The sequence below is a fragment of the Eutrigla gurnardus genome (genome assembly GCF_963514095.1).
Source record: "Eutrigla gurnardus genome assembly, chromosome: 19".
NCBI classification, from domain to species: Eukaryota; Metazoa; Chordata; class Actinopteri; order Perciformes; family Triglidae; genus Eutrigla; species Eutrigla gurnardus.
Genome location: NC_139930.1, coordinates 2,201,437 through 2,272,677, shown reverse-complemented (window position 1 = coordinate 2,272,677; position 71,241 = coordinate 2,201,437). Strand labels below are relative to the sequence as shown.

Genomic DNA, 71,241 nt, shown 5'->3' with positions numbered 1-71,241 from the left:
TAGACTACATGCTGGCAGGGAGAGAGTGTTAAAAGTCTCAACACATTAATCATAATTAAGAATCACGATTCATAAGATTTAACACATTTATATGGATTATTGGTGAAGCCAAAGCGAACAGTAAAATCAGCGTACCCAAATGAACACTGTAGGAGTTGATCTCAGGGGCGTCAGGTTTTAAGGACGGGGGGGGCTTAGCCCCCAGGAGATGCACAGAATGTGAGCGAACGTTTGGGGTGGTGGAGTGATTATTATGAATGTATTATTTTTATTATTATTATTATCATCATTATTATTATTATTTTCCACTGATGACAATCATACGTGAATGTGCTCAGCTCTTGTTTCACTGTGTGCATCCATGCGTAAAGTGAGAAACACAGCTGATAATCCAGAAGGAAGTCACCCCATAAAAGGAAGTCACCCCATAAAAGGAAGTCACCCCATAAAAGGAAGTCACCCCATAAAAGGAAGTCACCCCATAAAAGGAAGTCACCCCATAAAAGGAAGTCACCCCATAAAAGGAAGTCATCCCATAAAAGGAAGTCACCCCATAAAATTCCAAGACTGCCTGCATCACAAATGACTCACCTTTCCAGTAGAGGTTTCTCCCCTCTCACTCTCTCTGCTCCTCTGCCCTGACTCTTACAGGTTGGATTATTATTAGTGTATTATTATTATTATTATTATTATTATTATTATTACCGTATTATCATCATCATTATTATTGTCATTGTTATTATTATCCACATAATCATATGTGAATGAGCTGGTTCACGGTGTGCATCTGATGCTCCAGAAGGAAGTCACCCCAAAGATAATATGAAGAGTGCACACCTAACTCTACAAACAACCAGGACCTTCACATTGCATGTCGGACTAACTAGCTAGCTACTGTAGCAGAGTCCTTTTTGAGCTGAGATGTAACTTTTGACTGCAAAACAACAAAGGTAAGACGTGCACAGAGATATACAGCATGCATCTCATGCTGCCTCCTGTACAGGGGGCTCTCAGCTACAGAGTGTGCAAGCCAGGTTTTTTTTGTCAAACAGGTAGCATTTGGCAATGACGTGGGACTTTCTGCTGTTAGCTGGGGGGCTGCAGCTAACTTATTGTTACTATCAGCAGTGATGAATACTTACTCTCTTGAAACAATTCCGTATATCCATCACGTCACGTTCTTCTCCTAATGCTGCTCTAGTCGGTTCTGTGTGCTCCGCTCCCGGTACACACACTGCAGGTACCCAGGTACCGAGTGCAACCTAGGTTGCAGGGAAAACGTGGACTGGGCTTCAGTGATGTGGGCGTGTTCTATATGAACAAGTGGAATGGACTGGATAACGACGCACTGACTCTGACTCTCTACCGCTTCCACTATGAAGTGAAGGGAAACTAAGATTTATGATCACATTTAAGTTAATAATAACTGGTTCATTTATTTAAACTCATATTCTGGCCAGATTGCTGTTGTCCTCAATCTTGAAGTGACTCGGTTTGTTTTACGTTCCATATATTCATAATTAAAACTCTGTATCCGATCTGACAACGTGTTCATAGAGATGTAACATTTTTAAGCAGCTACTGAACAAAACAGCTTAAACTCATACTGTACGACACCCTCCAACAAATCCTGCATTATATCAACTGCAAAATGACCAGTGCACTGAAAATCCTGTCATGAACCAAGCACACAAGGGTTTAACACCATAAACAAAAGGTAGAGCAGGATCTTCACTTAGTGCATTACAACGTTCAATATGAAGCTCTCTGGAGCGCAGACTAAGTCCTGGATCATCCTCAGAACAAACACACGGAATTTCTTCCTCATTTGTCAGACAGAAGCTACAAAAGTATGTTGCACTGAAAGATTCAACAAAGCCGAGCAAACTATTCAAAGCAAGATTATCTGCCGTGACTTGAATTACAGAGCCAAACACTGGTTCATCAATAAATGGGAGTTGATTCCTTCAATTTCTAAAATGTTCAAATCGTCATTAAGAGGCTTTAATATTTCTTCAAAACCGTACGTCTTTAAATCCTGGGTGTAGAAAAGAGCTGCAAGATGTCTGTTCATTAGCACAGAGTTCACCTTGGCTGGGAGGTTTTTTAAAGGGAAATAAACACAACCAAGTTTGTGGATCCCCTTCTTAGAACCCAATGCATTAGCCATTTCTAAATCCTCCTAATGAAGTAACATTTGTAGAGCATGTCTCTGTTGTGAAGAAAGAGGATGGTTTTGGAAATAAACCCCATCATTAATGTCTTTGTATGTCCCCTTTTTACAGTGTTTCTCTTGTAAGAAGCACTCTCTTGTCTCACTGTTTCTGAAAATGGATGTAGTGTACCTAAAATGGGTACATACATGAACTTGTCTGTTACAGGAACCTGACTATATGAGTTCTATGTCTACGTGTATCCACTCTCACACCAAGGACACATTCTTTACAATCAACTATTTCCCATTTTTCATCATAATATTTTTGGCTCTTCATCCATGTTAAATTTGGAAAAGGGCTTGTCTAATGGATTTAAACAGTGCTCTACTTTCTTATACATTTCTGACTCCTTAGTTTCAGAGGGAAATGTTTGGAGAACTGCTTCTTGTGCTCGACCTTGAACATCACTAATAACTTCCTCCATGGAACCAACTATGGTTTGGATAGTGCTTTGAGAACAAGCAGAGGTTTGTAAGTGTGCAACAACTGAACCACATTCTTTCAAGAGAGTTCTGTGTAATTACAGGGGGAACCTGTAACATGTCCCCCAGGTCCATGCTCCTATGATTTCAGTTCCACCTCTGATCACCATACATACAACACCGGACTTGGACCTCATATTCACACCAACACTTCACCCATTCCCGTAATCATTACACACCACCACCACATCAGACACTACCACACCCACTCTGTGAACTTTCATCATCTCAGACCACTCACAGAACAATCCACCACTCCAGTCAACAAACCACCTGTCACCATAAACTTGGCACTTTTTAATGTTCGCTCTCTTTTAAATAGAACTTTTTTAATGAATGATGTGATTTTAGATAACAAGTTAGACTGTCTTCTTTTAACTGAGACATGGCTTGGCACTGACGTACCCGCTGTTCTCACCGAGGCTTCCCCACCAAATTTTAATTTGTTATTTTCTACTAGAGAGGGTAGAAGAGGAGGAGGCACGGCATCGATTATAGACAACTCATTGACCTCAAATGGAGTGTTTTTTAACAGTTACTCATCATTTGAGCACCATGCCTTTACTTTTAGCAGTCCTCCAATTCTTTGCCTTACTATATACAGACCACCCCATCACTCTAGCTCTTTATCAGTGAATTTTCTGAACTTTTATCAATTATCCACACCTCTCATAGCAGGATTTTAATAACTGGTGATTTTAATCTACACGTTGATGTTACCTCGGCCCCGATATCCAGAGAGTTTTAAAATCTTTTAAGTTGTCTTGATTTTAAGCAGCACGTCGCTCAGCCGACTCACAACAGAGGACACACCCTGGACCTGGTCATAACCCATGGCCTGTCCATCGGTGTGTCCTCTGTTGTCGACCTGGCTGTGTCTGACCACTACTGTGTATTTTTTTTAACATCACCAGTTTTAAATCAAATCAATTTATTTATAAAGCACATTTAAAAACAACCAAAGTTGACCAAAGTGCTGTACAGTTCAGTGAACACACAATTACAAACAAGGTACAAAATACAGAATAGCCATGGCTGGGACAGCCAGAATGAAAAATGACACACACTTGAGACCATCAGGGACATTTAAAGGCCTGGGAAAACAAAAAGGGTTTTAGATTTGCCTTAAAGGCAGCTGCAGAGGAGGAGCACCTCATTGAAATGGGTAGGCTGTTCCATAGCCTTGGGGCTGCAATGGCAAAGGCAGAGACTGTCCTCCTCGAGAAAACGACCACATAGGTCGTGTGTCAAGCACCGAATTACGACCATATGTTACGTTTCAATTACGAACTTTGACCTTCTTCTCCAATCAAAAACAACGTACTAAGAGCCGGAAGAGTTTGAGTGCGACAGGTTTGTATATTTAATTTTATTTGCCGATGTTTTATATTAATATAATCGAGTACTTGCGATTCATATGTAGCTGAGTTTAGTTTGACGGTTTTAGATCAGGTCTGAATCATATTAAAGACATGATTTGACCAATAGAGTGGCCAGACGTCCTCTTTTTCCCGGACTTGTCCTCTTTTTAAGTCCGATCCGTCCGTTTTTTTTTGTTTGTTTTTTATAAATTCATGAAAATGTCCGGGTTAAATTTTTTTTCACGGGACCAATTGGCATGTGTTGAAATTATCTGACGTTTTACACAGAATACTACTGTAATGTGTACTGCCGCCCCCCCCCCACACACACACACACACGTCGACAATAATATAAAAAAATTATGATAATTCACTTTATATTAAATTTAACTATATGTTAATTTCTGTGGCAACAAATAGAATACATGGTTGCACGACTAATCTGAGTTCATCCGTTTGGTTCATGTTGTTTTTTTTCAGGTCTTCTGAACATTAATATACATAGTATATAAATAAACCAACGGTTCTTTTAAGAACCATAACACAACGGTTCTTTTAAGAACCAGTTTCTTATCTCTGGAAATGGCATCTGAGTCCTTCAGACAGTGGCTGGAGGCGGGGAAAGTGTTGGCAGATGAATTGGCAGCAAAAACAGTAATATTTTTCATATATTTTTCTCTATTATTGCACTTAATTTTCTCAGTAAAGGCAAATATCTTTTTTTTTTTTTAACTTTTAGCCATCAAAGAAAAGGAAACAGAAGGGGACTGGAGGCTCCAATGTTTCCTGGAGGACAAGGGACCAGGATGGGTCCATTGTACCAAAATCAATGCGGAAGAACCGATCTGGTCAGAAAAATATTACATTTATTATTATAAGTTGAAGCTGTTGGTCAGCAGTAATGTTTCTTACATTATTGCTTGCAGCTAAACCCACTGGTACTATGGAGGTGCAAGAAGGTGAGGCCTCGCAGATGGATGAAATTCCGCAAGAGGTCCCAAATCTTGGTATGCATATTTAAATCTGACAACTCAAATAAAGTCAACCTTAATCTTTGAATTTGAAAATATCCTTATGACTCTCTTTGGCATGTTTTTTTTTTTATACTTTATCAATTTAGATCAACATCTCCAAACATTAAGAGACTTGTTGAGTTCAGTCACCGTCCCAGCATCAGCAGAAGTGGAGGAAACAACCAGCATGTCAGAGTGGACCAAGAGGCAGCTGACCACTGGGGAAAAATTCAAGGCTGCAGTGCCAGAGCTCCTGAGTTGCTTGCTGGCTGCAGAAGGTGTTCCCCAGCATTGCTGTCAGCAGTGCAAAACAGCCAATGCTGTGGTCCGGTGCTTGGACTGTGTTCCCTCAGGAGTTCAGTTTCTCTGTGCAGAATGTGACTCAATGGTTCATAAAAAACTCATCTTTCATGACAGAGAAATCATGATAGAGAGTTTTTACAAACATATTCCTCCCACATCATCAGTGAAAATGGATGAAAGAGGCCATTATGAACTGGTTGAACAAGGTGTGTTCAAAAGATTTTGCTTTCTGTTTTTTGTCTTTAGGTTTCGATAAAATGCACTACATAAACTTGAACTGTTAGTGTTTTATATTTTGACTATAGGTATTAATTTGTGAAATTTTCATTACTCCAGTATGTCTGCTGCCCATTCCTCCACCAACACAAATGTGCTCCTGTGGCCGAGACCAAGATTACACCGTCATGCCAGGAAAGCAGACTGTCTTGGTGACTATCAATGGTACCTTGTCACTTCCTTCTACTGTTTGTATCCCATCACAAGCCAATAATGGCTCAATATTATCACTTGGTCCTGTTTTGTACCTATAATGTGAAATGGTATACAGTGGGTACGGAAAGTATTCAGACCCCTTTAAATTGTTCACTCTTTGTTTCATTGCAGCCATTTGCTTAAATCAAAAAAGTTAATTTTATTTCTCATTAATGTACACTCAGCACCCCATCTTGACAGAAAAAAACAGAAATGTAGAAATTTTTCCAAATTTATTAAAAAAGAAAAACTGAAATATCACATGGTCATAAGTATTCAGACCCTTTGCTGTGACACTCATATTTAACTCACATGCTGTCCATTTCTTCTGATCCTCCTTGAGATGGTTCTGCTCCTTCATTGGAGTCCAGCTGTGTTTAATTGAACTGATTGGACTTGATTAGGAAAGGCACACACCTGTCTATATAAGACCTTACAGCTCACAGTGCATGTCAGGGCAAATGAGAATCATGAGGTCAAAGGAACTGCCCAAGGAGCTCAGAGACAGAATTGTGGCAAGGCACAGATCTGGCCAAGGTTCCAAAAGAATTTCTGCAGCACTCAAGGTTCCTAAGAGCACAGTGGCCTCCATAATCATTAAATGGAGAGATGGGCAAATGAAGCCTCGTGAAGCTTTTGAGGCTTCTTCCTGATTGTACCGAAAAAAGATTTGAAGCTTCAAAGCTTCACAGAAAGACCCTACCAGTGACATCTAGTGGTCAGCTGCAGTTATAGCAGCAATGAACCTCCAAATGATTCACACATCATTGCTTCCAGTTCCAACACAAAAGCAATAAAGTCATTATTAAGCAGTTGTGTCTTCATTCTAAGAATCATTGTTCACACATACACAACAAAGTGTTACTATATAATGTCAATTGACTAATAAAATGTTAAATGTGTTGTCCTGTTACTACCTGTAATTACTTGAAACATGTGTTTTGGAGGTGTGACTGAGTTTGTGAGAAGTTTTGATGCAATTCAGTGGAAACCACTTGTGGTGGGACATCCCAGGATTTGGATCATAAACTGATTATCATTAAGAACATGATTGTGATGTAACACATAATATGAAAAGATTCAAATGCAACATTGTAGAGGTACTTTTGTGAATATGTGGGATTGTGCTTGTGCTACAGTGTCAAAATGAAGTAATTACGTGCATAAGGGAAATGTGCTTGGGGGATGTGTTGTTGTGTTGATGTTTATGCTTGTGCAACACTTTATTACAAGTTTTTATTTAAAAACAAAATCTGCTCAATGGTGCTTGGCTTCAAACGGCTTCTTCTCTGGCTGACGATCTCGCCAGCCTTCGAAAAGATCCTCTCACAGGGGACAGAGGATGCTGGTGTGCAAAGATACTGCATTGCTACTATAAAAAGGTGTGGGTAGGCAGCCTTTTGGAGGAGCCAATTCTTTAATGGGTCCTCTGTCCTGGGCAGCAGTTTGTCCTTCAGATATCTGGATTATCATTATCATTTCAGCAAGAGATGAATACAAAACAAAATAGAAAAAGTAAAAGTACATTTTGTTTACCTCTGGACCTCTGCAATTGCACTGGCGGTACAATTTGATGGACGTTGTGCATCCACGTGGCTGTCCAGTAGGTCCCAGAGGCTGTTGCTCTGGACAGGGGATGGACCCTCTGCAGGTGCCAGTGGCAGAGCCGGTGCAGGCATTGCATTGGCACATTCTCTGGTGAGCCTTTCCACCGCTGCCTGACAGCTTGTTGTGCTGCAGAAGCCCACCTCTTTGAATCGGGGATCCAATAATGTTGCAAGTGTTAATGAAGTTACCTTTTCAAGCAAGGTTGGTGTTCATGTTGTGAACCAAGTTACTGGCTATGTGGTGTGTTACTGAAGCACACTGTCTTGAAGCTTGGTGCTTCAGCATCTTTACAATGGGGATCACCTTTGATCCAGACACCCTCCTCTCTGTGGACATCTCTTCAGTGGCCTGGTGGAAGGGAGAGAGGACTGAGATGCACTGATTGATTGTTTCATATTCCTCAGCAGAAAATGGCAGGAGGGGGGTGTTAAGACTGCTGAGGGCTGCACCCAGGGGCTCCCTCTGCTCGTACAGCCGCCGGAGCATTGAGAATGTGCTGTTCCAGCGGGTGTCCACCTCTTGCACAAGTTTGTGCTCTGGTCGGCCCATCTGTCGCTGTATTTCACAGAGCTTTTCTTTAGCTGTAGTGCTCGACTTGAAATGCCCCACGATTTTACGTGCCCTGGTGCGTATGTCATCCAGGTCAGATGTCTGTGACAATGACTTCTTCACCACCAGATTTAACATGTGGGCAAAGCAGTTAATGTGACGCACATTAAGTACATTGGCACAAGCAATCATATTTGGTGCCGCGTCTGTGACCAGACACCTCACTCTGGTTCTTATTCCCCATTCTGCCATAAGAGTGGCTTTGGCCTCTGCAATATTTGCTGCAGTGTGGGACCTGGGGAATTGCTTGACACCAAGCAGAACAGTTTTGAGCTGGACCTCTTCTGTGATGAAGTGCCCAGTCACTGCCAAGTAGGCATCCATGTTAATGGAGGTCCACATATCTGCTGTTAAACAGATAGTGGATGCCTTCGAAACTTCTGCTACGGCCTGGTCTTTGGTGATCTTATATTTGTCCTCCAACATCTGTTTCAGAGCCTTCCTTCCTGGGATCGTGTATGTCGGATCCAGGAGGTGGACAAAGGCCCTAAAGCCTTCATTCTCCACCACAGACAATGGCTGTGTGTCCATAACTACAAGGTTCAGCAAGGCCTCATCCAGCTGTTGCTTCCTGGACACTGATGAAAGAAAAAATGTAGGTTACATGTGTGCAACTTTTAAATCTTATTTGGATTCAACTGAAGAATAGGTTGTATTGAGTAGTTACAATACAGTTACAATACAATACCAGAAGGGTCAGCAGGGTGAGCTTCAGCTGAGGTGCTCGGCTGAGAAGTTGCTGCATGATCATGCTTGGCACGAAGATGCCGCAACATAGAGGAGGTGTTGTTTCCATACACCAGCTCTCGTGAGCATATGAGGCACTGAACCTAAATTTAAAAAAATACATTAATAAATATATTTAAATGCAATATTGAAACAATCAAGATAATATGAAGTTGAAAATATTACAAGCTATATCATAACATTCATTCATTTTCTGTAACCATTACATCCTTGCAAGTTTCGCGGGAAGATATTTTGCAATACCATATTAAAGTATATTATATTAGGCTATATTATATTATAAAACACCTACCTTGGTGGGTGACACAAGGTCGAAGTGTTCCCATCCACGGGATCGCTTTCTTCCACTCGGATTCTCCATCACTCAAGTAGGGTCGTCGCTGTCAAAGGTCTCTCAGAACGCTATGAAGCAGGGGGGAGCACTGGGCATCTCGCGTCTCGTTATAACGAATGAAGGAGCGCCAAAACTTCGAATCAGTCACCTCATTTCCGGTGGTTCGTTGTGACGTATGAAGCGTCAAACGTCATCGGTCACGTGATCGCGGAGATTTGATACAAGCCTCGACACAGCGTTTCGAACCAGCCTGCTTCAATAGAGTGAAGCAGGCTTCGGAGTCTCGGTGTCAAACGTCCCATCTCTAATTAAATGGAAGAAGTTTGGGACGACCACAACTCTTCCTAGACCTGGCCGTCCAGCCAAACTGAGCAATCGTGGGAGAAGAGCCTTGGTGAGAGAGGTAAAGAAGAACCCAAAGATCACTGTGGCTGAGCTCCAGAGATGCAGTAGGGAGATGGGAGAAAGTTCCACAAAGTCAACTATCACTGCAGCCCTCCACCAGTCGGGGCTTTATGGCAGAGTGGCCCAACGGAAGCCTCTCCTCAGTGCAAGACATATGAAAGCCTGCATAGAGTTTGCCAAAAAACACATGAAGGACTCCCAGACTATGAGAAATAAGATTCTCTGGTCTGATGAGACTAAGATTGAACTTTTTGGCGTTAATTCTAAGCGGTATGTGTGGAGAAAACCAGGCACTGCTCATCACCTGCCCAATACAATCCCAACAGTGAAACATGGTGGTGGCAGCATCATGCTATGGGGGTGTTTTTCAGCTGCGGGGACAGGACGACTGGTTGCAATTGAAGGAAAGATGAATGCGGCCAAGTACAGAGAGATCCTGGAAGAAAACCTCTTCCAGAGTGCTCAGGGCCTCAGACCTGGCCGAAGGTTCACCTTCCAACAAGACAATGACCCTAAGCACACAGCTAAAATAACAAAGGAGTGGCTTCAGAACAACTCTGTGACCATTCTTGACTGGCCCAGCCAGAGCCCTGACCTAAACCCAATTGAGCATCTCTGGAGAGACCTGAAAATGGCTGTCCACCATCCAACCTGACAGAACTGGAGAGGATCTGCAAGGAAGAATGGCAGAGGATCCCCAAATCCAGGTGTGAAAAACTTGTTGCATCATTCCCAAGAAGACTCATGGCTGTACTAGCTCAAAAGGGGGCTTCTACTCAATACCGAGCAAAGGGTCTGAATACTTATGACCATGTGATATTTCAGTTTTTCTTTTTTAATAAATTTGCAAAAATTTCTACATTTCTGTTTTTTTTCTGTCAAGATGGGGTGCTGAGTGTACATTAATGAGAAATAAAATTAACTTTTTTGATTTAAGCAAATGGCTGCAATGAAACAAAGAGTGAAAAATTTAAAGGGGTCTGAATACTTTCCGTACCCACTGTATGTATTTTTTTTCAGGTCCATACAACCTCTGATTGCCTGCTGTCAGTTGCCCACATTGCTCCTGCAAGTGGACGCCAGGAATCAGTGACTTCATCAGTTGCAGATACTGGCCAGCAACAGCAAGCTGCCAAATGCTGTTTAAATTTGATGTTTTTACATCATTTCAGCAAATGAAGTTGGCCAGCCCAGCTACATCCCAGAAAGCATTTATCAGAATGCTTGAACATCGGGCCCATCGCACAGGACGGGTGAGAACTCTTGCTATTTGAAATTTTGAATTCCAAATTGCAAAGTTTGGAATTAACCAAAATAATACCATCCTTGTTTTCAGACGGGCAGTATTTGCGGTGATACCTTTCACAGGGTATATCGCGAATTTGCCTTCTGCCACTGGAAGAAACAGCATCTGTGCCTGGTTGAGCCCTTCAAGTGCCCTGCATGCACACCAGACATGCTTGCCATATCTGCAGATGGTAACAGAAAGCACTACCGCTTCAAAAAGTCCAAAGGGTCAGCAAACTATTTTTCTAATCTTAGTAATACCTTTTTGTTTCGGTTCCATGGCCCTAATCCATGGCCAATAACTTCAGTAATGTTATTTATTTTGACCTCCACAGTAAATCACAGTAATATTTAACTACTCCGCTAATGTGAAATATCAGCATTCATTTCGACAGGTGACATAAAGGCTGTAATAAAATGTAGCCCTTGCTAAAGTAATGGGTGTATTTGCATTTTGATAACAATATAATGTACAGATTCATAATTCATGTGAAGTTCATTGTTTATTGATGTGTTTAAAAATGCATAAATATGGTTAAAATACAAAGGTTAAAAAAGTTAAAAATCTACAAGAAGTATGTGTTAAAAGTAGGGCTGTCAAAGTTAACGCGTTAATAACGCGTTAACGCAACATCCTCTTAACGCCGTTAATTTTTTTAACGCGCGATTAACGCTCGGTATTTAAAAAAAAAAAAAACGCGCATTGTATGATTTATGGCCGTCGGTGGCACCTGGGGCCCGTTTCACAAAGCAGGTTCAACAAACTCTGAACCTAACCCTGAACTCTGAGTTGATCAACTCTGAGATGGGCAACTCTGAGTTTTCGGTTTCAGAACAGCGGTTTTGAATTAGTTCAGTCAACTCTGAGTATGTAAACTCTGAGTTACGCGCGTGCCTGCCGACTCTATAAAGCCATCATCAATGGAGCTCCGATACTACGATTCACCATGGCAACCGGGAGAGTGTTATTAGATATTACTGAGTGTTTATGTAGAAAACGAGCTCATCCTGAGAAAGCGGAGCAACGGAACTGCAGCAAAGTAGCGATAGTTGGCGTGGCAGACAATTACTGCCCGATCTAATGTTAACGGAATGAAACAGTCTATTGATCTAAAGGTAATAATTGTTAATTTTCAACTTTGCAGAGCGACACTGTGGTGTAATGGTTAGCAACGCCGCCCACGGCGCAGGCGACAGGGGTTCAACTCCCGTAGTTCACAAAGTAGCGCACTGAATGAATTATCATTTTCATTGGGTGTTATCCCCCCAGGCACAGAAAGAAAGTGGCGTCAGTTAAAAATTAAGCATACGAATATTGCGCAAATACGTTGACTGAGGCATATGATTTTAATCATATTTCACATATTAAACAGTAAATATAAGCAGATATTTCAACACAGGAATGTACTTAAACATTTCATAAATCTCCCGTTCGCAAAAACACTACCTCCGCAAAGAATCTGGTTGCGGATTATGTCCGCGATATGAAATGTTGAAAATGTCGGAGAATATTGTTTAGATAATATCTAATGTGATTGAAAGGAAAGGTAATCAAAATCCTCTCCCGATGCAAAGCTGCTAGAATCACTTTTATTTCCGTATCGATTAGGTTGACGATGAAAGGACAGCACAATATTTCAGAGTTGGTTCAGATTCCGGAAAAAGGCGGAGACATGTAGGAGAAACTCAGGGTTTGTTGAAGCAAACCTGCTAGCGAGCAGGTTAGGTTCACGGAGTATGTTACCCGGGTAACTGACTCAGATTTATGCTGAACTGGCTTTGTGAAACCGAAAAACCAGAGTTTCCCTCATCTCAGGGTTAACTAACTCAAGGTTTTCACTAAACCTGCTTTGTGAAACGGACCCCTGTAGTCTTGATCCAGAAAGTACGTGTCCACAGGGCGATTTTAAACGTGTGTGGACGCGCCGCTTCCCAGTATTGCACGCTTGGTGGGCTGCCACTAGAGGATGATTGACAGGCGCTCTCCTTCATACAACACATTTTTGCGAGCGTTGGCGAGCGTTGGCGAGCGTTCCCGAGGCGGCGAGTCGAGCCCGGCGCCTCTGATTAACATAAAGTAGATTCGACTTATACTTTAGGCAAATGAGGAGCGGCCAACTCACGCAGCCCACCAAGCGTGCAATACTGGGAAGCGGCGCGTCCACACGCGTTTGAAATCGCCCCTGTGGACACGTACCTATAGACAATGAACGGGACGCGGGAAAACACCGCTGCCTGTGGACACGCACCTAGAGGGAAGGTGCGTGTCGATAAGACCAAAGTCATCTGCGCGTACTGTGGGTATGAAATGAGCTACCATAGAAGTACGTCCAGTCTGAGATATCACTTGCAAGCCAATGCACTTATATCCTAACTGTACTTATCTCCTGTTACAGTATCTCCTGTGACATGTTCACTTTAACTGTTTGTGATATATTCTTATAACCCTGTTTTGATCCCATGTTTTGGTAAGGGGCTATTTGAAGTGTTAAATAAACATTTTCATAAATCAAGTATATTTGCCCTTATGTTGTTAAAAGTATTAAGAATATGAAAAAAAATACATTAAGGTACATTTAGAAGAAAAAAAAATGTGCCAAAAAATGCGATTAATTTGCGATTAATCGCGAGTTAACTATGGACAAAATGCGATTAATTGCGATTAAAAAAATCAATCTTTTGACAGCCCTAGTTAAAAGTATAAGTTCATGTCATCTCATGTCGTGTCCTAAAAGAAAAAAGAGTAAGTTCATCTGAGACAGTGTTTAAGTGTAATTACGTTATTTACACAATATTATTTGTTTTAAGAGGTGTCGATCACAAAAGTCTTTGCTGTGATTGGCTTGTGCAGAAGACTCCGGCCAATGGCGGGAGCAGTCTGACGTGAGGGGGAGGGACTTAGACTGTGTTGTGATTCCGGGAAGAAAGCAGGGAGAAGAAAACAAGAAAAAGGGAGAGACACGAGTTAGCCCAACCGCGTCGAAGTTTTGAGACTTTTTTTTAGAGGCTGAAAGTTCTTGTTTTAAGGTGAACGGACTGTTACCGGATAACACAGACTTTTGTGCCCTGTCAAGAGGATCTGCGCCCTCCGGTGTGGACGAGAGCTGTCGGACGGAATCGTTACGAGCGGACTGTGAGTTTTGGCTGCGCCTGCCGGCGAGCCGCCATTTCCCCCTCATCCCCCCGTTTCCCCACGGACTGTCGGGAGCGCATGGACTGTTGTCGGGAGCCGTGAGTAACTGTTGATTTGCACGTGCCTTTTATTTTGCTTTCAGAGAGCGAAGCGGCCAGTGTGTTTTGGGCCTCAACGCACACGAGCAACGAAACAGGCCTGCAACGGGGTTTTGGGGTAGCTTTTCCCAGACTGTTGTGGACGGTGGTGTGTGTGTGTGTGTGTGTGTGTGTGTGTGGGTGTGTGGGTGGGTGGGTGGGTGGGTGTGTGTGTGTGTGTGTGTGTGTGTGTGTGTGTGTGGGGGGGTGTGTGTGTGTGTGTGGGGGGGTGTGTGTGTGTGGGGGGGTGTGTGTGTGTGTGTGTGTGTGTGTGCGCGTGTGTGTGTGTGTGTGGGGGGGTGTGGGTGGGTGTGTGTGTGTGTGTGCGTGTGCGCGTGTGTGTGTGTGCGCGTGTGTGTGTGTGTGTGCGTGTGTGTGTGCGTGTGTGTGTGTGTGTGTGTGTGTGTGTGCGTGTGTGTGTGTGCGTGTGGGTGTGGGTGTGTGTGTGTGTGTGTGTGTGTGTGTGGGTTCATTGCATTATTCGCTCGCTTTATGTTTCATGATATTTGGTGTGAAGAACCAGTGATTGCCAGCATTTAAAGTGATTTAAAACGGGTATCATTTCTGTTGAATATTAATTTTATTGTCACTGAACCCAAGTGGTTATTTCACATTTTTTATTTTTCTATTTTGAACTAAAAAATCCTCTAACTAAAAAAGTATTTACATTTAAAGTGCTATTGTGTGTGGTTTTCATTTACTCAATTCATATTTTATTTATTAAGCATAACAAAAAGGGGAATATCATAAGTTTAACCCAGGCCCGCCCCATAGGTACATGAGACGGGTGTTACAAAAACAAGGAAATTCTTCTGATTTAACAGGACAGATGAACCACCTCTCTTTGATGGCCTGTTCATCGCTGAAGATGCCAAAGTGTCTGCCTTTGTGGATCATATTAGAAGCCAAATGACGATTGTAAGGTTTTATCCAACCTCCTACCACTTCTTTTTCTTTTTTGAACTTGTCTCTGGGCTACATATAACAGATTGTGTCTCCTTTCAGAGGACTGGTCATGACGTCTGTGGGCCGGCAACTTTTACAGCAGGGCGAGAAACCTCACGAAAGTCCAGGGCCAAGGTGGACGAGGAGGGCCTGGAAATTGCCGTTTGCAGACATGGCATTCTGCTTCAAGGCTTAAACCACTACCGTGGTGAAATCTATGCCTACCCATTGTTCCTGCAGAAAGAGCTTGCTGAAGCTGCAAACATAACGTTCTTTTGTATGGACCTCACTTGCAGGTAATCTTAACCCTTTCCAAGTCATAAATGAAGTTTTCACTGGTATTTTGCACTGTATTAATTCCTTGTAGATTGCCACAACAGGCCTAGAATCATGCCTTTTTTATGGCTGTAGAAAGTTAATATAGCTTATGTGGTATAACCTCCATGTCCTCCAGATATAAGGCATTATTATCTCTAGCATTGTTTTTGATACATGTTGTTCTTCGGTTGGTAACAGAGATTTTACTGGTTACTACTGTGGTGGAAATCAGTTTATGATTACCTGATGAGAAATAAGAATACAACTCCTAACAGCGCTTTTAGTAATTCATTCTATAAAGAGTCCAAAACAGGCTAGCAGTCGCTACAGACAGACTGTAAACAGACAAAGTCTAATAAGTCAAAGCCCTCGCAAACAGGGTGTCCAAGCGGACCGCATCACCGACATACAGCTTCAGAGCAAACTATCTGGCCAGATAGGGGCAGACTCCTTAAGAGTCTGACCCAGTCTTCAGTCTTGAGAAGGGCTTTTTATACAGTTGTTTGTGATGTGTCATCAGAAAGCATTGTTCCGTTGTTTGTGTAGACGGAGAACTTTGTCCAGAATGTGGTGTTTGAACCACTCATCAGTGTCCATAGATCCATATTGACTTGCCAGCTGTGCTGGTGTCACAAGATGCATTTTACAACTCATGTAACACATGACATGACATAAGTGCAGAATACAGGTTACCTCATGACACACATGGAATAGTATGAGTTAAAACTACTCAAACTACTAATTACACTATAATGAACTGCTAAATGAAAAATTCCCATCACAACTACCTCTGATTTATCTCCCTATAATCATGTCAGTATGCAACCTAAGCACTAAGTGGTTTTCTCTACAGGTATTGGCCATATTTGGAGAAGATGGCAGTGAAGTTGCCTGAGCTCCAAATACTTACAGCCATGAGGCCTTTCCTCTCTGTAATGCATGCCAAGGCTCACACTGGCAAATGTGAGGTACAGTGTGCAAGTTAAGAGTTTGTGTCATAAGAAGATTGACCACATTAGTGAAATCACTTAATATGTTGTAATCATGTTACGGGCTTGTCAAAGTTCCTGTAAGGCCAGAGATATACTTGCTTTTAACTAGTGTTCACCATAGCTACCTTTTTTTGCATAGTGTCATTTTGGACAGTTCTTTTGCAGCTCCTCAGAAATAAAGATGTTGTTAAGGACACACATGCTTAAAAAGGAAGTATATCTCTGGCCTAACAGTTACAACTGGTGAGGAAACAAGTACAAAAACATGCCCGGACACTTTGGTGTAAGCAAGAGAGCAAGTAAATACAGGTATTTTATAAGCAGTGCATATATTTGTGCATATGTTTGTTTATTTTGGAGCAGGTGAAGTGGAGTGGCAGAAACCAGGATGGTGCAGGAAATACTGTTGGTGAGGAGGTGGAGCAGGTCAACAGTTTTCTCTCAAGGGCAGCTCTGACCACAAAATACATGACCAAGTCAGGTTGGTTCAAAAAAATGAAGTGGCATGCTTTGAAACGACATCAGATAATAAAATTGATTTGAATGTGCATATTCTCTGTTTTGTTTTATACAGGCAGAGCTGATATGATAACAATGCTTGCAATGGAATGGAACAGCAGGAAGGTGGAGAGTCTCCACAAGACACTGGCAAAGCGATTTGTCAAAGTAAGAAGTCTACACTTTTTTAACATTTACATTTGTCATTGAATGGTTAAATGGATGGTAAATGGAATGTATTTATATAGCACAGCTTTCTAGTGTTTGTGACCATTCCAAAGCTTTACAAAGTATGTCCACATTCATCTCATTGTCACACACATTCATACACGTGAATACACTGGTGACTGAAACTACTGTACAATGTGCCAGCTCCTCATCAGAATATAATTCACATAGACAGCAATATGGGATTCAGTATCTTTCCCAAGGATACTTTGACATGTAGAATGCAAAGTATTAAGCATTTAGCAGCAGATAATTGAGTGAACATTCTTCTGACATTGTATTTTTCTGCTGAAAACATTCTAAATAGACTACACAGAGAGCAGAGTTGGAAGCTGCAAATCTTCAGCATCTCCAGGAAGACCTCAACATCACACTGGATGACACAGAACAGTGGGTGGAGGATGTGAAGCAGTGGGCAGCCACTGGTAAGCAACATTGTCGCTGACAAGTCAGTTTGGTACTGTCATTCATTTGGCTTCATTTGGTTTTCAAACTCTGCCTGTTTCTGTTTTTCAAGAGAATCATGGTGCTCATAGTAGCCAGGAAGAGCTCCAGAGAGAAATAGATGAGATCATCTATTCCCTCAGAAGGAAGAAGCATGATCTCTATCGACAAAATGGTATTTAGTATTGCATCACTCAACAACTAATGCTTCTTTGTTATTCTTACTAATAATACTTTTTTTAAACTAACAGACAGCAATCAAACAAGGCAACGGAAACGGAGGAGACTGGGTGAGCTCAAGAAAAAACTAAGAGAGAAGATAATCCAGTTCAACACTGTTGCTGCTGGTCAAGACACAACTGACATAGAAGCAGCATGCAGCCTGTCTGATAATGTGGTTCTGCCTTGGGAAGTGCAAGGAGATGGTAAGCAAAGTCATCATTTTGATATTGAGCTGTGAATATTGGTTTAAAATACACTGACAAAGTCCATACATGAAAACATATTGGCCGATACCGATATCAATCCAATATGATATCAGTACGAATCATACATACTTTTATTGCTTATTTTGTAGTATGGAATGTTAGAAAAGGCTTGATTAAGTGATAGAGATCAGTCAAATAGAGAACAATAGTCAGCAACAGTAGGTATGAGGAAAAACTGACCCATTCTTTTATTAACCAATGGGCACATGAACATGGAACATGCTCAAATGTTTTGATTCTGTCACATCTGTTCTCTATTCTAAAATAGTGGTGAGCCTCCGTTCGAAGAGGCGACTTTTCGACCAAGTCATGCTGGTCGGGCGTATGGAAGAGGAGAAGCTCATAATTGTGAAGGAGATGACCCAGCATTATCAGTGCCTGAGAAAGGCATTAGATAATCTGGAGAACCTCCTTCATCACACTGAGGACAACATCAGGAACCACAGTATGTTCTACAAATATTCTATTTATTTATTTATTAAAAGAGGAGCATTCCCAATGACTGACATTTTTTTTTATTTTCCTTTTGAGTAGACAAAAACACAGCCTCAGAGTTGGGCATTCAAACTGCATTACATTTCCAAATGTATCTGCCTAATTTTAAATCTCATTCCTTTTCACTTTTCCCTCAAGCCACTCCTTGGGATATGACCGAGGCCGGATACAGGGGACCGCACGCCTGTCTTTTACAGAGAAAAGACTTTCTCCAAAACAAACTGAGTGCAGTCACAGGCACCTACGCCACTGTCAACACAGAGCCCGGTTTCTTCACAATGGAGGAAGACGTGGAAAGTGAAGAGGACAGCAGTAGTGAAGATTCTGATGAAGAAATCTAGTTGGGAGGAGAGGGAGGGGTGGGGTGGTTTACAAGACTCTTGTTTTGTAAAAATCCCACGGCGGAGGAAAAAAATGTAGATTTCTTGTAGATGTTATTATCTATGTTGTAAATATATGTTGTATATTGAAGCCATGGAAAGCCATGCCTATCAAAGCTTTTGACATCCAAACTAATCAGCGCCTTGGCGGCTACATTCATTAGCTAGCCTTTCCTTCATGTTAACTTGTCTTCAGACTTCAAGCTTCATTTTGTCAACAGGTGCCTGTTCAAAAATGTTATTTTTATTCTTTTGCTATTCTTCTTTAATCAGACTTGCATTTATATAGATTTGAAAATGACAATGTTTTTTAAAAAAGCATTAAAAACAAGTTTATTATAACTTAAATATAAGTTTAGTGAATGTAGGTGAACTCTGACCTATGCTGGTTCTGAGGTCAAAGCAAATGTGTTATTTCATAAGTGTTTCAAACTGGTCGCCCTTTGTCAGATTCACGACCCAGGAAGTATCTCTCAGGGTCAATAAGGTCGGTGACCCCTGGTTTACAGTGTCATTCTTTAATCTGTCTGGAGGAGAACTTTAACATCTGGAATAAATACATGTACATTTAATCCACAACTGTGTCTTTTTTGAAACCCACCTGTTTGATATAAAAGCATCTAAAGTTTGAGTTTATTTGCACATTAAAAATGGAAATAAAGCTCATAGGCTACATGATGGCCACTAAATCTGTCCAAATTACACAGAGAAGCACATCGCTCTCTTGAAGTATGTTCACAAGCAGCAACGTTTGCTAACGTTGTTAGCTAGCGTTAGCTTCACTAATAATCAACCTGATTGACGTGTGGGGCACAGTCTCGATAGCCACATTATATGTAAACAAACTTTAAACCACATTATTACACCAGAACCACAACAATAGATCCAAATTACGAACCCCAGAAGTTCTTTTTTCAAACGTTGATCGAACAGTTCTGTCTTTGAACGTACCCCTGTTAGTCTGCGAAACGGAGCGACAAGAATAAGTGCTAAAATAGCGCGATTAAATGTTTGTGTTAATGTATTTATTTACAAAGGCTTTCTCAAAATATAAACATATGTGACGTGGTTTGACTTTTTATGCTAAAAAATAAGCGGATAGATAATTTCTAAACCCTACGTTTAGAAACCTAACCTAACCCGGAAGAATGCTTGAAGAACGACAGTCTGGTCACGTGGTTGGTATGTGTGTGTGTGTGTGGTGCGCCATTTTTAATGTAGTTTTAAAGTGTTTTCCCTATTATGTGACGAGATTACAAGGAAGCTTGGAGGCTCTCCAGATGTTTTTGGTAGTGGAAAACACATATTTATGGTCAAATCTGATTTTTATTCTAATTAAGAGGTTTAAATCTTGTTTTTTTCTGGGTTTTGACCCATACAGTTGCGCCCCCTGTTGGATTACCCTCTGTTATGGTAGTAGAGGTCAAGACCTTTCCAAAACTGTTGACCCCATGTTTGTAACACATTTCGTTCCCGTCCTGTAAGCATTCATAAGTGTCTCATTTTCAAGGTTCAAAGGTCACTCCTGAGAAGCAGGAACCTCACACAGTTCTCATACTGATATATGTTACTCTCTAGGCCAAGACCTTTCCAATGATATTTTCATTGTTGTCCTACGACAAAGTTAAATCTTCCATCTTGCTCCAAGCCAGCCCCGTTGAGATGGAGTTTCTCACACCCCTTTCAGGTCCAACTTGGATAAAATCAGAAGTACATCTTTTCAGGGGTATTTACTGGCCAAATGTGTTTAAGATATTGATGACTGACCTATTCACAATCATAATTATCATTTTTACCAAGTTGACATACATTTTTCTCCATCAGCAACATGTCTATGTAGTATGGTTTGGCCTGATCAAGGTTGAAACGTCTGTATTTTATAGCAGGGGCCATTTAAAATCTTCATCCTGACAGTCAGAGAACCTTCTTCCTCCCTCTTCAACCGCTTATCCTGGATAGGGTCGCGGGGGTAACAGGTCCAGAACCATTTCATTTCATTTATGTTTAAGAAGGAATACAGCTAGCAACTCGTATATGTTATTTCAAAATATTTGATTACATATCTATCCAGATGAGGTGATGCACTGTATAGAGCCGTCAGATCATTTCCTTCTCCTTCCTCTACCTTTTTTGCAGCCAGGAGACCACAGTGGAAAACAGTTTCTTGCACACATCACATTGTCACCTTGTTAAAATAATTGCCTTAGTCACTTTTTGGCAAAAATGAGTTTTTTGCCTAAATGGTCTCCACGTGTTGCTGCCAGCTGGTAAAATCACCTAATTCCTCAGTTGACAAGATCATGAAATTCTGCCCCTTTTTCAGAACGGCCTGATGTCAAGAGAGTGTAGAGCAGTATTATTTAGTATAACTTGCAGTAGAGATGCCGATTCCCATCCTGCAGGTCTTTGGACTGTGGGAGGAAGCCGGAGAACCCGGAGAGAACCCACGCTTACACGGGGAGAACATGCAAACTCCACACAGAAGGAGCCAGGGCCGACCTGGGAATCGAACCCGGGACCCTCTTGCTGCGAGGCAAGAGTGCTACCCACTACACCACCGTGCAGCCCCCGATTTTAGTCAATTACTTTAATTCAAAATACTGGCGGTAAGAGTCAAACAAGACCACAGCATGGAGACCCAGGGGAGGATTGGCCATAGGGAGTACCGGGAGTTTTCCCGGTGGGCCGGTCAATAATGGGCCGGCAGTGGCTGCCTTTTTTTTTCTCTTTTTTTTTTGCTGCAGCCCAGGGAGAGAGACATGCACCGGCCCACAGAGCTCAGCTGCAGCCCACAGACACATTAGAGGCCCAGTGGCTTGTCTGTCTAAAGAATACCTGGCCCAGTGGCCCTATGATAAGCTACAGAGGCCCAGTAGTCCCACCCATTTTCCAGACCCCTACTAACCTGATTAATAGTTGCTTTTATTAACCACTATTTTATATTTTCATCAAAGCATGCCACACATTTGCAGATCTACAAGCTTAAAACTCACATGTTGCCATGTGGTGTGGTTTGACCACCTTGCTATCAGCCTGCCAATGCCATGAGTGAGTTAAATAAACAACACTCTTGAATCTTAAATCCTTTCTCCAGTATCCTTCTTAAGAGCAAATGAGCAACATACTGTGTAGTCATCATTTATGTTATTCAAGGCTCCAGAATATAAAGGGATATTATTCAGTATAGTAGTGTTATTAAGGGCTTGTGTGATTATATGTACAGTACATCAACGGGCCGAGTTGGCACAGTATCTGTGGCGGATTGTGGTGGGCCAGTCTGGACCAAAAAGTCCAGGGCCGAATTTTTGTCCCAGTCCAGGCCTGGGGAGACGTGCTAGGCAAGAAAGCACAAGGACTCCGGAGGAACATAGAGAGAGAGAGAGAGAGAGAGGCTCAGTGTGCCACTATAATCCCCCAGCAGTCTAGGCCTATAGCAGCATAACTAAGAGCTGGTCCAATGCAAACCTGAACCAGCCCCAACTATAAGCGGTGTCAAAGAGAAAGGTTTTAAGCCTACTCTTAAATGTGGGAACAGTGTCTGCCTCCCGAACCAGAACCAGAAGACGGTTCCACAGAAGAGGAACTTGATGACTGAAAGCTCTGGCCCCTGTTCTACTTTTGGAGACTTTAGGAACTACAAGTAAGCCTTTATTCTGAGAGCGAAGAGCTCTAGCAGGACAGTATGTTTAATGAAGTCGGCAGGTCTAATGATGTCCCCAGGACCAGACTCAAATCCAGGGGGGACCGAGCCTTTGTGGGGGCTGCACCAAGGCTCTGGATCAGCCTCGGGACATTAGATCTGCCCAGACCCTGGAGGTTTTTATGTCCTCATTGAAGACTCAGCTTTTCTCTCTGGCTTTTGATTCAAACTGAGCAAGACATCCTTTTATTGTATGTTTATGTGTTCTGTCTTATATTATTGCATGATGTCTACTGTTTTATTTATTGTCCAGAACAGCACTTGTCAACTGTTGGGTGTTTTAAACACGCTTTATAAATAAAGTTTGAGTTGAGTTTGAAGGCTCTGTTAGAAGTGAGGAAACAAAGTCAATGTGCCGCTCCTCTTCCTGGAATGAACCCCAGCTTGAGAACGCCTCCCTCCTCTCTCTGCTCACACACACACACACACACACACACACACACACACACACACACACACACACACACACACACACACACACACACTCACACACACACACACACACACACACACACACACTTCCTTGTTCCTCCCCTTCAGATCTACCGTGTGAGGATGAGTGTAACCAACATGGCGGTGAAGTGCAGCAGCTGACAGGCCACATTCACTGCACACACACATGTTGTTGAGATCAGACCTCAGACCAGTTTCACTTCTCACAAAGTGAAACTCAGACAGTCGTCGTCGCTGAGAGGTGAAATGGCGCAGAAAGGAGTTCAGCTGGACCGGGAGACCTTGTCTTGTTCCATCTGTCTGGATCTACTGAAGGATCCGGTGACTCTTCACTGTGGACACAACTACTGCATGAAGTGTATTGGAAGCTTCTGGGATGAGAAGGAGATCCACAGCTGCCCTCAGTGTAGGCAGACCTTCATACCGAGGCCTGTCCTGCTGAAAAACACCATGTTGGCAGATCTGGTGGAGGAGCGGAAGAGGACTGGACTCCTAGCTGCTCCTGCTGGTCTCTGCTATGCTGGACCTGAAGATGTGGCCTGTGATTTCTGCACTGGGAGGAAACTGAAAGCCCTCAAGTCCTGTCTGGTGTGTCTGGCCTCTTTCTGTGAGAAACACCTCCAGCCTCATCATGAATCAGCAGCATTTAAGAAACACCGGCTGGTGGAGCCCTCCAACAAGCTCCAGGAGAACGTGTGCTCTCGTCATGATGAGGTGATGAAGATGTTCTGCCGTACTGATCAGCAGTCTATCTGTTATCTCTGCTCTGTGGAGGAACATAAAGGCCACGACACAGTCTCAGCTGCAGCAGAAAGGACCGAGAGGCAGAGAGAGCTGGAGGGGAGTCGACTAAACATCCAGCAGAGAATCCAGGACAGAGACAAAGATGTGAAGCTGCTCCACCAGGAGGTGGAGGCTGTAGGAGCCATGAAATGTATTTTTCTATGAGTAATTGGGCTGTGGGTGTGTGAGGGAGGCGTGTACCAGTGTGAGGGAATCTACTGATCAGCCTCACCTGTGTAGCCTACGAAATGTTTGTCAGTGGTGTAGGGTGAGCTCAGGGAAGGCACACTTTCTGTTTACCGCAAACGCAAACGCAACAACGATACAATGTAACATTCTGGACTGACTGTTTGCTACTACCAGCGGGAAGAACAAAAGAATAAAGTGGTGAATATCATCAGAAGTCGTCGTGGATTTTGTGTGGCGTGTAACGATAGTGGACCCTTGTTCCTTTGCTTAGCCTACCGCGGCTCTGAAAAAGTAGATGGACTTTATTGCCGCAATATTTAATGTAGGAGCCATGAAATGTATTTTTCTATGAGTAATTGGGCTGTGGGTGTGTGAGGGAGGCGTGTACCAGTGTGAGGGAATCTACTGATCAGCCTCACCTGTGTAGCCTACGAAATGTTTGTCAGTGGTGTAGGGTGAGCTCAGGGAAGGCACACTTTCTGTTTACCGCAAACGCAAACGCAACAACGATACAATGTAACATTCTGGACTGACTGTTTGCTACTACCAGCGGGAAGAACAAAAGAATAAAGTGGTGAATATCATCAGAAGTCGTCGTGGATTTTGTGTGGCGTGTAACGATAGTGGACCCTTGTTCCTTTGCTTAGCCTACCGCGGCTCTGAAAAAGTAGATGGACTTTATTGCCGCAATATTTGTAAACAGAAAAGCCAACTATCTGAAGAGGATTCACGGAAGATTGGTCTACATTTGGTCGCTATTCTTCATGGAATATCCTGAATGCTTCATGCCTGGAAGGAAGAGAATGGAGCTACACGATTGGCTATAGCCTACACACGGTCGGCACCTTTGATTCATTCAAGCCCAGCTCGCATCTACTACGCCGACAACAGGAAGACGGCGTTTCATTCATTCAAGCCCAGCTCGCATCTACTACGCCGACAACAGGAAGACGGCGTTTCATTCATTCATCAGTCTCTCCGCTGGAAACGAGGTACCACATACGCTCGCAGTCAGACTGATACTGAACTGGTTAAAAAAGGTGGCTGTGAAAATGAATACACGATAATTGGATAAGATCATTCACAATTGAGAATGGAGTCTGAAACCTCAGAATTGGGCCCTACAAAGGGTCTCGATCAAAATGAATTGTCAGAGAGAAGACAAATTAAGCTGACGGCCAAGGCATTGGTTCTCAAAATTGAAGGCCTTCAAAAGGATCGCCAAGCAAAAGTTAACAAACTTAAAGGCGTCATGAAAGTGATGAAAGAGCTGATGCAAATTCAAAGTGGAAATAATGTTCTGAGTGTCCAGTCTCATCTCAAAAATGTGCACGCATTGTTTAACGATGCAACAAAGCTTCACAATGTTGTGATTCCAATGCTACCAGAAGAGGAGCAGGAGAAACAAAATGCTTGGTTCACAAGTGTACACAATCACTATGTTGCATGTGTTGAAAATGTGGAAAAATGGCTCTCTGATGTAATTGGCCAGGCTGGTCAGGTTGAAAACTCGGAACAAAATGATCCTCTTGTTTCATCTAAGCCACACCTCCTGGATGCGGTGGGAGACAATAAAACACCACATGCTACAGAAAGCGCTCAAAATGATGTCACTAAAAACATTCCGAATGATGTCACTGAAAACATTCAGAATGGTGCTGGCCTGACGGAGGATGATGTGGGAAACATTGATGTGACATTGAACGCTACATTGGGGGTGGACGATGACATTAGACCGAATGACAGCATTTCTAATGCTCCTAGAGCATCACAGAAAAGGAGCTCAACTGGAACCAATCAAACTAGAACTACTGGTTCATCCACTCGCTCATCACGCATCAAGGTCGAGGCGGAGATGGCTGCGCTCATTGCCCGCCAAAGGATGTTGAAAGACAAACATGCCTTGGAAGAAGAGGAGGCAGAGCAAGAAGAACTGCTCAGAAGGAAAAAGGAGCAGCTCAGACAACGAAAAGAGCAGCTTGATTTGAATATAGAAATTGCTGCATCAGAAGCTAAATTAAATGTGCTCCGAGACTCTGGAGGCTCTCATGCGTCTGGCGCGGGAAGGAGTGAAGCAAATGGAATGAATTCCTATCTGGAAGAAGGAATAACCCAAGTAGGAAAATTGAATTGGAATGCTGAGACGTTTGTTCCTGTGGCAGCAGCAGAGCAGCCATCTTGGCATGGTGCAGAGGAACAATATTCTCATTTGTTGGATGCTAGGCCCAAAGTGAAGGTGTCATATCCAAAGGAAACGCTGTCCAGCCAGTTGCCTGAGATTGATCCTCGCGCTATGTTGGCTAGCCAGCCGCCACCACTGAAGCCAAGTGCGGCGCTGCATCCTCGATCTGCACTGTCTAGGCAGCCGCCATCGTGGGAGCCAAGCACGGTGACGCACACTCGTTCCGCACTGCCTAGGCAGCCTCCAGTGTTGGGACATGCTATGGAGCTGCATCCACAAGCTACGCAGTTGAGCCAGTTGCAGCCCAAGTCATTGCACCACAAAATACAGAACCATCAGGCATATCCACAGTTTCAAGCAGAGCCATCCCAACCTGCACCTTCAATACAGATTCGTGCTGACTCTGATCCCTTGCTATCGGTCCTGTACAAACAAAACGAAATTACATCTATGTTGGTAGAGCAGCAATCTCTCTCATCCCTTCCTAAACGAGAAATTCAAATCTTTGATGGAGACCCGATACAGTTTCAAACATTCATACGGGCCTTTGAATACAACATTGAACAAAGAACTCGCAGTGCCAAGGATTGCCTGTACTTCCTCGAACAACACACTAGAGGCCAGCCTCGGGAGTTGGTTAGAGGCTGTGAGCACATGTGTCATGAGGAAGGATATGTCAAGGCCAAGTCATTGCTTCAAGAACACTTCGGCAATCCTCTGAAGATCGCATCTGCCTATATGGAGAAAGCCTTCACATGGCCAGCTTTAAAAGGCGAAGATGTGAAAGCTTTACGAGCATACAGCATCTTCCTACGACAATGTTGTAATGCTCTTGGAGGAGTCCATTTCAGCCATGAGCTTGATGCCCCTACAAACATGCAGATGGTTGTTAGGAAGCTGCCCTACAAGCTCAAGGAAAGATGGAGAGAGGTTGCCTGTAATGTCCAAGAACGGTCTAACCGCAGAGCTGTCTTTCAGGACATTGTTGAGTTTGTCGAAAGGCAAGTCAAAATTGCAAGTGACCCTCTATTTGGAGACCTGAATGATATTCCAACTACAGGAAAAAAGGATGCAAAACATGCTAAATCCCAACCATATTTAAAGGCTAGAGGGAGTAGCTTTGCAACTACTGTCACCCCTATGGAAAAAGGGACAAGGCATGAAGAGAAAACGGCTGATGGAGCTAAAAGGAAGTTTTCACCTGCTGGAAAGAACTGCTTGTTTTGTGGAGCAGGACACGGTTTAGATCTGTGTCTTCTATTTGATGGGAGGTCACACAGTGAAAAAATGTCCTTCATGAAGGAAAAGAGGGTGTGCTACGGCTGTTTGTGTATTGGACACAGAAGTAAGGACTGCAAAAACCGTCTTTTCTGTAAGGTTTGCAATCTGAGGCATCCCTCCATGTTGCATATTCGCTCCAAAGGAACTGAAACTGGTTCAGTGCAATCAAGTGTACAAGCAAACAAAAAAGGAGCAAAACCAGTAGGTGATGGTGCTTTGATCTCTGTACAAACCAGTGGACTTACTGGGGTCGGAGAGCGTGATTGTACACTTTCCATATTACCTGTTCAAGTGAAGTCTGCAAAGGGAAGTGAAACAGTCATCACTTATGCCTTTCTTGATCCTGGGAGCTCTGCTTCATTCTGTACTGAAGGGCTAATGAATAGGCTGAATCTCACTGGGAGAAAGACTGGCATCCTACTCCGGACAATGGGTCAAGAGAAGGTCGTTGGCAGCCACATTGTGACAGACTTGGAGGTGGCTGGACTAGGAACAGACTGTTTCTGTAAACTTCCTGAGATCTTCACACAAAAAAGCATGCCTGTTCATCAAGGCAACATTCCTAGACAGGAAGACCTTCTGAAATGGCCGCACCTAAGAGGAGTGAAGATCAGTGGGATCGACTCGGAGGTGGATCTGCTCATCGGGACCAATGTTCCTAGAGCCCTGGAGCCATGGGAAGTTGTCAGAAGTGCAGATGGAGGCCCTTATGCAGTAAAGACCATGTTGGGATGGACGGTGAATGGTCCACTGAGAGGAGACTGTATTACTGACTCTGCCAGTGGAGAACAAAGGGTCTGTGTCAATAGGATCTCGGTTGCCACGCTTGAAGAGCTGTGGAGGCAGCAGACAAAAGCGGACTTCCCTGAATGTGTCCAGGACGAGCATCAAGGGCTGTCTAGAGAAGATTGCCACTTCATGAAGTCCGTTACCGAGTCAGCTGAGTTAGCTGATGGGCATTACAGCATCGGCTTGCCTTTGAGAAGAAGCAATGTCAAAATGCCCAACAACAGGAATGTTGCAGTTCAACGCACTTTGAGTCTCAAAAGAAGGTTCATGAAGGACCGTTCGTTCCACGCTGACTACACCAACTTTATGAGCGACGTCATCTCAAAAGGCTATGCTGAGAGGGTACTTGACGAGGATCTGGACCGTTGTGATGGGAGGGTTTGGTACATCCCACATCACGGGGTGTACCACCCACAGAAGAAGAAGTTAAGGGTTGTCTTTGACTGTGCGGCAACATTTCAGGGAACTTCTCTAAATGCCCAGCTTCTTCAAGGCCCAGATCTCACTAGCTCGCTGGTTGGTGTCATAAGCAGATTTCGGAAAGAGCCTGTCGTACTCATGGCAGATACCACAGCTATGTTCCACCAGGTCAGGGTACCAAGTTCAGACTCAGACTTGCTACGATTCCTCTGGTGGCCCAAAGGAGACTACAGTCAGGATCTGGTGGAGTATAAAATGGTTGTCCATCTGTTTGGGGCTACATCTTCTCCAAGCTGTGCAAGTTTTGCCTTGCGAAAGTGTGCAGAAGACAACCAAACCCACTTCAGTCAAAGGGCTGTTGACACTGTTCTTCATAATTTTTATGTGGATGATTGCCTTGTGTCGGTCGCCACTGAAGAGGAGGCAGTGTCGCTTTACCACGAACTCTGTGCTCTTTGTGCTAAAGGAGGCTTTCAGCTAACGAAGTGGAGTAGCAACTGTCGCAACGTGCTTGCTGCCATACCTCAAGCAGAAAGGTCCCTGGAAGTTAAAGATCTGGACCTAGATAATGATGCTTTGCCAGTGGAGAGGGCTTTAGGTGTCCAGTGGTGCGTCCAATCAGACTCATTCAAGTTCAAAGTCAAACCCAAGGACAGGCCTCTGACAAGGAGAGGGATCTTATCTGTCACCAGCTCAATCTATGACCCCTTGGGATTCTTGTCACCCGTCGTCCTTGCTGCAAAAAGAATCCTTCAGAGTTTGTGCAGAAGTCAACTGGGTTGGGACGATGCTCTGCCGGTCGCTGTTGCCCAAGAGTGGACTGCATGGCTAGAGGAGCTTCATCAGCTGGAGAAGTTTAAAGTTGAAAGGTGCTTCAAATCTCCTGACTTTGGAGAGGTTTCTTCTTCCCAGCTTCACCACTTCGCAGATGCGAGTGAGGAAGGATATGGCACGGTGACTTACCTGTTGCAGTATAACATCAAGGGGCAGGCCCACTGCGCTTTTGTGATGGGGAAGTCACGTGTGGCTCCGTTAAAGTCCGTAACAATCCCTCGCATGGAACTGACAGCTGCAGTGGTCGCGAGCAGAATGGATAAGCTGTGGAAAAGGGAGTTGCAGATGCCACTACGAGAGTCTGTCTTTTGGACAGACAGTACATCTGTATTGAAGTATATCAACAACCAGACTTCAAGGTTCAAGGTCTTTGTGGCAAACCGCGTGGCAGAGATACTCACATTGTCAAGTTCATCTCAATGGAGGTATGTGAACACGTCAAGTAACCCTGCAGACTTGGCTTCAAGGGGAGCTAAGGTTAACACTTTCTTGAGAGCTAAGGCTTGGGTGCTAGGACCCGCATTTCTCATCGAACCTGAGGTGAAGTGGCCAGTGAACATTGACATTTCTGGGAAACTCTCTTCAGAAGACCCTGAGATCAAGGCAGCGGTGTCTGTGAATGCCATCCAAGTTGAAGAGGCTGACTCACTTATGCGCTTCATCAGTCACTTCTCCTCTTGGACTCGTTTGAAAAGGATGGTTGGTTGGCTGCTGAGGTTCAAGAGGCTGCTACTGCGTCTTGGACAAAAGCGGACACAGTTAAAGGAAACTCTCGCTCAGTCTGGCCTGGATGGGGAGCAGCTTGGAATGAGGCTTCAGGAGGAGATGCAGAACATCAAGGCGCAGGTTGCAGGAGGTCTTCTTTCGGTTGAAGAGTTTGATGAGGCAGAAAGGGCGATTATTCGCTTTTGTCAAATGAAGAGCTTTCCTGATGAGATAGCCCGTCTGCGGAAAGGGGAAAATGTGAAGAAAACCAGTTGCCTCTACAGGCTTGACCCGATTCTTGATGATGGTGTGCTTCGAGTTGGAGGTAGGCTTGGCCGTGCAGCCATGCCAGAAGAAGCTAAACATCCTGCCCTATTGGCCAAAGACCTCCACATTTCTACACTTGTTCTCCGGCACATACATCAAGCCACAGGACACAGTGGGCGTAATTACATGTTATCACAGTTTCGCCAGAGATATTGGATCCCAGGCGCATGCATGGCCATAAGGAAAATCCTGTCGAGGTGTGTTGTTTGTCGTAAACTGAATGCAGCACCGGGAAACCAACGTATGGCAGATCTCCCTCTTGACAGGGTTTCTCCTGATGAGCCTCCTTTTACTCGAACTGGAGTGGATTGCTTCGGGCCTTTTGGAATAAAGCGGGGGCGATGCATAATCAAGAGGTATGGAGTCATCTTCACGTGCCTGGCTGTGAGAGCTGTACATCTGGAGGTGCTGTCATCATTGGACACCGATTCCTTCGTTCATGCCCTCAGACGCTTCGTGGCAAGGCGCGGTCAAGTATTGGAGTTGCGCTCAGACAACGGCACAAACTTTGTTGGTGCTGAACGCGAGTTGAGAGAAGCGATCGGAAGTTGGAATCACATGCAGATCAGCAACGAACTTCTCCGGAAAAACATCAACTGGATCTTCAATCCCCCCACTGGATCTCATCACGGTGGTGTGTGGGAGAGACTAATACGGTCTGTGCGAAGAGTGCTGAATTCCATCTTGAAAACACAAAACCTTGACGAAGAAGGTCTTCAAACTGTTTTCTGTGAGGTTGAGGCCATAATCAACGGCCGTCCCATAACCAAAGCCTCCACTGACCAGAACGATTTAGAAGCGCTGACACCCAACCATCTCTTGCTCCTTAAGTCCAAACCTTCATTACCACCAGGAGTGTTTCAGAAAGAGGATGTATATGCTCGTCGACGCTGGAGACAAGTTCAGTATATGTCCGACTTGTTCTGGAGGCGCTGGGTCAGGGAGTACTTGCCTCTACTTCAAGAGCGTCAAAAGTGGCAGAGCACCAAGCGGAACTTTGTCCCCGGAGACCTTGTAATCATACTGGATGACTCTGCTCCACGGAACTCGTGGCTCACTGGAAGAGTCACCGAAGCTGATCAGGATAAAAAGGGACATGTTCGGCGGATTCGCATCATGACAAAAACAGGGTTCCTGGACAGGCCAATCACAAAGGTCTGTCTTCTTCAGGAAGCGGAAGATCCATGAAGATTTGTATTCTCTGACTGAGTTCCTTGCTACCTCCTTGTGGATTATGGTTTTTCGCGAGTTCCTTGTGGATTATGGTTTTTCGCGAGTTCCTTGTGGATTATGGTTTTTCGCAAGCTCCTTGTGGATTATGGTTTTTCGCAAGCTCCTTGTGGATTATGGTTTTTCGCAAGTTCCTTGTGGATTATAACCTTTTTATTTTTTGGCTGGACTGCTTTTTATTAACTCTTGACATGAACATGATTACTGGTCACATAGTGTTGATTCCATGTGGCTATGGTTAAAAAAGAAAAAAAAAAAAATCTGTTATTGTTCTATTGCTGTGTTATGGGTATATGTTATGAATTTCCTCTGCCGAAGTTTGTCTCCTACATGTTCAGTCATTTATAATTACGGTCTTCTCGTAATTAGGGGCCGGAATGTAGGAGCCATGAAATGTATTTTTCTATGAGTAATTGGGCTGTGGGTGTGTGAGGGAGGCGTGTACCAGTGTGAGGGAATCTACTGATCAGCCTCACCTGTGTAGCCTACGAAATGTTTGTCAGTGGTGTAGGGTGAGCTCAGGGAAGGCACACTTTCTGTTTACCGCAAACGCAAACGCAACAACGATACAATGTAACATTCTGGACTGACTGTTTGCTACTACCAGCGGGAAGAACAAAAGAATAAAGTGGTGAATATCATCAGAAGTCGTCGTGGATTTTGTGTGGCGTGTAACGATAGTGGACCCTTGTTCCTTTGCTTAGCCTACCGCGGCTTTGAAAAAGTAGATGGACTTTATTGCCGCAATAGAGGCCATCAACCACTCTGCTGATAAAGCAGTGGAGGACAGTGAGGAGATGTTCACGGAGCTGATCCGTCTCATGGAGAGAAGACGCTCTGACGTGAAGCAGCAGGTCAGATCCCATCAGGAAAGGGAAGTGAGTCGAGTCGGAGAGCTTCAGGAGAAGCTGCAGCAGGAGATCAGTGAGCTGAAGAGGAGAGACGCTGAGCTGGAGAAGCTCTCACACACAGAGGATCACAACCAGTTTCTACACGACTACCCGTCACTGTCACCACTCAGTGAGTCCACACACTCATCCAGCATCAACGCCCGTCCTCCTCGCCGCTACTTTGAGGACGTGACGGCGGCGCTGTCAGAAGTCAGGGATGGACTACAGGAAGTTCTGACACACAGATGGACAAACGTCTCACTGGCAGGGACTGAAGTGGATGTTTTACTGCCACAACCAGAACCCAAGACCAGAGCTGGATTCTTGAAATATTCATGTGAAATCACACTGGATCCAAACACAGCAAACACATGTCTGTTATTATCTGAGGGGAACAGAAAAGCAACATGGAGTCAAAACCAGCCTTATTCTAGTCACCCAGACAGATTCACTTTTTATTATCAGGTCCTGAGTAGAGAAAGTGTGACTGGACGTTGTTACTGGGAGGTGGAGTGGAGAGGAGGTGTAGTTGGTGTAGCAGTCGCATACAAGAGTATCAGCAGAGCAGGAGGAGGGAAACCATGTGCGTTTGGATACAATGATAAATCCTGGTCTTTAGATTGTTACAATAACAGTTATAACTTCTGGTACAACAATGTTCAAACTCCCGTCTCAGGTCCTCCGTCCTCCAGAGTAGGAGTGTTCCTGGATCACAGAGCAGGTATTCTGTCCTTCTACAGCGTCTCTGAGACCATGACTCTCCTCCACAGAGTCCAGACCACGTTCACTGAGACCCTCTATGCTGGACTTTATGTTTATTTTGGAAGTAGTGGTGAGATCTGTAAACTCAACTAGACAGAAGTCATTTAAGAACTGAATGACTTCACCTTCCTCCTCCTCTCCTCCTCTCCTCCTCTCCCCCTCCTGCTCTCCCCCTCCTCCTCTGCTTAGCGATGTACTTCTATGTTCTCCTCCTCTCCTCCTCTCCCCCTCCTCTCCCCCTCCTCCTCCTCCTCCTCTCCTCCTCTTCCTCCTCCTCTCCTCCTCTCCCCCTCTCCCCCTCCTCTCCTCTCCCCCTCCTCCTCTGCTTAGCGATGTACTTCTATGTTCTCCTCCTCTCCTCCTCCTCTCCCCCTCCTCCTCCTCTCCCCCTCCTCCTCTGCTTAGCGATGTACTTCTATGTTCTCCTCCTCTCCTCCTCCTCTCCCCCTCCTCTCCTCCTCTCCTCCTCTCCCCCTCCTCCTCTGCTTAGCGATGTACTTCTATGTTCTCCTCCTCTCCTCCTCCTCTCCCCCTCCTCCTCCTCTCCTCCTCTCCTCCTCTCCCCCTCCTCCTCTGCTTAGCGATGTACTTCTATGTTCTCCTCCTCTCCTCCTCCTCTCCCCCTCCTCCACCCCTCCTCTCCTCCTCTCCCCCTCTCCCCTCCACCCCTCCTCTCCTCCTCTCCCCCTCCTCTCCCTCTCCTCCTCTCCTCCTCTCCCCCTCCTCCTCTGCTTAGTGATGTACTTCTATGTTCTCCTCCTCTCCTCCTCTCCCCCTCCTCTCCTCCTCTCCCCCTCCTCCTCTGCTTAGCGATGTACTTCTATGTTCTCCTCCTCTCCTCCTCTCCCCCTCCTCTCCTCCTCTCCTCCTCCTCCTCTGCTTAGCGATGTACTTCTATGTTCTCCTCCTCTCCTCCTCTCCTCCTCCTCTCCTCCTCTCCCCCTCCTCCTCTGCTTAGCGATGTACTTCTATGTTCTCCTCCTCTCCCCCTCCTCTCCTCCTCTCCCCCCCTCCTCTGCTTAGCGATGTACTTCTATGTTCTCCTCCTCTGCTTAGTGATGTACTTCTATGTTCTCCTCCTCTCCCCCTCCTCTCCTCCTCTCCCCCCCCTCCTCTGCTTAGTGATGTACTTCTATGTTCTCCTCCTCTCCCCCTCCTCCTCTGCTTAGCGATGTACTTCTATGTTCTCCTCCTCCTCTCCTCCTCTCCTCCTCTTCCCCTCCTCCTCTGCTTAGCGATGTACTTCTATGTTCTCCTCCTCCTCTCCCCCTCCTCCTCTGCTTAGCGATGTACTTCTATGTTCTCCTCCTCTGCGTGGCTCTTTGGTGGAAACCAGCAGACCTCCTTAATCCCAGCTGCTTTGTTTTCTTTCTCTACGTTAGTAAAGAAATCTAGAATCCCACGTAGAAAGTGATTGTGTGATGAAATCATTGATCCTTTAACAGACTTCACTGATGAGATCTGTGGACACACTGAAGCTTTCCATGATGAATAAAGCAGCGTGAACAAAGTGCTTCCTCCTCGTCTTCATTCCAGGGTGTCATACAAAGCTGCTGGAGAAGAAGCTGAGTTCAATCCTGACAAGAACACACATATTGTTCTTCTGGTTCTGGTTCTGTTGGTTTTCATGCAGAGGAACGTTCAGAATGAGGCCGTCATGTTGGTTATCATAATAATAATAATAATAATAATAATAATAATAATAATAATAATAATGGACAAGTCTGGGTTTGGCATATATAAATCAGGCCGGAGGTACACAAGTATGAAATGCAGGACCACTAGATAGACTGAAGAACTCTTTCTTCCCCACTGCCATGAGACTCTTAAACAGCCGATAGGACTACAATCAGGGACTACAGTTCAAACATGCAGAATTGCACTGTTTACAGTTACACCTAGTGGAGAGAAAACCAAAACACACACATACACACTCTACCTCTCTCTCTCTCTCTCTCTGTGTGTGTTCCCCAGAGTCCCTGTGCTTTCTCATCGAGTCATAATGACTAAGCATGTAATCATTTTAAAACTTCACATTTTTTTCTCGTGGAAAGGCTTTCTAATGTAGAGATGTGTGACTACATTAAAATAGTCTAGTGCATGCGGCGTTTGGTTGAAGCTTACAACATTAAGGTGCTGACTTCAACAATAAGATAAATAAAAACTAAACCAAACCAAGACCTCCTTTTAGAGCCGAACAACTACACGGTTGCACAACACTTCCGGTGAAAATGGTCGAATGTTTGATGATCTACTGAAGTTTATTTCTGTGGCGGTTGTCGTTAAATCTAATCTAAAAAGCACAAATTGCTGATTTTTTATGTGTGGCTTTAAACGTAACATCAACGCACGAGCCAATCACAAGTTTGCAACTCGTCAGTAATCCAGAGGAGAAGAAGAAGAGCCAATCACAACGCACGACGTCTTTGCCGTAAAGTGTGTAGCGTTGACGTTCTAAGGAACTGCCGCACGAGCTCTTCAGTAGAGATCGTTTCGGACTATTGTTGTTGTCAGCAGCGGTAAGTGTCACGTCTAATACGCATTATACTCATGTATGCCACATGTGATTTATAGAGGAGAAAGTTAAAACTAACAGATACAGCTGGCCAGATGTAGCTAGCTCACTAGCCTGCTAGCATTTAGCCACACAGTCATAGTGACGGACAGACTGTAATAATAATAATACGGCGTGACAACTATAATAATAATAAGGTATCACTATGTTCTGTGGACCTTTTTAAGAACTAAACTGTGAGGGAGTCGCACTCCCTTCCTGTGTTGGATCTCGTGCTCTTTTTATGCTTCATTTGTTTTCTTTTGATCTTTGATACACCTACGCACGTTTGTGTTTTGCGGTTTTAATTTCTAGCATATTCTATCCCCTTTCTCATGCATATTGTTGATTATTGATGCTTGGTGTTCTCAGATGTCTTAATGTATTTTTATTTATTTTTAGCCTATTGTAAACAACGTGACCTTAAAAAGTCAAACTATTTCACCTACGAACAAACATGTGCACATTGAAACCCATTCAAATCACTATTTTTGATCCTGCTCGATTAATAAGTATGAAAGTAAAACACATGCATCCTTCCCTTTCTCTGCTTCATTTCAGGCCTGTGGCTTTAAGTGTGAGCTCTGAGGAATTTCTTTCCGATTACACCATTTTGACCATATATGGCAAATGGAGGGACAAACATATTTTCCCGATAAAGCGCTATATCCTACCCCTCCTCTCTCCATACAAGCTCTGTGGCATTGGGTACCTGTGTGTGTCGGAATGTATGCATGTGAGTGTGCGCACGTGTCTACAGCGTGCACGTTTTGCATAAACGCGCAGGTAGCTTTAAAGTGGCAAATATGTAAAACACACATCTACACAGCGGCCTATATATATAAAAATAAATAAATATATAAATAATAAAAAAAAGTATGTGTGTGTGTATATGTGTGTGTGTGTATATATATATATATATATATATATATATATATATATATATATATATATATATATATATTTATATATATATATTTACACCTAAAATATATATATATTTATATATATATATTTACACCTAAAATATATATATATATATATTTATATATTTATTTATATATATATATATATATATATATATATATATATATATATATATATATATATATATATATATATATATATATATGCAGGTGCATTTTGCATGAAAGTTACGGTCGCTGCGAGAATGAAAACAGACCCCGACCTCGTTTACACAGGTGCAGCACAGTGCCTGTCAGTGCAGAGGAGGAGAGCTTCTCATTTCTTACCTGGACCATGGCGAGGTACTACACCACTGAGGATGCGCTCGATATCATGGAGCCCGTGGAGCCCATGGAGCCTGAGCTCATAAAGCCAGAGCCTATAGAGCATGAATCCATAGAGCACGATCCCACAGAGACGGAGCCCATTGAGCACGACTCCAATACCTCCGTTTTGGACTCAGACGCAGCTGGTGAGGAAGAGGAGTACCTCCCGGGGCCTGGCTCCTCCTCCACCAGGTCCACTGACTCATCTGACGGTGGGGAAGGGGAGACACTACCGGAGAAGTCATGGAAGTCCAAAAACGGAGAGATCACCTGGGCACCCACAAATTCCGTGTCCCTCCACTTTAACCCTCCAGGCACAGGACTAACCCCAGGACCCACCCGCTATGCCGTGGCCAGAGTTCGTGAGGTGATTGACAGTTTTGATTTATTTATCACCACAGAGATCACAAAACTTGTCACTGACTATACCAACCTGCATGGGAGAAGGACTCTCCCCGACTGGAAGGACCTCGATGCCACCACCGTGCGGGCTTACTTTGGATTCCTTCTGTTGGCCGGCGTCTATCGGTCCCGCGGCGAAGCGGTCCGCAGCCTGTGGGATGATCAGACGGGCCGGCATATCTTTCGGGCGACCATGTCTGTCAAAACTTTTGAGTTGATCAGTAGGATGCTGCGTTTTGACAACCGGCTGTCCAGACCGAAGCGCCGGGGAGTGGATAAGATGGCTGCGGTCCGGGCAATGTGGGATCCGTGGACTGCCAGGCTCCCTCTGATGTTCAATCCGGGTGTGGACATTTGTGTGGACAAGCAGCTCGTGCCATACCGGGGAAGCTGCGAATTCCGGCAATACATGCCCATGAAGCTGGCCAAGTATGGCATAAAAATGTGGGTCACCTGTGACGTAGAAACGTCATATGCCTGAAGGCTTTCTGTTTACACCGGCCGATCACCTGGTGCGCCGGTAGAACAAAACCAAGGAAAGCGGGTCGTGTTGGACATGACGGAGGGGCTGAAAGGGGTGACCCTCACGTGTGATAATGTTTTTTCCTCCTTCGGGCTGGCAGAGGAGCTGCTCCGGAGGAAGAACACCATGGTCGGCACTATGCGTAAAAGCCGTGTAGAGCTTCCCCCTGAGCTCCTGATGGTACAGCGGAGAGAGAACCTCTCCTCCTGCTTTGCATTCACCGCAACTCACACCCTGGTTTCATACGTGCCAAAGCAGGGCAAAAACAGGCTCCTGCTCAGCACCAAACACCGGGCACCGGGCATCAGCAGCGGGGTGAAAAAGAAGCCAGAGATCATAATGGATTACAACCGCTGCAAAGGAGCAGTGGATACCATGGATGAGGTATGTTTACGCAATCCAGAAATGTATTCATACACATATACTTTAAATGTTTTTCTGAATTTATGTGCTTCTCCGAGATGTTTACTCTTTTTCTTATATATAAGCAGGGCTCCAGAGTGCGACCAAAAAACAACTAAATAATGTTCCTTGGTCGCACCGGTGTGCCTAACGTTCAACTGGTCTGTTTATGTGTGTAGTGTTTTTTTCCCCACCAGCATACAGACATGAATCACCACGGTCTGAGCCAATCAGAGGCTGAGTAGGGGCGGGCCTTCCTCTCTGATTGGCTCAGACCCCGGTCTCTTCTTAGCTGAATGTTTGTGGGAAAAATAAAAAATAAAGTGTAGAAGCCTTAATATACTACATATGAACCTGTAGTGATCCTTCTCCTCCTCGAGAGTCACTTGAAGAGAACTGTAGATGTTTTTCCATAAAGAAGCTGCTGTTCTCGTAACACCCAGCAAAGACATGACATCGTCAGTGGAGTTAACACCGTCAACCACCATGTCCTCATGCCGAAAGACAAACCGAGCGGTCCGGACGGTTGTAGTTTTCAAGAACCGGTCATTTGATCCGGCCTCCAGTTGGCTGCGGGCGGGCCGACATTATACAATTACTGCAAAGAGTACGAGAGCCTCGAACGCTGCTTTTAGTGCCGGAGCATCGTCACTCAGAATCGAAAACGTTGAAAAGGCACCAGAAACACAACCGGTACCGGACATGATAACATTTAACACTGCTTATAATATCACCAAAGAAGAGCATTTTAAGGTTATTTTGTGATTTATTGTTTCTGTTGACATTTAAATTAAGAAAAATGGATTCCCGTTTATAGTCATTTACATTATGTGTTCAGAAATGACCAGAGTATATGGGAACTGTAAGCAAAGTATATTATTGGGGTAAATAAGGCGCATAGAAACATTTCAGTCGCACCCAAATGAAAAAGTGAGGCGCACCAGCGTGACCGATGTAAAGCGTTAGTGCGGAGCCCTGATAAAACACTTGTCGTCATCTTTGTCTCTGGTTCTTTTTTGTTGCAGATGATCGCTACATACAGCTGCAGGAGGAGGACCAGACGGTGGCCCTTGGCCCTTTTTTTTAACATGCTGGACATTAGTGCCCTCAACGCGTACGTCGTGTGGAGGACCATTGATCCAACATGGCATAAGGGAAAGTCCCACAAAAGGACGCCCACACGGAGAGTTGTCTTCTGCAACTGCAAACAATGTGGAAAACATGTTTGCAAAGAGCATTACAACATAATTTGCAGCTCCTGCCTCCGCTGATGTATTCTGTATGCCGTTGTTATGTTGTTGTTGTTGTTGTTGTGTACATTTATAGATGTTGTTTTTGCTCTCTTTTATGTTTTATGTCATAATAAATATGTCAAAATGTTACACGGGCAATAGTTGATGATCTTTGTTACGGCACAAACGATAATGAATATTTGATATCTGTGATTAGGACTAATACAGGTTTAAAAAATAACAAGTATAATAAGTAATAAAATCGATTTCTGCAGCTTGATTTTGATGAGCACATTTTTGTGCAAAGGGTGCAATAACGCGAGTATATGACATTGAGCAAATTTTTCTCATATACCAGGCTGCAGTAATCAAATCATAAATCATCCAGTTTGCATGTAGTATATTGAAAATAAATCATTAATTGTGTATTTTAGACCATAAAATGGAGTTGCATCACAAAACTTGGCAATTTCAGGGTTACAAATTAAATAAAAATAGCATACAATCAATCAATCAACTTCAATTGCCAGAGTTATGGTCCATTAAAAGACATATAAAAACATATAGCAACACATATACAGACAACAAAAGACCATTCAAAAAGGCAATTGTTGTGACTGGTATCACAGTACTACACAGCATAATAAGATACAATACAATCATACATATTCATATTTGATATGTATGATTAGTAGGGGTGGGTAAAAATATTGATACGGCAATATATGGCGATACTTTGCCACCCAATACAATTTTTCAACTCCATCGATTTTTTTTATTTTTTTTTTAAGAAAGATTCATGTTTAGACGTGTTGTGAATGCAGTACTTTATCCTTTTTCATTTTATTTTCAATAGTTATTCCAGTGAATTTCATGGGAATTAATAAAATGGAGAGGGTGTTTTGAATGAAATAGTTTTGACTCTGATCAATATCATCTGATGTACATATACAGGTACTTGTGTTTTCATCTTTATTTATATCACAAAATCGTGATACGTATCGTATTGTGACCAAAGTATCGTGATACGTATCGTATTGTGACCAAAGTATCGTGATACGTATCGTATTGTGACCAAAGTATCGTGATACGTATCGTATTGTGAGGTTCTTGCCAATACTCACCCCTAATGATTAGGACTGATGCTGGTTTAAAAAGACGTAACGTGAGGATGCTATTCTAATGATTTTGTGTCTTGTTTCTCTCAGTCATAATGTCAGAACCCTCTCTTCTGGTTCTGTATGGGAGCCAGACCGGTACGGCCCAGGACACGGCCCAGAGGATAGGACGGCAGGCTCAGAGGAGGCATCTGCAGGTCCAAGTGTTGCCCCTGGACAACTACAACGTGGTGACTACTATGGTGTTATTAAGGAGAGCAAGGAGAGGAGATTATTTTAAAGTCGCAATACCAGATCCAAGGATTGAACCCCTTTTGTTTGTGAACGTTAAAATCAACATAAATCACATGGAGCACGGTGTGTGTTTCCTCTCATTGAACAGGCCAACTTGATCTCAGAGTCTCTGGTTGTTTTTGTGTGCGCCACCACTGGCCAAGGCGACCCTACAGACAATATGAAGGTAATAAAAGCATGCTTTTTGGTTACCTTTTCAGTTAAATATCTTGCATTATTAGTGTTGTTCTGATCTTTTTTATACCAGACCTTACATTTTACACGGAAACAAGAAAACCCATGAGTTTGTCTATGTGTGAGCCTGTGACTGGTGTTTTACTGACCGTCTTATTTCTTCACAGAACTTCTGGAGATTTGTCTTCAGGAAGTCTTTGCCTGTTGGTTCTCTGGGTCGTTTGGACTGTGCTGTACTGGGCTTGGGGGACTCGTCCTATCCTAAGTCAGTACATTCTCACAGCAGGGGTGTGCGATATGGCAAAAATATCATATCGCAATTTTTTCAGGCAGGATCACGAGCAATGATCTTATCACGATTCTTTTTCTTGTTGGTTTGTAAGACTATTAACCAAACTAATTTCCCTATTTAAACAAATATAGCCCTACAAGGTAACAAAACTGGAAGAATAACAGACCATTTAGGCCAAAGTACCTTTTCGAACAGATTTGAATCAAATTTGCAAGTGCAATTCTGCAAAGTATGAACATTCAACAAGAATTTTAAAAGGTAAAACAACACTATAAATAGAATTCTTTTTAGGGACCAACTCTTGCGTGTTGTCCTCCATGCCGCTTGTGCGCCGTTTACAAGCTGTCCGTTATCCCGAGAGAGGTCGCAATATTCAGAGAAAAAAGCCGCTAAAATAAACTCGCAATTTTGCTACTTCATAAAGTGGTAGATTTGCTAGTTTTAAAGTAGTAAATTTGCTACTTTATTATAGCGGTCATAGAGGAAGTAAACACGTTGCTTGACCGGATGTTTGCCGTTGCTCTGACAACAAGTGAAAGCTACGGCTACATCTTAGCCTAACCACCTGATCAATAAACACCCATAAGATGACAATTTGACCCGTATCAATAAAACCAACAATAAGCATCAACAGCCGTCACCCTAAGGTCCTTAACGAGGTGTTGTCACACGTTGGCATGGATTCATTAGAAAGATAAATGTACGTATATTCATGGGCCGTTAGCTAGCATAAATGCCGGTTGTTTGTTAGCTTTGTAAAAAAGTAGCCTATCTCTTGGCTCCGTTTTTTTTCATACAGTGGCTCTAATACGCCGTCGTACAGATGAGCAGCAGAATATCTGCTGCAGCACGATCCAACGGCCCAGACGTGCAAGACTTCTGCGTTGCACGTTTCCGTGGCACGATACTAACAATCTCTCTGTAAAGGCAGATAGCAGAGCGATTTGAGACATTTTGATCATTCACAATCTAATATCGTCATATGGCACACCCCTATCTCACAGTGTATATTCACACTGACTCATGGTCTGAATAAAATCATCAACCACATTCATCCACAGGTTCAATTTTGTGGGCAAGAAGCTTCATAAGCGCCTCCAGCAGCTGGGGGGCAATATGCTGCTGCCTGCTGGGCTGGCAGACGACCAACACGACCTGGGGTAAGAAACAACGAGGAGCATATGGAACCAATAACTACTTTATATATGTATGCATGTATGTGAGTAAGTCAAATCCCCCATGGGTGGTCTTATGTGTCCACCTTCAAGCTCAGGCCTGGGAGCTCCCCCCACTATCTTAGCTGTTGCCCAGGCAGAGCTCACCTGGACAGAGACCTCCAATGTTGGTCCTGGACTCTGCTGGAGCCACTGTCCCAGTTTAGGGGTTACAGCCTCGAGTGCTCGATTACCACCGGCCGGTCTCCCGGTATCTCCTCCTGGTCCTCCTCCTGGTATCTCCACCTGGTCCTCCTCCTGGTCCTCCTCCCGGTATCTCCTCCTGGTCCTCCTCCAGGCTCTTGAGACTGTGCTGTGAGACAGGAAACCTTCTTGTGACCTCACGTATGGATGTGGATCCAAAAAGGAAGGAGGGAATGCAATAAACGCTCCAATTGCGTTTTCTTACTTCCGACTGGGTTTGTGTTTGAAACAGGTCGGACGCTGTGATCGATCCGTGGCTCACAACGTTTTGGGACAAAGTGTTTGCTCTGTATCCGTCTTTGTCTGAAACGATTCCACTGAGGGAAGATCAACTGTGAGTATCCTCTTGATTTGACACAGAATCATCATTTTAGTTGACATTTTCATAGAAATGTAGTGTTTTTTGCTCAATTCTTATGGCAGGCTCCCTCCAACATACACATTCCACTTCCTGGATGATTTGACAGAGAAGACAGAAGACAGGCCGAGGATTCCCACAGACCGAGGTGTCCCCCCCCAGTCCCAGCCCTTTCCTGCCAGACTAGTGTCCAATAGGAGAGTAACAGAGCCGTCACACTTTCAGGATGTGAGACACATCCAGTTTGATATCACAGGATCCAACATTAAGTAAGTGACCCGAGTCTCGTTAACCCGTTGACCCGTCTGTACGTTAATCTGACGCTAGTTCAACATGTCACTTTCATGTAGAAATCCGTCCAGGAACCTTTCTGTAACATTTTGAACACAAGTCTGAGTTGATGTCGCATGAACACAGACTGCATCATGTAGAGACGTAGTAAACCGGGACTAGGATTTAAAGACAGCGGTGGTTAGTCCCCAGGAGAAGCATCTTTGTAGTACTGTATTAGAACTACAACCAGTGAAGAAGTCCAGCTAGTAACAAGTGTAAAGCAACAGACATGGTCTTCTTCCATTCTCTTGTGTTAAACAAGAGTTACTGTCATGTTAACTTTTAGGGCCCTAGTTTCGTGGCGCAGCGCAGGGCGGCGCAGGGTGGCGGAGCCGGCGTAATGCAAGTTTCGACCCGTGCAGCCTTGCGTACGGTCAGTTTGTCAATTTGGTGGATCGCCTGCGCCAAGATGGGTGTGGCGGCGCAGCAGGGGGAGGCGTCACAGATTCAGCTTGGCGTAGCGGAAGTTTCGTGGCAAAAAGCCTCGCGGAGACTGCGCTGAAAGCCCGCCAGCTCTAACCTGGTCTACTCTCGGCGCAAGGCGTAAATAAAGTCCATTCATTCAAGGCGAATCACAGCCTGCGCGAGCCTGCGCGAGCCACGAAACTTGCAAAGTCCAGGCGGACACACCCCGTCAGCGTGGCGCAGGTGCGCTGAGAGCTGACTGCGCCTGGTCTACGGAACTAGGGCCCTTAGACTCATTAAAGCTGCATGCTTAAACCTGATGATGTTAATGTGTCTTAAAGTGATAGCGTATCTAATTCCTCTCTCCATTAGATAAGCTGCCGGTCTAAAGAATGGACTTTAATTACAGTTACTGTCCTGTAGATCAGTTCAATCAGAGTGAGATTCTGTCATAAAGTATACAGTAGAATGAACCAAGGTTTTAAAGGTCACAGTGAAATCTGACGACATCAATATGAACTTTACACAAATAAATGTGATTTGTATGTATTTATTCTGTATTTATTCTAGCAAAATGAGGATACAGTGTCTGTTAAAAAAATGTATCAAAAACAAAAAGACAAATGTGTTTACAGAAATACTTCTTTCTAAAGTATATTCTTTCTACAGACTATGTCATAATCCTAAAACTCTATGTGTACCCTTTCATCAGTATGACATTACTAAAAAATGTAATAATTATCATCCAAAATAAAAAATAAAATAATAAAATAAAATAAAAATAATAAAAAGCCAAATTATTTGGGGGGGGCTTGGGAACAATTTATTATTATTTATTTATCCAGCCCCTAAAATAGACCTAACAACGTCACTGGGTGAATGTATCAATAGACACATTTAGCTGCTAGCCATGTCTACTTGTATCTTCCCCCAACAATAACACTAATAACATTGAAGCCTATCAATAGAATATAGAAATATATTTTATTCTTCTGTCTTTATAGTTGGGACACGTACCCATACATGTATTTCTAATGTTAATGTGGTCACTGACTCTGATCTTGTTCAAATGAGCTTTTCTTTTGGACTTTTAGTTTTGAGATATTCTGTTACTTTGATCTATCTGTAATATTTATGTTTACAATGCCAGATATGAATAATATGTAGTATAATAATATTCATGCTGAATCTAACAGGTCATTAAGTTGAACCTCTTCATGGTTGGTAAGTGTGTTGGTGTAATCTCTCTGTTAAATCGCTGCACAGGTTCTCTGCTGGTGATGTGGTGATGATGCATCCATGTAACGCACCAGAGGACGTCCAGTACTTCTGTCAACTACTGAGATTAGATCCAGATGCCAGGTTCATCCTCAGGGCCTCAGACAACACTGCAGGTAGGAGTCTGTGTCCCACAAGCAAGTCCGCTCACGCCTGAATAGAGATGAAAGAGTATAATAGAATAGTAACTTTAGCTCTGTCATTAACACCTCTGTGACCTACTTCAAATAAACTCTGTGAAATAATAATCAGTACATTGATAGAAATGTAGAAATGAAAAAATGTCTTTGAAATTATTCAAGAAATTGATCAAATTCAACCTGATGATTATATGCTTTTAAAAAGTATTATTAATTTATTTTTACCGATTACACTTTCATTTCATTAAAGTCCCAGTCGGCAACATTTGTTTGATCATATTCACTGAAGCCGACACTATGCACCGATAGAACAACATAAATCATCCGGTTTTAGAAAAAAAAAAGCACACCTCTACGTGCACGTAGAGCCTGTTGTTTGTTTTGCAAAAATCGTGCACGATCAGCACGCAGGGCTGTGTTCGTGCACACGGAGCCCCTCCCCCCTCGGGTCGTTCCACTATCACAGGGGGGAGGCGGAGGGAAGGAGCAACAAGATTCAAATTCCTCGTTAAAAACTGAAACAAGGAGGTCCAAAACAACCAAGTAAAAGAAAACACCGGTGGAAAAGAAGGGAAAAAAGAAAGATGGCGACGGTGCCCGTGATAAAACCAGAGTCAACATCGAACCCGCGTTTCAAAGGTGGCGTGATCTAAGGGATTTCAAAGGGCACGAAGTCGAGGGGGAGGAGCTCGGTGGTCGTGGGGGAGGAGCCATCCACCAGACTTGCCGATTGGGACTTTAATTATTTTGTTTCATGACTCTTTTTCACGAGGTCATATATTTTCATAATTCCACTTTCCATGATATGAATCAATCGTTGCTTCCTCACCTTTTAGAGAGGAGGCGGGGCTTACCTCCATGTAGACACCAACCTTGGGTCGATGACACAAAAGCAGAATCCAGATATCCATTTTCAGTTTTTCAAAAGGAATCTGATTGGATGTCGGATTTGGAATTGGATTAAATGAGTTTTTCCAAAAGGAAAAATGGATTCTGAAATCGGATTAGATCACGAAATCCAATCCTGGTTTTGATCTGCAGTGTTTCCCCTAGAATTTTTTTCAGGCCCGGTGGTACCCACCGAAAAAACCCTAAACAGACGGGACGCGTGGGATGGTGTATTGGTGCAGTTGGATTAAGTCAGGTGGCACAGCAAGCAGTCTGCAATTCTGCAATTATTATATTTGCATTCAACATTTTTGTTCAACCTGAGTGTATTCAAGGTTTTCAAGGATTAAAGGAGAGAGTGACTTATTAAGGTGCCGGTTGATGGAAATGATCCAAAATTAGGGGCCGGAAAAATATGGCTGGAAAATGAGGAGCATCACATTAATAGCTACAGATACTTTATACGTTATAAAACATTATAACGACATATGAGTGCATATATTGTCTTATTTTATCAAGTAAAATATAAGTTATAGGTTTACTCAACAGCCTAATAGTTCATAGAAATTCAGGTAGAAATAGGTTAACTCAGAGTTCCACAGTTTATCAAAAACAATCCTTATTTTATTAGGCTGCCTATGGCTTGATGTTGTTTTTAAGGAGCGGCGTCTCTGCATATATTTCTCGACAACACTCGACCTGCATCAGCGAATGTGCGCACGAGCGGATCTGTGCGAGCAGGCAGCGCGAGGAAAGCGGATTTTGGACGGAGACACAGCGGCATTTTTCTTATAAATGCACCGGTCCGGTTCCGGTACCGGTCCGGTTCCGCTCACACCACGAGTCTGAAGAGTGCAACAGCTTATCAAAATACAGTGTCAACTTTCCGTGTTTTCAAAGTAGAAAGCGGCATCGGTGGTGGTTTAACGAGGCAGAGTGGCATCAGAACAACATCAAGCGCGTAAAGTACACGAAGAAGAACGTAGCGGGAGCGCGGGGCGAGGATTGTTGCGGCCGCGCGTCTTGCGGAGCAACTCTACTGTGCTGCGCGGAGGCGCACCTAATGTAAATGATTATCGATTAATGAATGAATTGATAGGTGGCTTATTTTTGGCGTATTGATTTTTTTTTTGGCCTGGCGGCAGGTCTCCTTGGACTGGCGGCCCGCCAGGCCTGTACAATGGTAGGGGAAACACTGATCTGGATCAGAACATCAGCCTGTGTGATTGGGATGACTCCAAGCAGAAGGGTGGACTCAGAGTGGATTTCAGCTAAAGAACATCATAAAACTTTAAAATTGGTCAAATAATACTTTTGTACCATGTAGTATATGAACATCAATTTATATGTTGTACAAGATTTGTTTAACCGTGTTGCAGGTACAGTGATATAAAAGTACACAGCATGCATTATTAGGTCACATTTCAAAACAGTAAGGTAAACACACAATGATTCCATAATTCCATTGATTAACAAAATTCCACAAACAAAATATAATATATTTAAATGTCATTCATCACAGTCAGCGATGAACCATCCATCCATCCATCCATCATCTACCGCTTATCCTGTATTCAGGGTCGCAGGGGGGCTAGAGCCGATCCCAGCTGTCATTGGGTGAAGGCAGGGTACACCTGGACAGGACGCCAGTCTATCGCAGGGCCGACATGTAGAGACAGACAACCATTCAGTCAGCATGGGACCCTGACTGGTCTATGGACAGGGGTCAGCATGGGACCCTGACTGGTCTGTGACACCTTTCTATCAGAACCAGCATGAACTTATTCAGCGGTTTGAGCTCCAGTAGCTCGTCTGTTGGATCGGACCACACGGGTCAGCCTTCATTCATCAATGAGCCTTGGCCCCCCCATGACCCCGTTGCCGGTTCACCAGTTTTCCTCCTTGGACCACTATTGATAGGAACTGACCCCTGCAGACCAGGAACACCCCACAAGACTAATACAAGTTACTATCGTAGACCTCTGGGGGACCACAGACAGTCTCTGGTTTCTCCACATAGTCTGGTCTGGTCTCTGGACTAATGTGAGCTACTATCTAGACCTCTGGGGGACCACAGAGGTCTCGATAAAATAAATCAATCAATCAAATACAACGAGAAGACACAAAACACACTCAACACATTACACAATTAGGTATGTCAGTAATGTTCAAGTCGTCTCCAGTCCAGTTAGTGGTCACAGGGATGCGATCTGAAGGCCTTTTTTCTCATTTCCTGTCCCCGTCTTATCAGTTCCAGCCAGGCTTCCGCAGCCCTGCACCATACGACACCTGGTGGAGAGCTTCCTGGACATCTCCGCTGTGCCTCGCCGCTCCTTCTTTGAGATGCTGTCTACCTTCGCCACCGATGAGTTGGAGCAGGAGAAGCTGGTGGAGTTCAGCTCAGCGGCGGGCCAGGACGAACTGCACAGCTACTGCAACCGTCTTCGACGCACCGCGCTGGAGGTGAGAGTCACTGCTGGGCCCGGAGCGTCACTAAATCATATCGCACTCTGACAATTAACACTTAACGCCTTTTGATTTCGCTTTTTTTCTCATTTTAAAGCCTGTGTGTGTAGGATTTCATCTAATTATAGCATCTTTTTAACCCATTTGTACCGGATGCTGCGTGGCGCAACATTGCCGACTCGTCGCCGTCCCCATGACGCATGCAGCATGTGGTGGGTCTTGTAGATATTTTGGAACCACGTGACCAACAGAGGTCGTGTGGTTCGTCAACAATGACGTCAATCAATCAGGCATACATGTGCGTGTAAACAAGCGCACTTGTATGCCTGATTGATTGGCGTTGTTGTCGACGAATCGTATGACGTTTTGTTGGTCGCGTGGTTTTGGAGTATCAACGGGACCCACCACATGTGCACTTGAACCAATGACAGTGCACTACATGCTGCATGCGTCATGGGGATGGCGACGAGTCGGCAATGTTGCGCGCAGCAGCCGGCGAGAGGGGCAACGCTGTGCCACGCAGCAACAGGTACAAATGGGTTATTTACCAATCTCTGCAACTTTTCCTCAAACGTCCTACATCAGATGTCAGGATGGCGAGCACCTTAAAGTTTCTACTTCCTGTTGGTTATATTGTCTGCCATTTAATATGGAAGGTGTGTTTCCTGTTTACTGATCTGGATCACAGCTGATAGCTCTCTACCAGGGGCCCGTTTCACAAAGCAGGTTCAACAAACTCTGAACCAAACCTGAACTCTGAGTTGACCAACTCTGAGATGGGCAACTCCTGAGTTTTCGGTTTCAGAACAGCGGTTTTGAATTAGTTCAGTCAACTCTGAGTATGTAAAATCTGAGTTACGCGCGTGCCTTCCGACTCTATAAAGCCATCATCAATGGAGCTCCGATACTACGATTCACCATGGCAACGGGGAGAGCGTCATTAGATATTACTGAGTGTTTATGTAGAAAACGAGCTCATCCTGAGAAAGCGGAGCAACGTAACTGCAGCAAAGTAGCGATAGTTGGCGTGGCAGACATTTACTGCCCGATCTAATGTGTAAAACTGAATGAAACAGTCTATTGATCTAAAGGTAATAAGTCTTTATTTTCAGACTTGCAGAGCAACACTGTGGTGTAATGGTTAGCAACGCCGCCCACGGTGCAGGCGACAGGGGTTCAACTCCCGTAGTTCACAAAGTAGCGCAATGAATGAATTATCATTTTCATTGGGTGTAATCCCCCCAGGCACAGAAAGAAAGTGGCTTCAGTTAAAAATTAAGCATAAGAATATTGCGCAAATACGTTGACTAAGACATATGATTTTAATCATATTTCACATATTAAACAGTAAATATAAGCAGGTATTTCAACACAGGAATGTACTTAAACATTTCATAAATCTCCCGTTCGCAAAAACACTAGCTCCACAAAGAATCTGGTTGCGGATTATGTCCGCGATATGAAATGTTGAAAATGTCGGAGAATATTGTTTAGATAATATCTAATGTGATTGGAAGGAAAGGTAATCAAAATTGTCTCCCGACGTAAAGCTGCTAGAATCACTTTTATTTCCGTATCGATTAGGTTGACGATGAAAGGACGGCACATTTTTTCAGAGTTGGTTCAGATTCCGGAAAAAGGCGGAGACATGTAGGGAGAAACTCAGGGTTTGTTGAAGCAAACCTGCTAGCGAGCAGGTTAGGTTCACGGAGTATGTTACCATGGTAACTGACTCAGATTTATGCTGAACTGGCTTTGTGAAACCGAAAAACCAGAGTTTCCCTCATCTCAGGGTTAACTAACTCAAGGTTTTCACTAAACCTGCTTTGTGAAACGGACCCCTGGTCTCTCTGTGGACGACGTCTCTGATATCATACGCTTGCTGTTGGATTATTCCTAACGCTACATTTCATTTGACATTCATCAAAGTGACTCGGTCAGACGGACGAGCTGGTGATTTTAATCACATCAAATACAATGTGGTGTTGTTTGCTGACAGCCCAAGTGTGTGTCGTGTTTAAACATGATGTGAGAGCTTTCTGAAAATATCCAGTGTGATGATGTTACGAACAGTTTTCTACTCACCAAAACATTGCATGTATGATATATTTTTATTTAAATCCACAACTATCCCTCCTGGAGGGTCTGCCTTACCTGGATTTGCGTTTGTAGAAAAGAGGAAGTCAAAATGTTGTTTTTATGACATGAATGGGATCATTGCTGTCTATCTGCTGCAGGCCTTAGCAGATTTCCCTCACACTACAGCAGAGATCACTGCAGACTATCTCCTGGATCTGTTCCCTGAGATCCAGCCTCGCTCATTCTCCATCGCCTCCTCTCTCCAGGTAGGCTAACCTGGATGCCCGAGGTAAAGCTGTAAATCAGCTTCATTGAGTAGTGAAGACAGACAGGCATGCTTTTCTTCTCCATGCAGGCTCACCCACACAGGCTTGAGATCCTGGTAGCTGTGGTTAGTTACAAAACCAAAATGTACAAACCCAGACGAGGTCTCTGCTCTACCTGGTTAGCCTCCCTGGACCCTGCACAAGGTCTGTCACCACACCCGCCTTCACTCCAGACGAACATACAGCGTGTTCCTCACGTCTGGGCTACTTGTAGAACCGATGCATCAACACATTGGGCGTCATGCAAGAACCACTCGTACTAACAGATCCATTCTGATCCGTGTCTTATATTACTCATTTAAAATGTAGTCACACTGCATACACTAACTCATTTACTGCACACACATTTACTTACTACACACACTAACTCATTTACTGCACACACTAACTCATTTACTGCACACACTAACTCATTTACTGCACACACATTTACTTACTACACACACTAACTCATTTACTACGTACACTAACTCATTTACTACACTCACTAACTCATTTACTACACTCACTAACTCATTTACTGCACACACATTTACTTACTACACACACTAACTCATTTACTGCATACACTAACTCATTTACTGCACACACATTTACTTACTACACACACTAACTCATTTACTACGTACACTAACTCATTTACTACACTCACTAACTCATTTACTACACTCACTAACTCATTTACTGCACACACATTTACTTACTACACACACTAACTCATTTACTGCATACACTAACTCATTTACTGCACACACATTTACTTACTACACACACTAACTCATTTACTGCACACACTAACTCATTTACTGCACACACTAACTCATTTACTGCACACACATTTACTTACTACACACACTAACTCATTTACTGCATACACTAACTCATTTACTGCACACACATTTACTTACTACACACACTAACTCATTTACTACGTACACTAACTCATTTACTACACTCACTAACTCATTTACTACACTCACTAACTCATTTACTACGTACACTAACTCATTTACTACACTCACTAACTCATTTACTACACTCACTAACTCATTTACTACGTACACTAACTCATTTACTACACTCACTAACTCATTTACTGCACACACATTTATTTACTACACACACTAACTCATTTACTACGTACACTAACTCATTTACTGCACACACTCACTCATTTACTGCACACACTCACTCATTTACTGCACACACTCACTCATTTACTGCAAACACTCACTCATTTACTGCAAACACTCACTCATTTACTGCACACACTCACTCATTTACTGCACACACTCACTCATTTACTGCAAACACTCACTCATTTACTGCAAACACTCACTCATTTACTGCACACACTCACTCATTTACTGCACACACTCACTCATTTACTGCACACACTCACTCATTTACTGCAAACACTCATTCATTTACTGCACACTCACTCATTTACTGCACACACTTATTTATTTACTGCACACACTAACTCATTTACTGCACACTAACTCATTTACTGCACACACTAACTCATTTACTGCACACTAACTCATTTACTGCACACACTAACTCATTTACTGCACACTAACTCATTTACTGCACACACTAACTCATTTACTGCACACTAACTCATTTACTACACTAACTCATTTACTACACACACTAACTCATTTACTGCACTAACTCATTTACTGCAAACACTCACTCATTTACTGCAAACACTAACTCATTTACTGCACACTCACTCATTTACTGCACACACTCACTCATTTACTGCAAACACTAACTAATTTACTGCACACTCACTCATTTAATGCACGCACTTATTTATTTACTGCACACTAACTCATTTACTACACTAACTCATTTACTACACACTAACTTTTTTACTGCACACTAACTCATTTGCTACACTAACTCATTTACTACGTACACTAACTCATTTACTGCATACACTAACTTTTTTACTGCACACTAACTCATTTGCTACACTAACTCATTTACTACACACTAACTCATTTGCTACACTAACTAATTTACTACACACTAACTCATTTACTGCATACACTAACTCATTTACTACACACTAACTCATTTGCTACACACTAACTCATTTACTACACTAACTCATTTACTGCACACACTAACTCATTTACTACACACTAACTCATTTACTGCACACACTAACTCATTTACTACACACTAACTCATTTACTACACTAACTCATTTACTGCACACACTAACTCATTTACTACGTACACTAACTCATTTACTGCACACTAACTCATTTACTACACTAACTCATTTACTACACACTAACTCATTTACTACGTACACTAACTCATTTACTACGTACACTAACTCATTTACTGCACACACTAACTTTTTTACTGCACACTAACTCATTTGCTACACTAACTCATTTACTACACACTAACTCATTTACTACGTACACTAACTCATTTACTACGTACACTAACTCATTTACTGCACACACTAACTTTTTTACTGCACACTAACTCATTTGCTACACTAACTCATTTACTACACACTAACTCATTTACTACACACTAACTCATTTACTACGTACACTAACTCATTTACTACGTACACTAACTCATTTACTGCACACACTAACTCATTTACTGCACACACTAACTCATTTACTACGTACACTAACTCATTTACTGCACACTAACTCATTTACTACACTAACTCATTTACTACACACTAACTCATTTACTACGTACACTAACTCATTTACTACGTACACTAACTCATTTACTGCACACACTAACTTTTTTACTGCACACTAACTCATTTGCTACACTAACTCATTTACTACACACTAACTCATTTACTACGTACACTAACTCATTTACTACGTACACTAACTCATTTACTGCACACACTAACTTTTTTACTGCACAGTAACTCATTTGCTGCACTAACTCATTTACTACACACTAACTCATTTGCTACACTAACTCATTTACTACACACTAACTCATTTACTGCATACACTAACTCATTTACTACACACTAACTCATTTGCTACACTAACTCATTTACTACACACTAACTCATTTACTGCATACACTAACTCATTTACTACACACTAACTCATTTGCTACACACTAACTCATTTACTACACACTAACTCATTTACTTCACACTAACTCATTTACTACACACTAACTCATTTGCTACACACTAACTCATTTACTACACTAACTCATTTACTACACACTAACTCATTTACTACGTACACTAACTCATTTACTGCACACACATTTATTTACTACACACTAACTCATTTACTACACACTAACTCATTTACTACACACTAACTCATTTAATGCACACACAAACTCATTTACTACACACTAATTAATTTACTACACTAACTCATTTAATGCACATACATATTTATTGACTGCACACACTAACTCATTCACTGCACACACTCTCTCAGCCACCACTTCATGCAGATGTTTCATATTAATTGCCTGCAAGGAATTTCAGGCTTCATTCAATTAAACTTTTTAGCCACAGGAAACAATGTATGCAGGAGGTTTTTAAAAACCACCACATAACTTAGAGAAGATGGACCTGCTGATTATCTGTTCCATTACATCACAAAGGTCAAGTGACATTTCTTTTACTACACTGTGTTACAGGGGAGGTGCATGTGCCTCTGTGGGTGAAGAAGGGAACCCTTAACTTCCCTAAAGAGGACTACCCTGTGATAATGGTTGGACCTGGAACAGGAGTGGCACCCTTCAGGTCGGCTATACAGGAGAGGATGGCGGAGGGAAAACATGGTGACTGACTGGCTTTGGCCCTCTTACTTTTCTAAATGAACGAGCTCATTTCATGACCCTGTCCTCCCTGTCTTCCTGCTGTTTAGCCAACGTCCTGTTCTTTGGCTGCCGCTCTGAGTCCAAAGACTTCTACTTCAGCTCAGAGTGGGAGGACTTGATGAAGATTGGAGGTCTGACCCTCTTCACTGCCTTCTCACGAGATCAGGTCAGACATGTTCAATTCAATTCAATAAAATATGCACACTTTACAATATTGTTCTGACCCCAAAAGACTCTTTACCATAAGAGGTTTAACATTATCAAAATAAGTTGGAAAGTTGGACAATAATTGAAATGTTTATTGACAGAAACATAAATTATCCCCAACCAATGTCAAAAGGCTGATGGATCAATAAACAAAGGAAAAAGGGAAACACCCGGACCAGACCAACCAACCCACAATGGGTTGTAGGATCTGGGTTCTTCCCTCTAACCTAAAACAACATAAAACTAAACCCTAACAAAACAAAGCCAGGACAATAGAACTGCCGAACCCATCAAAGGATAAGAAACAACAAAACAGTGTTTACTATGATCAGTCAAGGAAAGCAACCGCTGAGGCCAGCTGGTGGAAGACAATGAGTGAATGGATGGGTGATGATGATGAAGATGAAGAACGATGGGTAGATGGATGGCACATCTCGGACTGTCTGGCTGACATCTCTGTCTGGACAACTGCACATCACCTCAAGCTTAACCTGAATAAAACCGAACTCCTCTTCATCCCAGGGAAAGACTGCCCTCGCATGGACCTGTCGGTCACTGTCGAGGGCATCACAGTATTGCCTTCCTCAACTGCGAGGAACCTGGGTGTAATCCTCGATGACCAACTATCCTGCACCCCCAACATCACTGCTGTGGCCCGATCCTGCAGATTTGCCCTCTACAATATCCGCAGGATTCGGACCTTCCTCACAAAGGATGCAACGCAACTCCTGGTCCAAGCACTGGTCATCTCCCGCCTTGACTACTGCAACTCTCTCCTGGCTGGACTCCCGGCCTCTGTGACTAAACCGCTGCAGCACGCCTTGTCTTCAATCTACCCAAATTCTCCCATGTGACCCCCCTCCTCCGTGACCTCCACTGGCTTCCTGTTGCAGCACGCATCCAATTCAAGACAATGGCTGTGTTCGAAATGCCATACTAACGTACTGCCTACTACATACTCAACGTGTATGTACTGTATACTGCCTACTAAATGAACGTTTGAGTATGCTGTTACCCTCAGACTGTTCACACCGAAGTATACACATCTCATACTACATTTTTTTGTTTTTTTTTAACTTTATTGACATCTCGTCCTCATCTACTCTCACGTAACCGAATCGATTATGTTAGCGGTTCTAGCTCCCGTTTTATATTAATTACTTATCAAAATATAAAGCATGATTATTATTACAGTTAATTTAATATTTCTAAATATCTTAAAGTCAAATTACAACTGTCAAATGTTTTCTACAGTTTATTATATATGCGCGCTCCCACGGTTTCCCTCTTTCTTCCTCTTACCTGAGTAGCTTCTTCACTCGCCATCGATCGCGACTATTAAGCAGCTTTTATCGATCATTAATCGTCCGTTCATAGATCGTATTATAGCTCTGACCACGGAACACCAGCAACCTTCACCGCGGAGACGACGCAGGCAATCTGCCCGTCGGAGGAGCTACATTATTCACATACATGGAATTTGGATTTCCCTCTGAAGTAAGTAATATGACTTATCTGGTTTAAATATGTTCCTTTATTATTTGATTATCAATAGATGTGTATATGCATGCATAAACAAATGTAGGCTACATGTAGGCTAATATAAGTGGTTTTAATAATATCATGTATGAGTTTGGTGTGATAAAAATAAACAAGTACAAGCAAGTGGGATATTAGTGAATAATTTATTAGACAAATAATCCATGTTATATATACAGGTTGCAATACGTGTATGATAAGAAGAAATGAGTAGTTTATCAACAAATGAATAGGAAAGCATTCAGAATAAATGTAATATCTGATGTTTTCTGTTACAGGTTGGTGCAGACGGCCATACTGCAGGTCAATCCTCATGTTCCCCCGCTGGGCCTCTACTTCGGGAAGGGGATTTAAGGAAGGACTTCTGTCTTTCAAGGTGTTCCACGGAGAACCTCGTCCACTGCTTACTAACAGAACGGATGGGTTCCATGTCCATAGTTCCACGGTGGTGATGGGGATGACAGCGACGAAGCCAACGAGCCACTCCAGCAGTCCTGGGATATCCTCAGAGGCTCGTAGCTGCAGATCCCTGTGTTGGAGGAACAATATTATTGTTGAGGTTTTATTTGTGTTTATCAGTAGTGCAGTTTATAAGTAATACCACACAGTAGAAGTTGTTACAGACAAATGTTTCCTGTTAAATGTTTTACGATTATTAGGCTGTGTACAAATCTAAATAATAAATATCTGAATATATATGATTGTTGACTCATGTTTTCGGCCTGCAGGTCTATTTCCCTCCTGCTCTGGAGGAGAGACCCTGCTGCAGTGGTTGGCATCATGGCTGAGGAGATGGGGTGTAGTGGGGTAATAGCAGGTCTTTGCTCCATCACCTCATCCATGACAACAAACACTTCCAGTGTGCAGCAGTGACCTCTCCTCCCTCAGTGCTGACATCTTCAGTTCATACTAACAACACTTCTCATAATCATTGTATAGATCAACTATTCACCACTAGTCATATATTATAATATGTACAGTAATACTGTTCCACATGGAACCAACTTAATGGACTCTGATGTTTGAACACATTGTAGATATTACCCTGCACTGACTTTGCCTGATTATTAATAAGAAAGACAACTTCATCTGGTTTATTTTATGCTGTAGAGTTCAATACTTTAAACTGCTTCCAACTCACCTTGTATTTCTGCTTCATGTTCTCCCACTTCTTCTTTGTCCATCCGGCTCCACCTTCCCTCCATCTAATGTTCTCCAATAAACATCCTATATGAAGATCAGCACGTAGAAAAGTGTTACAGTTCATTGATGATTTCTTGCTGTTCAACAGAACGTTTCAGGTAGACATCTCAGGAGAGCAGCACATCTCCCATCTATATACGCTGGTGTTCAACCTTATATCATTGAGTAGCTAAATATGCACCAGTAGTAGTTAAGCCCTGCATATGAGAATTATAACATTTAATACCACATTTTCTTAAGTGAAGCCTCTCAGAGCATCATTCCTCCTGCCGGTGAACTTCTCCTCATAGTTCCCTCCACTGAATGAGGCGCTCGGTGTTTTCATCCGTCCCTTTAACGAACGGTGCACCGCGTTATTTACCGCCGTTAGTAAATATATAACCACCACGGTTTAACATAAGCACCATATTCTTAGTTAACGTCGGTAAAAACGGCACATTTGCCGATCCGCTTACGCTCGCTAACCCCTATGGTAAATTAGCGTCAGTAGGCTAGCCGGCTGGCAGGACCTTCGATTCGTTACGTTAACGTACAATTCCAACAACAATAAAGTAACGTTCATTATCAATACGATTTAAAAGTCAGCTGGAAACATAAAAATCATGTTACAGTATACTTACATGTGTATGCGGTTTGTGTCGGGCTCCTCGCCAGAATCACCGCAGTCGTCCGCCATTATCCAAAACTTTTTAGAAGTCAGACGAGCCGCAATGCATTTTGGGGAAGTTGAGTAGATTTAGCAAGGTCCGCTGTATACTCAGAAATTCTTGCCAATGCAGTATACATCCGGGCATTTCTCGCGTACACAAATCCACATACTATTGTATCTGAACGCACTACGTACTCAAATTTACGTCACGATTGAGTACGAGTAGGACGTTAGTATGGCATTTCGAACACAGCCAATGACACTGGCCTTCAGGGCCATCAATGGAACGGCACCCATCTACCCTCAAACACTGGTCAAACCTCATGCCCCGACGCGAGCACTTCGCTCCTCTACTTCAGCTGGCCGGCTGGCACCACCATCGCTGAAATCAAACAAATGTCGCTCAGCAAAGTCCAGACTCTTCTCTGTTCTGGTCCTCAGTGGTGGAACGAACTCCCGACCAACGTCAGGACATCAGAGTGATTTGCCATCTTCCGAAAAAGGCTCAAGACTCACCTGTTCAGACTGTTACTGTACTTCATCCATACCACTAACATTTGTAATATTATTATTAATAACTTAAAAACTAAAACAGGAAGATGGTGTCCACCTTGTCCACTGACAGTGTTGGCCCCCTCTGTAAGTGATGAAGGCACTATTCTATATGCTGGTATGCCTGGTGAGGAGGACAGCTTACAGCAGGTTACCTTCATTGAGCTCAGTGGATCAAAAGAATCTACAGCAGAACAAGAACAAACACATCTGCATCTTATTTTCATGTAATGTTTATTTTACAATAAATTCGGACTTCAGGACTTCAGCCGCTCAGTTTATGTGGTAAAATTAACAACAACAGGAAGGTGTGTGTGTGTGTGTGTGTGTGTGTGTGTGTGTGTGTGTGTGTGTGTGTACGTACTAACGGTGGATGTTGTTGTATCTCAGGAGGAGAAGGTGTACGTTCAGGAGCGTGTGAGGGACAACGCTCAGCTGCTCTGGGACCTGCTAGCCAATAGAGGAGCCAGTTTTTACATCGCTGGGTGAGTCCAAACACCGGGTATAAACTCCCCACATATGCTCCAATCATTTAGGTCAACGCATTTCAGATCGGTCTGAAAACAACAGGTGTTCATATCAGCGTGGATCATTCCTCCTGTTCATGGTCACAGCCAAAAAAAAACATCCAACCGTTTATTTGAAGCTAATTAGGCTCCAGCTGCCTGATATCAGTAGACTTGTCCCTCTGTTTCTTTTCAGTCTGACGGTTCCTCCACTCTCATAGATTTACGTGGGGGCGGGTTTAAATTTTCACTAACCAATCACTAGAGATTATTTGTCTCCAACTGTTGACTATCGTACATCCGTCCATCGTCTACCGCTTATCCTGTATTCAGAGTCGGGGGGGTGTAGAGACAGACAGGTAACCAGTCTATCACAGGGCTGACATGTAGAGACAGACAGGTAACCAGTCTATCATAGGGAGACATGTAGAGACAGACAGGTAACCAGTCTATCACAGGGCTGACATGTAGAGACAGACAGGTAACCAGTCTATCACAGGGCCGACATGTAGAGACAGACAGGTAACCAGTCTATCACAGGGCCGACATGTAGAGACAGACAGGTAACCAGTCTATCACAGGGCCGACATGTAGAGACAGACAAGTAACCAGTCTATCACAGGGAGACATGTAGAGACAGACAGGTAACCAGTCTATCACAGGGAGACATATAGAGACAGACAGGTAACCAGTCTATCACAGGGCTGACATGTAGAGACAGACAGGTAACCAGTCTATCACAGGGCCGACATGTAGAGACAGACAGGTAACCAGTCTATCACAGGGCCGACATGCAGAGACAGACAGGTAACCAGTCTATCACAGGGAGACATGTAGAGACAGACAGGTAACCAGTCTATCACAGGGAGACATGTAGAGACAGACAGGTAACCAGTCTATCACAGGGCCGACATGTAGAGACAGACAGGTAACCAGTCTATCACAGGGAGACATGTAGAGACAGACAGGTAACCAGTCTATCACAGGGCCGACATGTAGAGACAGACAGGTAACCAGTCTATCACAGGTAGACATGTAGAGACAGACAGGTAACCAGTCTATCACAGGTAGACATGTAGAGACAGACAGGTAACCAGTCTATCACAGGTAGACATGTAGAGACAGACAGGTAACCAGTCTATCACAGGGCTGACATGTAGAGACAGACAGGTAACCAGTCTATCTGACATGTAGAGACAGACAGGTAACCAGTCTATCACAGGTAGACATGTAGAGACAGACAGGTAACCAGTCTATCACAGGGCTGACATGTAGAGACAGACAGGTAACCAGTCTATCTGACATGTAGAGACAGACAGGTAACCAGTCTATCACAGGTAGACATGTAGAGACAGACAGGTAACCAGTCTATCACAGGGCCGACATGTAGAGACAGACAGGTAACCAGTCTATCACAGGGCCGACATGTAGAGACAGACAGGTAACCAGTCTATCACAGGGAGACATGTAGAGACAGACAGGTAACCAGTCTATCACAGGGAGACATATAGAGACAGACAGGTAACCAGTCTATCACAGGGCTGACATGTAGAGACAGACAGGTAACCAGTCTATCACAGGGAGACATATAGAGACAGACAGGTAACCAGTCTATCACAGGGCTGACATGTAGAGACAGACAGGTAACCAGTCTATCACAGGGCCGACATGTAGAGACAGACAGGTAACCAGTCTATCACAGGGAGACATGTAGAGACAGACAGGTAACCAGTCTATCACAGGGAGACATGTAGAGACAGACAGGTAACCAGTCTATCACAGGGCCGACATGTAGAGACAGACAGGTAACCAGTCTATCACAGGTAGACATGTAGAGACAGACAGGTAACCAGTCTATCACAGGTAGACATGTAGAGACAGACAGGTAACCAGTCTATCACAGGGCTGACATGTAGAGACAGACAGGTAACCAGTCTATCTGACATGTAGAGACAGACAGGTAACCAGTCTATCACAGGTAGACATGTAGAGACAGACAGGTAACCAGTCTATCACAGGGCCGACATGTAGAGACAGACAGGTAACCAGTCTATCACAGGGCCGACATTTAGAGACAGACAGGTAACCAGTCTATCACAGGGCCGACATGTAGAGACAGACAGGTAGCCAGTCTATCACAGGGCTGACATGTAGAGACAGACAGGTAAGCAGTCCATCACAGGGCTGACATGTAGAGACAGACAGGTAACCAGTCTATCACAGGGCTGACATGTAGAGACAGACAGGTAACCAGTCTATCACAGGGCTGACATGTAGAGACAGACAGGTAACCAGTCTATCACAGGGAGACATATAGAGACAGACAGGTAACCAGTCTATCACAGGGCCGACATGTAGAGACAGACAGGTAACCAGTCTATCACAGGGCTGACATGTAGAGACAGACAGGTAACCAGTCTTTCACAGGGCTGACATGTAGAGACAGACAGGTAACCAGTCTATCTGACATGTAGAGACAGACAGGTAACCAGTCTATCACAGGTAGACATGTAGAGACAGACAGGTAACCAGTCTATCACAGGGCTGACATGTAGAGACAGACAGGTAACCAGTCGATCACAGGGAGACATGTAGAGACAGACAGGTAACCAGTCTATCACAGGGCTGACATGTAGAGACAGACAGGTAACCAGTCTATCACAGGGAGACATGTAGAGACAGACAGGTAACCAGTCTATCACAGGGCTGACATGTAGAGACAGACAGGTAACCAGTCTATCACAGGGCTGACATGTAGAGACAGACAGGTAACCAGTCTATCACAGGTAGACATGTAGAGACAGACAGGTAACCAGTCTATCACAGGTAGACATGTAGAGACAGACAGGTAACCAGTCTATCACAGGTAGACATGTAGAGACAGACAGGTAACCAGTCTTTCACAGGGCTGACATGTAGAGACAGACAGGTAACCAGTCTATCTGACATGTAGAGACAGACAGGTAACCAGTCTATCACAGGTAGACATGTAGAGACAGACAGGTAACCAGTCTATCACAGGGCTGACATGTAGAGACAGACAGGTAACCAGTCGATCACAGGGAGACATGTAGAGACAGACAGGTAACCAGTCTATCACAGGGCTGACATGTAGAGACAGACAGGTAACCAGTCTATCACAGGGAGACATGTAGAGACAGACAGGTAACCAGTCTATCACAGGGCTGACATGTAGAGACAGACAGGTAACCAGTCTATCACAGGGCTGACATGTAGAGACAGACAGGTAACCAGTCTATCACAGGGCTGACATGTAGAGACAGACAGGTAACCAGTCTATCACAGGGAGACATGTAGAGACAGACAGGTAACCAGTCTATCACAGGGCTGACATGTAGAGACAGACAGGTAACCAGTCTATCACAGGGCTGACATGTAGAGACAGACAGGTAACCAGTCTATCACAGGGCTGACATGTAGAGACAGACAGGTAACCAGTCTATCACAGGGAGACATGTAGAGACAGACAGGTAACCAGTCTATCACAGGGAGACATGTAGAGACAGACAGGTAACCAGTCTATCACAGGGCCGACATGTACAGACAGACAGGTAACCAGTCTATCACAGGGAGACATGTAGAGACAGACAGGTAACCAGTCTATCACAGGGCTGACATGTAGAGACAGACAGGTAACCAGTCTATCACAGGGCTGACATGTAGAGACAGACAGGTAACCAGTCTATCACAGGTAGACATGTAGAGACAGACAGGTAACCAGTCTATCACAGGTAGACATGTAGAGACAGACAGGTAACCAGTCTATCACAGGTAGACATGTAGAGACAGACAGGTAACCAGTCTTTCACAGGGCTGACATGTAGAGACAGACAGGTAACCAGTCTATCTGACATGTAGAGACAGACAGGTAACCAGTCTATCACAGGTAGACATGTAGAGACAGACAGGTAACCAGTCTATCACAGGGCTGACATGTAGAGACAGACAGGTAACCAGTCGATCACAGGGAGACATGTAGAGACAGACAGGTAACCAGTCTATCACAGGGCTGACATGTAGAGACAGACAGGTAACCAGTCTATCACAGGGAGACATGTAGAGACAGACAGGTAACCAGTCTATCACAGGGCTGACATGTAGAGACAGACAGGTAACCAGTCTATCACAGGGCTGACATGTAGAGACAGACAGGTAACCAGTCTATCACAGGGCTGACATGTAGAGACAGACAGGTAACCAGTCTATCACAGGGAGACATGTAGAGACAGACAGGTAACCAGTCTATCACAGGGCTGACATGTAGAGACAGACAGGTAACCAGTCTATCACAGGGCTGACATGTAGAGACAGACAGGTAACCAGTCTATCACAGGGCTGACATGTAGAGACAGACAGGTAACCAGTCTATCACAGGGAGACATGTAGAGACAGACAGGTAACCAGTCTATCACAGGGAGACATGTAGAGACAGACAGGTAACCAGTCTATCACAGGGCCGACATGTACAGACAGACAGGTAACCAGTCTATCACAGGGAGACATGTAGAGACAGACAGGTAACCAGTCTATCACAGGGCTGACATGTAGAGACAGACAGGTAACCAGTCTATCACAGGGAGACAGGGAGAAAGCTCCCCTCAGTGAGATTTGATGGTGAGGTCTGTTTCTATGGTTACTATTGGAGTGACAGTGTGGACTTCTTGTGGACAGGAATGCTAAACAGATGCCGACCAGTGTGTGTGACGCTCTGAAGGAGGTGTTCCAGAAGGAGGGGGGCGTGTCCGCCGAGGACGCCGAACAGATGCTGGTCACCATGGAGAAGACGGGACAATTCCAGAGTGAGACCTGGTCCTGATCACATGACCCAAAGCCACGAGGCCACAGTTCACTTTGAACTTCTGCTGCCATGTTGACTGTGTGAGACTACCCTCTGATTGGGAGACAGAAGCAGGGAAGTTAATTTTAAAATAGGCTAAGCTCAAGGGTAACTTACTACCTTTTTGGAGCTTTCAACCACATAAACAACCACATAAACAATAAAAATAAAATATTATATATGCAGTTCATGGCAATTCAAACAGAATCAAAAAAGTATGTTTCTCTCTCTGTTTGCTACTGCACATATTTATTTGCAAATGAGGTCCCATGGGGACACAGGAAGGGGAGGGCCTTGGTTCAGGTGCTGGAGGTGACCCAGAAGGGTTCTTCTGTTACAGACAGACAGACGGACAGACAGGAAATCATTTACATTCATAGTCTCACCTACGTATGGAAGTGGAAACATTGATTTTTGACCCTCAAAAAAACAAAAAGTATTTTCGTCCGTGCTTTTAACCGAGCGGAACATGACGATGATCCATGTAACATTACATGACGTGGAGTGACTGGGTGAGTGAATCCTAACTTGAAGAAGCAGCCACTGTGAAATACAGCTGTGATTTATTGTTTAAAAATAAACACGTTCATCTGAAAACGACATTCAGCTTCTATGAAGAGTCACTTTTGTTTTAGTTTAGTTTCAGTTCTAGCCAATAATCGGATGAGGATCAATTTCTAATCAATGTGACAATCCATACGTGAAGGTTTATTGTTATATATTGGGGAAATTTCTCCTGAAATTCAAAGTATATTAGCAGCCATAATCTAAAGCCCAACCCTTTGAGTTATGAAACATAAACCAAATCCCCATTCCACTCCTCTCAGAGAAAACAACCAGTCTTTTATTCAGGTTCATCTTCTGGGGAACCTGAGTGCTCATATCTAGCAGCGGTCTACTTCCTTGTGGAAAGCCTTCCAGAAGAGTTGAAGCTGTTAGAGCTGCAAAGGGTGGACCGACCTCATATAAAACCCTATGGATTAAGAATGGGACGTCACTTAAGTTCATATGAGAGTCAAGGCAGGTGAGCCAATACTTTTGGCAATATAATGTAAATCAAATGTCAAATACATTTTAAATTTGGTTCCTTCTTTGACTGAGAAAAGGCCGACTGTGACATTTTGGTGCATGTGGATGGAAGACAACTTGAGTTTACCGGGCCGGCGGTGAGCAGATTTTGGACAGAGCGCAGAGTGGCATTTTTATTCTAATAGGACCGGTCCAGGAGTCTGAAGTGAGGTCCCACCACTGGTCTGTAACAGGTCTGTAGTCTCAGTGGGTCCCACCACTGGTCTGTAACAGGTCTGATAAAAGTAGACTCAGCATCTTTTCTGAATCTGTCCAAGCGTCTCCTGTAATCCATCAACACATAATCCACCAGGGACCACGTGGTGAAGTCTGGTTTTACCGGCTTTCTCAGGAACCTGAAGTGGACTCAAAGGAAAAGAGCGACGTTCACTTCAACTCTACCAGAGCTTTCTACACTTCCTGTGGGGTCTTCCTGTTTTTAGCAGCTTTCAGCTCCTTCATCTGAATGTATTATCATTTAGTGTCTTTTTGTTCTGGAAGCCTCTCTCCCCGCTGCAGTACCACTCTCCACCTGAACTGTTACTGTAGCACCGACGGGGGGCGCTGTTTTACAAGAAAACGCTATTAAATATGATATCTGCTTGTAAATATGAAGTTGACTATCTAAGAAATCACAATCTCAAACATATGGGACATCGGATTAATTCATACTATGTATTGTTTTTAAGTAATACATTTTAGATTAATTGGAAAACATTAAGTTCCATGTTCATTATCCCATCACTCGTTTTGCGTGGTATCTTTTCAGTATCGATATATTTAGGCAGGGTATCGTATTGAAAACACAAGTTTGGTATTATGACACTACTAATCGCTCCTCATTCATTTAATCAACATTTCTGTCAATATTAGTATTATAAGCAGTATCCAATAATAAATAAGGACTGAGACAAAAACAAAAGTTGACGAGACATCTCTAATTAACACAAGTAAAATACAGCAAAAGCTCCGTTAGCACGTTCATCAGCACACCTGTCTTTAATAAACTATAAAATGTCCAGAAAACGTGTGTGTGCCTATGAATTGGCGGCTGGACGATGCCCCAATGCCAGCGAGGATCCAGGACCCCGAGGTCGGGTGGGGTCACCCTAGTCTCCTGTTCAACCTGTCGCAGCTCCAACGTGGCTGATAAATAACTACAGAGCAAAGTGATGACGACTTGGAGACTGTAGCGATGCTGTCGTCGGTGCCTCAGAGTTTGTACTGGCCAGCGGTGCTCATCCACAGAGCTGCGGTACTGCCGGACATCACACCCACGCGTTGAATGGAAGACGGAGCAAATATTCATAAGACAGGAGCTAATGTGGCTGCACCTGAAGGCCTGTTGGCCAAGACGTTACACACACAATCCAGACACACACACACACACACACACACTGCAGATCTTTTCTCAGAATAAATGGATTGCTGACTTTAAAAAAGGTCATTACAAATACATTATTCCCGTGGACCAGGTCCTATCTAAGAGCCAGCATGTGGACTTGGTAGATCTCCTTTGGGAAGTTAACTTGTTGCTCCTGGTGGAGGATTCGGAGGCCGGCTCTGCCCACCAGACGGTGAACGATTTCCAGGTCTCGGCAGACGCTGCTGTCCACATCATCGGGCACCACCCCCTCGTAAGACACATTGTCCTTGATGATGATGAGGCCGTTGGGCCGCAGGCCTTTCTGGCAACGCTGCAGGAAGTCCACCAGGTGGTCGTCTCTCAGGTGGCCTGAGGAGAAACACAATGTTGTATTCATTGTCCATAGAGCCCCGACGGAGGGCAACAGTTCTGCCTTTAAGAGCAACTAACTCCAGAGTTTGGGCTCAATTGTCTCCAGCCTGGATATTGAAGCGTATCATTCCAATCACAGAACCTTCTCTTTCTGCTGGAGACTTGAAATGAAAGCATCAGAACATTAGAACATCTGGTGAGTGTGTGTTGTTGAGTATCTGCTGGTAGGAATGAGCTTTCCTACACTGTGACCGCAGTGTGTGGCTGAAGCATGAACTGCTGGGCTCATCACTGGCATGGAGGCTGTTAGGAGGATGCTAGCTGAGTGCTGTAAAGGTCTGTTATAGTGACAGAATACCGTTCTAAACATTTGTGAACAGGGCTGGGATATGTGTATGCTAGTGGTTAGCACCATCAATTAGCATACGTGATTCACAGGCTAATTAAAAGGGTGAAGGGGGGTTGGTTGGTGACAGTTAGGAAGAAACATTCTAGTAGTTGTAATTCTAATTCTTTGTCATTCAGAGACCATGGACATGTGCATAAATATACAAATGTTTGTGCAATTATTTATGGAGGAGACACAATATACCACCACTTTTTAAAATAACATTACCTTTAAAATGAGACCAGATATATGCATACTGTAGAAGCTTTATAGTTGAGGAGCTATTCCTGATTCATTCTGGATGTATTATTTTAGGCATTTTCACCGAGGGATAGGCAGCCATTGTAGCAACTTACCAATGACCCACTGGATCCAGATGACATCATAAAGGCCACTTTCTGGGATAAAGTCCTGCAGGCCTCTGCAGAGGTACTTCCCAACTCTCTTGCCTTCGTCTCCCAGGTACGTCTTGGCTTTGTCCAGGAACTCCTGCGTCACGTCCACCAGGTCCACGGTCTTGAACAGAGGCAGCAGTAAACGTTTGGTGATCCTGCCGATTCCTGCTCCGCAGTCCAGAGCACAGTCCGTGCCTGTCTTCCCTTCTCCTTCCTTCAACAGCACAAACACACAAGAGCTCACTAGTGAATCAAAGCTGCTTCTGTCGTGTGTGGACGTGTAAAGCATACGTGTGGCAGGAAACTTCACAAAACGATCTATTTAACCGCTACGGCATTAAAAAAATGAAGCGACCTACAGCTGATGGGAGGAGGGACGACTGACGATGGAAGGGTCGGAGTCTGTCACGGATAGCGATGGACAACATAGGATTTTATCAGGCATAATAAGCAAAAAAAAGTTGATCATGGTGTTGTATTATGGGGATAATCATAAATATATATAGAGAGTAGCTTTCCATCATGGTAGAGAAGTGAAAAATAGAGCCCGATTCAGAAAAAATACAGTCAAAAATACTTTTTAAAAATGAATTTGTCCTTTATTTATGCAGGGAGACCTTATAATTCATGATCGTCTCATTTAAGATTTGAATCATTTTCACTTAAAAGGACTTCCACTAAAAAGATGCAATAAAAAGTGTGGTTTGTTCACAAAATGTCAAGTGATTCCACTATGTTGTAGCCCTATTTTAAGAGTTTTCAGCCCATTTTCACGATTATCTGAATATCATGAATCGCCATTATTTTGGCAGTATAACTCCTTGAGAATCCCTGGACTAGGTGGTGGCTGGCTACAGCGGGCAAGACAATTTTGAGTCTACAGCCATGGTGACACAGACTGGAAGGACGTGGGCTCCCCCTTGTGGCAATTCAAATTAATTCAGGAAATCTTTATATAGGACTGTATGGTAGGGAGTAAACAAATATCCCAATAATGAAAATTCACCTCGATGATCTTATCGTGCATCGTATATGGTGTCATCCCTAGTCTAAATGTACCCATTAAACTGGCAAATGGCAGTCTGACAAGGTCAAATGTTTCTTACACCAATGAACTTCTGCAGGAAAGCCTTGGATCCATTGATGTCAATGCTGGAGATGCTGCCATAGCCTCCCAGCATGCCGTCCACTGTGGGGGGGACCTCCCTCCAGTAGTCCTCTGCATTGGAGTAGAAGCTCACCTCACATTCTGCTTTGTCCCCCATCCTGTCACGGTACACAGACAAAAACAACAACAACAAACTACTCGTCACTGCTGTGAGTCAAAGCCTTCTTCAACTACCAATATGATGCCTTCTTCTTTTCCCCCTTTGTTCCGTCTTTCTTCTAAAAGTCCTTTGTAATTGTATCTTTGGCACATCATTTAATTTTGACTGAGACACGATACCTATATATTGTTATTTTATTATTCCAATTACAATCGTTATTTTATTTTTTTTTACATTTGTTTGCTTCTGTAGTAAAAATGCTTTCTGCATTTTAAACGTACTTCCTGTCATATTGCTTGTCCTTTTTAGTATCCACTATGCTTCTAGGCGTTGTTGATACATTTGAGCCGTCATCCTTACAATCTCCATCTCCTGGGACGATATAGGATTTTATCACGCATCGGATCACATAAAAACACTCACAATAACCGATCGTGGTGAATTCCCATTATGGGGATAATTGTAACTATCATGGTAGAGAAGTGAAAATAGAGCCTGATTTTAAAAATACAGGATACAAACATTTTAATAATTTATTTATCCTGTAATTATGCAGGGAGATGTTTGATGATCATCTTATTTACTAAAAAGGATGTTCACTCAAAAAAAGAGGCGTGTCTTCTGTGTGAGACATTACAAATATTTGTTTCTTAAGAAAATGTAAAGTGATTCCAGTATGTTTAAGTGCTATTTAAGAGTTTTAAGCATATGGATAATATTGTGAATCGCAATTATTTTGGCAGGATAATCGTGATATGCCTGATTAAGATGTAGTTATCCATATTCACTCAGCTCTCCCCCCCAATCTGGCTACACTTGGCAGGTCAGCTGTCAGCAGCCATCTTGTGACATACTGATGGTAATAACTTTGTTATAGATGCATTTAAAGGACGTGGGAATTTAAAGATAATCATGGTGAGACAGTGAACTAACTTTAAGTTCTAAGCCAATAATAACACCCATTATATTTCCCATGAGCCACTTTTTGAGTTCTAAATTGACAGCAGTTTCTAACTTAATTACCAATATGTAACGTTAAGTGACGTTAAAAGGCTCCTGCACGTGCTAAATTCCATGTTGTGGCTTTAGCCAAGAAGCTAACGTTAGCTAGTTAGCCACCGACAGCTCTGTTTCCAGGATAAAATACTGACTTCGGTGTTTCTAAACCTCATGAAAGCGATTCTTCATAATAACACTCACCTCGACTTGTGTCAGCAGCAGGTCCCACACCCTCCTCGACCCCTCACAGACCCGGACCGGCGTCAGTGGTTCACTTTTCTATTTGAGATTCTGCACCATGTGTAGCAGCACGTCATTTCCTTATTTGGCTCCCGGAAAAAGACGTGAAGACAGCGCCCCTGGTGGCGGGTCGGTAATTGTCTAACTCGCTATGAGCCTTTTTGCAGACGAGCCCGCTTCAAGCTCCGGGACGAAGTGGCGGAAACACAAATCCATGGTTACGTTTCAGCATCGTCGGGACCGGGAGCGGCAACGGTCCCCATATCCAACCGGGACACATTCAGCGGAGCCCCGTTTCCGACACTGTCAGTACTCTACATTTACACATGTTCAATGTTAAATCTAAAAATGCTCGGCGAA

The 71,241-nt window shown here is 43.6% G+C and overlaps 5 protein-coding genes and 1 long non-coding RNA gene across 7 annotated transcripts; 4 read left to right on the top strand and 2 right to left on the bottom strand.

The window, feature by feature from the left end:
• The first annotated feature begins 13,756 nt into the window (after positions 1 to 13,756).
• On the top strand, positions 13,757 to 19,466 carry LOC311030255 (uncharacterized protein). 2 transcript variants are annotated; one of them, XM_084035910.1, is made up of 10 exons: positions 13,757 to 14,067; positions 14,931 to 15,024; positions 15,112 to 15,347; positions 16,223 to 16,842; positions 16,936 to 17,027; positions 17,395 to 17,512; positions 17,605 to 17,706; positions 17,783 to 17,956; positions 18,288 to 18,464; positions 18,653 to 19,466. In XM_084035910.1, exons 4-10 carry the CDS (start codon positions 16,830 to 16,832, stop codon positions 18,853 to 18,855), a joined length of 879 nt encoding a protein of 292 aa, XP_083892036.1. In that variant the 5' UTR covers positions 13,757 to 14,067; positions 14,931 to 15,024; positions 15,112 to 15,347; positions 16,223 to 16,829; the 3' UTR covers positions 18,856 to 19,466. The 2 variants fall into 2 exon arrangements, with proteins under 2 accessions (XP_083892036.1, XP_083892035.1); XM_084035909.1 differs by having other exon boundaries at positions 15,112 to 16,337; positions 16,725 to 16,842.
• A 3,192-nt stretch (positions 19,467 to 22,658) lies between these two features.
• LOC311030263 (tripartite motif-containing protein 16-like) lies at positions 22,659 to 34,949 on the top strand. The gene is made up of 2 exons (XM_084035918.1): positions 22,659 to 23,956; positions 32,534 to 34,949. Exons 1-2 carry the CDS (start codon positions 23,294 to 23,296, stop codon positions 33,530 to 33,532), a joined length of 1,662 nt encoding a protein of 553 aa, XP_083892044.1. The 5' UTR covers positions 22,659 to 23,293; the 3' UTR covers positions 33,533 to 34,949.
• A 904-nt stretch (positions 34,950 to 35,853) lies between these two features.
• ndor1 (NADPH dependent diflavin oxidoreductase 1) lies at positions 35,854 to 64,934 on the top strand. Its single transcript, XM_084034756.1, has 16 exons — positions 35,854 to 35,958; positions 41,053 to 41,192; positions 41,345 to 41,422; positions 41,598 to 41,695; positions 42,784 to 42,882; positions 43,373 to 43,474; positions 43,564 to 43,767; positions 45,503 to 45,630; positions 48,794 to 49,005; positions 51,246 to 51,353; positions 51,443 to 51,557; positions 55,089 to 55,232; positions 55,319 to 55,437; positions 59,812 to 59,906; positions 64,620 to 64,771; positions 64,808 to 64,934. The coding sequence occupies exons 2-15, from the start codon at positions 41,058 to 41,060 to the stop codon at positions 64,762 to 64,764; spliced, it is 1,782 nt and encodes a 593-aa protein (XP_083890882.1). The 5' UTR covers positions 35,854 to 35,958; positions 41,053 to 41,057; the 3' UTR covers positions 64,765 to 64,771; positions 64,808 to 64,934.
• On the top strand, positions 37,181 to 39,960 carry LOC311029596 (piggyBac transposable element-derived protein 4-like). The gene is made up of 2 exons (XM_084034819.1): positions 37,181 to 38,594; positions 39,638 to 39,960. Exon 1 carries the CDS (start codon positions 37,254 to 37,256, stop codon positions 38,166 to 38,168), a length of 915 nt encoding a protein of 304 aa, XP_083890945.1. The 5' UTR covers positions 37,181 to 37,253; the 3' UTR covers positions 38,169 to 38,594; positions 39,638 to 39,960.
• On the bottom strand, positions 56,824 to 59,066 carry LOC311029864. The gene is made up of 3 exons (XR_014598921.1): positions 58,841 to 59,066; positions 58,159 to 58,244; positions 56,824 to 57,546 (listed from the first exon to the last, which is right to left on the bottom strand). It is a non-coding gene; the product is annotated as an uncharacterized lncRNA (long non-coding RNA).
• Positions 64,935 to 66,772: 1,838 nt separating the features above from the next.
• Positions 66,773 to 70,991, bottom strand: ntmt1 (N-terminal Xaa-Pro-Lys N-methyltransferase 1). Its single transcript, XM_084034757.1, has 4 exons — positions 70,843 to 70,991; positions 69,481 to 69,640; positions 68,336 to 68,588; positions 66,773 to 67,588 (listed from the first exon to the last, which is right to left on the bottom strand). The coding sequence occupies exons 2-4, from the start codon at positions 69,637 to 69,639 to the stop codon at positions 67,332 to 67,334; spliced, it is 669 nt and encodes a 222-aa protein (XP_083890883.1). The 5' UTR covers position 69,640; positions 70,843 to 70,991; the 3' UTR covers positions 66,773 to 67,331.
• Between the last annotated feature and the right edge of the window lie 250 nt (positions 70,992 to 71,241).

What these genes read in the sequence shown, in the direction of transcription:
- LOC311029596 (XM_084034819.1), top strand. Translation starts at nt 37,254, where the DNA reads ATGGCGAGGTACTACACCACTGAGGATGCGCTCGATATCATGGAGCCC.
- LOC311030263 (XM_084035918.1), top strand. Translation starts at nt 23,294, where the DNA reads ATGGCGCAGAAAGGAGTTCAGCTGGACCGGGAGACCTTGTCTTGTTCC. An exon ending in TGAAGCTGCTCCACCAGGAG is followed by an intron (nt 23,957 to 32,533) that starts GTGGAGGCTGTA and finishes TTTATTGCCGCA; the next exon opens with ATAGAGGCCATCAACCACTC.
- LOC311030255 (XM_084035909.1), top strand. Translation starts at nt 16,245, where the DNA reads ATGGCAGTGAAGTTGCCTGAGCTCCAAATACTTACAGCCATGAGGCCT. An exon ending in TGATCTCTATCGACAAAATG is followed by an intron (nt 17,707 to 17,782) that starts GTATTTAGTATT and finishes TTAAACTAACAG; the next exon opens with ACAGCAATCAAACAAGGCAA. An exon ending in TTGGGAAGTGCAAGGAGATG is followed by an intron (nt 17,957 to 18,287) that starts GTAAGCAAAGTC and finishes ATTCTAAAATAG; the next exon opens with TGGTGAGCCTCCGTTCGAAG.
- ntmt1 (XM_084034757.1), bottom strand. Translation starts at nt 69,639, where the DNA reads ATGGGGGACAAAGCAGAATGTGAGGTGAGCTTCTACTCCAATGCAGAG. An exon ending in TCCTGCAGAAGTTCATTGGT is followed by an intron (nt 68,589 to 69,480) that starts GTAAGAAACATT and finishes GTGCTGTTGAAG; the next exon opens with GAAGGAGAAGGGAAGACAGG. An exon ending in CTGGATCCAGTGGGTCATTG is followed by an intron (nt 67,589 to 68,335) that starts GTAAGTTGCTAC and finishes GTTTCTCCTCAG; the next exon opens with GCCACCTGAGAGACGACCAC.
- ndor1 (XM_084034756.1), top strand. Translation starts at nt 41,058, where the DNA reads ATGTCAGAACCCTCTCTTCTGGTTCTGTATGGGAGCCAGACCGGTACG. An exon ending in GGCCTCAGACAACACTGCAG is followed by an intron (nt 45,631 to 48,793) that starts GTAGGAGTCTGT and finishes CCGTCTTATCAG; the next exon opens with TTCCAGCCAGGCTTCCGCAG. An exon ending in CTGCCTTCTCACGAGATCAG is followed by an intron (nt 55,438 to 59,811) that starts GTCAGACATGTT and finishes GTTGTATCTCAG; the next exon opens with GAGGAGAAGGTGTACGTTCA.